General features: G+C 47.6%; 3 protein-coding genes and 1 long non-coding RNA gene across 4 annotated transcripts; 3 read left to right on the top strand and 1 right to left on the bottom strand.

Annotated features, from left to right (window-relative positions):
- Window positions 1-331: 331 nt before the first annotated feature.
- On the top strand, window positions 332-6293 carry LOC110573744. Its single transcript, XR_002479924.1, has 3 exons — window positions 332-459; window positions 4296-4334; window positions 6241-6293. It is a non-coding gene; the product is annotated as an uncharacterized LOC110573744 (long non-coding RNA).
- A 728-nt stretch (window positions 6294-7021) lies between these two features.
- On the top strand, window positions 7022-8563 carry LOC110573656 (zinc finger protein OZF-like). Its single transcript, XM_021682275.2, has 2 exons — window positions 7022-7082; window positions 7215-8563. The coding sequence occupies exons 1-2, from the start codon at window positions 7022-7024 to the stop codon at window positions 8549-8551; spliced, it is 1398 nt and encodes a 465-aa protein (XP_021537950.1). The 3' UTR covers window positions 8552-8563.
- Window positions 8564-40427: 31864 nt separating this feature from the next.
- On the bottom strand, window positions 40428-45224 carry ZNF772 (zinc finger protein 772). Its single transcript, XM_044911297.1, has 4 exons — window positions 45018-45224; window positions 44375-44413; window positions 42860-42986; window positions 40428-41792 (listed from the first exon to the last, which is right to left on the bottom strand). The coding sequence occupies exons 1-4, from the start codon at window positions 45093-45095 to the stop codon at window positions 40648-40650; spliced, it is 1389 nt and encodes a 462-aa protein (XP_044767232.1). The 5' UTR covers window positions 45096-45224; the 3' UTR covers window positions 40428-40647.
- Window positions 45225-48554: 3330 nt separating this feature from the next.
- LOC110573736 (zinc finger protein 773-like) lies at window positions 48555-59615 on the top strand. Its single transcript, XM_021682345.1, has 5 exons — window positions 48555-48720; window positions 53059-53185; window positions 53698-53796; window positions 58632-58645; window positions 59577-59615. Exons 1-5 carry the CDS (start codon window positions 48688-48690, stop codon window positions 59613-59615), a joined length of 312 nt encoding a protein of 103 aa, XP_021538020.1. The 5' UTR covers window positions 48555-48687.
- Window positions 59616-70542: the final 10927 nt, after the last annotated feature.

The following is a 70542-nucleotide window of genomic DNA, read 5'->3' as shown; positions in this document are numbered from 1 at the left end:
CTACATTCCATGGTAATCTGGGTGTGACCCAAGAAGCTGGAGCCCCGCCCCTTCCTCAAAGCCTGCAGCCATCCCTACCCAGCGCCTTTCTTGGTGTGGCTGGGCAGTTCCTGAGGTCAGGAATGGAGACCGTCGTGGATCCCCTGGCTCCCTCAGAACTACATTACCCGGAAGGCAGTGCGCCGCGCGTCCCCTTTACTGGGTGAATGAGGGCTCAGGAGAGGCACTTCCGGCCTAAGGACGGCATCTGGGCGGGCCTTCCGGCGTTGGCCTCCAGCGACATCTTGGAAAGTTGGTTCCCTCCCGCGGTCGGAAGCTCTGGATTGCTGGGCCTGCCTGAGGTAACGGGAGGAGAGAGACGCTGCGCCGGCTGCTCCGAGATCCGACATAGCTGTCGCCGGGGCTGAAGACTGCGGTGCCACGCTCGTCCCCGCAGCTGCCGTGGTGATACCAATTCAGGTAAGTGCTGCGTTTCTCTGCATCTGGGCCCTCACCCAATTCTGCTTTAAAATTTCGTATTTTTGTTCTTGGGACGGTGTTCCAAATTTTGAAATAAGACATGCCCGAAGAGACTTGCACAGAACGTACATGTGCAGTTAAGTAACCAGTACTTGTAATTGTTACTGTTAACCTTAAAAAGTAAAACGGCTAGTTATTTTGCCACCACAAATGGGTTTGTTTCGATTTTTTTTTTTTTAAGATTTTATTTATTTATTTGAGAGAGAATGAGAGGGAGAACATGAGAGGGGGGAGGGTCAGAGGGAGAAGCAGACTCCCCGCTGAGCAGGGAGCCCGATGCGGGACTCGATCCCGGGCCTTCAGGATCATGACCCGAGCCGAAGGCAGTCGCTTAACCAACTGACCCCCCCAGGCGCCCGGTTTGTTTGGATTTAATTCGGGAATAGCAGGAGTATTGCCCGTTGGGGCAAAGTGGGCGTTGTAAGTATGGTGGCTTCTCATTGGCTGGGCTGTTGTAGGCTAGTGAAGTAGTCGCTCTTAGTAGATTCCACCTGTGTTCTGTTGAGTTTGCAAAGGAAAGCGCGTGGTCGGGTTGAGAGCTCCCCCTGCCGGCCTGATCGCTGCATTCTAATTAATGTTCGCTCTGGCCAAGTGAAGAAATGGGGTATAAATTGGACCCCAGAAGCCAGCTGTGCAAGTCTTTCCACAACAGTTATCCCAATCTCCAGAGTTAAGCTGTTGTCTGATGTTTCAAGTAAGCATCTTTTGTTGTCTTGATGTTTATTGGTTTCCATGTGTTTTGAAACACTTTTCATTTGAAAGAACTGGCATCACAATAGTATGTTGTGACTTTAACTTTTTACATCTGTCCGTTTTCTGTGCAGTATTCTATAGTATGAATATATGAATAAAATGTCTTTTTAGGTGTTGCCCATGGTTTTCTGCATTTATACATTGCTACTATAGCCACATGTTCTGGGATAAAGCACACAGTTGTCTAGCATATATGTATTAAGGATAGATTTCTACAAGTAGTGAAAAGTTTAAATTTACTTTATAATGCCAGACTGGTTTTCAGAATGTTACCAAATCTATATACCCATAGCAGCTTACAGTATTTACTAATTTCTATAGTGTTACTAGCACTGGGCCAGTGTCAGGCTTGCGAGGTCAGCCTTACTGAGTTTTGCTTTAATGATTACCATTACATTTGTAAAAAGTGCTTGCTGGAATTCTTGTTTACATACCCAAGATTTCAATTTATTAGATATTCAAATCTTAGATTTTTTTTTTTAACAATAATGGGGGGTTCAAGAATTTGTGTAATTTTTGCTCACCTGTGTGGCTTGTCATTTCAGTTTTTATGACAACAGGAGCCCTTTTTTTTTTTTAAGATTTTATTTATTTATTTGACAGAGACACAGCCAGAGAGGGAACACAAGCAGGGGGAGTGGGAGTGGGAGAGGGAGAAGCAGGCTTCCCGCCAAGCAGGGAGCCCGATGTGGGACTCGATCCCAGGACCCTGGGATCATGACCTGAGCTGAAGGCAGACGCTTAACCAACTGAGCCACCCAGGCGCCCCCAAATGCCACTTGGTTTTATTTTTTTTTTTTAAAGATTTTATTTATTTGACAGAGAGAGACAGCGAGAGCAGGAACACAAGCAGGGGGAGTGGGAGAGGGAGAAGCAGGCTTCCCGCAGAGCAGGGAGCCTGATGCGGGGCTCGATCCCAGGATCCTGGGATCATGACCTGAGCCGAAGGCAGACAGATGCTTAACGACTGAGCCACCCAGGTGCCCATCAGGAGCCCTTTTATTATAATGTAGTGGGGTTCTTTACTACGATGCTTTGGTTTGAGAAATCTGTTCATTTATTAACTCCTAAGAGATGTAATTTTTGTCTTCCCATCTAAGCCTCTCCAGCTGGAATTACTTTTTTGTGTGTGCATCATTTAAAGTGGAGGTCTAAATTTGTCTTGCCACACAGAGTAATTTATAAGCTCTTTTAATGCTCCATACCACCACTGAAGCATCAAGACCCATGGGTGCCCCACTTTATGAGATCTAGTTTTTTCAACCTAATTTCTGTGCCAATACTTTTCTTACCGGAACAGCTTTATAATGTTATATCACCTCTTTTGCAGTCACACCAAGCATGCATTTATTTTTATGGTGAAACACACATTGTTTCTGCTTTCTTCCCTCTTACTTTCCAGGACCTTAATGGCTTTTCCTATTTGAATATTTCCTCCAACCCTGGCATCCTTTTTTTTAAAAGATGATTTATTTTAGTAAGAGAGCATGAAGCAGGGGAAGGGGAGGAAGGAGAGGAAGAATCCCAAGCAGCCTCACGTGGGGCTTGATCTCACAACCCTGAGATCATGACCTGAGCCACCCAGGTGCCCCTTGGCATCCTTTAATAACACATATAACGTAAAAGTTTTGGCTTTGGTTGCTTTGAATCTTTTGGTAGTGTTGGGTTCGGGTTTTGTGGCTCCAGTTTGTTATGAAATCTAGGTGTGAGGTGTGTGTACTTTCCTCCACATTGTTTTGGGTACTCTTATGAATATTGTCAAGATTTGTTCTTCCTTTCTCATTGATCTTACCCTTTATGGATATATTCTTTTTTTTTTTTTTTGAAAGAATTTATTTATTCATTTGAGACACAGAGATACAGAGAGAGAGCGAGCATGAGCAGCGGGGGAGGCAGAGGGAGAGGGAGAAGCAGGCTCCCCGCTAAGCCAGGAGCCCGACTTGGGGCTTGATCCCAGGACCCTGGAATCATGACCTGAGCCGAAGGCAGACGCTTAACCATCTGAGCCACCCAGGCGCCCCCTTTATGGATATATTCTTTGGCTGGGTTTTTGTTGTTGTTGTTTGTTGTTTTTGAGATTCTTTTTGTCTAATGATGCAGTTTTCCTAAATTGTGATTTAAATTTATTAAAATTATTGTGCTTAAACTAACATTTTCACTTTCTGATCAATCTTTTATCTTTTTAAACACACACTTAACATTACCATAAACTTTTATACTCACACCCACAAGATTTTTGTTTTTTAAGTGGTTATACTCTTCTATCATCTGCCTTTGGTATTACTCCAAGAGAACATGATGATGGGTTATCTCAGTTAAGGTATTTTGCTAAGATAGGCAGAAATTTAATCATTGTAAGGATAGAAAGTAATGCTTCAAAGGAAAGAATTTTATATAATGAGGATGGAAGAAAGGTTAGGTCCTAGCTTGTTTCCTTTCCTTTCTCTTAAGTTGAAACAGTCAGAAATGCAGTTGCCCTAAGCACCTTTACTGGAGCCCCAGCGACAACCTCTTTAGCAGAGCTTTATTTCGAAGGTGTAATCAAGTGACTAGGGGTTTGGTTTACTTCTCTACCATGGGAGAAAATATATTTGCAATATCTTTCTGAACATTTATTGACAAACTTGAAAAAAAAGTATAAGGAGTCACATACCTAACCAGCTATTAGGGCCAACTACAAGGTATAGGAAGAGAAGAATGTATTTTTGGCACAGGAAGAATCAGAATAAAATAAGGAATAAAATGGAAGGTTCAGAAGCACACCCACACATAAACCTGAACATAATTTATCTCTTATTCTTGTTGTTCATTCACCTAAGGGATATTCCTCAAACACAACACAACCCTGACAGACATTTCTGAGGATGCACACATGCTTTTGGCATAACTCCACACTTTCTACTTTCTTGTATAAATGCTTTCTTTATCCCCTTCAGCTTTCATCTTTATGTGAAATAACATTACGTGTTTCACTTTGTATCCCTCATGGGAATTAAACTAACATGGCCCTGCTCTTCCTGCAGGTTCTGCTTTCAGCAGAAGCACTTATGGACCCTGCACCGGTGAGTGTCAGGTGTCCTGGAACTCTTTTGCTGCCACTCTTCCTGCCCTTGGTGTCTCGACACTCTAGATAAGCCCCTAAGCCCGGGTCAGACGTTATATGGAGAGAGGTGCCCACTTTTGGCAAGCAACGGGGTGAGGTGTGAAAGGTGTCTTAGGTATCAGTATGTACAAAGCCTTGGGCTTGGAGGTGAGACTGAGATGGGAGTGTTCTAGGTCTCATATGTCTGTTGAGAACAGAGGGCCGGGAGCCAAGTCAGGGTTCTGTTCTGAGAGTGATGGTAGCAGTCAAACAGTTCTGGAGAAGAGGAGAAAACTGAATCTGGCTCGGGTCTTGAGAAGCTGCCCTTGGTGATAGAGTACACTACAGACTGGGGAAGAGGGAGACAAGGAGATCATTAAACGAGGCTAGATCAGGATTGGTAGCTGGGCTAAAGTGGTAGATGTGGAGGTAGAAGACTGTTTGGCTTCTGGATTTGTCTTTTGGGTTTTTAAGATTTCTTTATTTGAGAGAGAGTGAGCAAGAGAACACACAAGCAGAAGGAGGGGGAGAAGCAGACTCCCCTGCTGAGCAGGGAGCCCAATGCCAGGACCCTGAGATCATGACCCAAGCTGAAGGCTGATACTTAACCAACTAAGCCACCCAGGTGCCCTGGATTTGTTTAAAGATTTATTTGCAAGAGAGAGCACAAGAGCGGGGAGGGTCAAAGGGAGAAGCAGACTCCCCAGTGAGCAGGGAGCCTGATGCCAGCATTCTTGGATCATGACCTGAGCTCAAGGCAGATGCCTAACCTGCTGAGTTCACCCAGGTGCCCCTGAATTTGTTTTTAAAGTAGGGCTGACCAGGTCACAGATGGCTCCATGGTTTTTGGTGAGAATATCAAGGTATTAGGATTTGGCCATGTTGAGTCTCAAATGTTTCAGAGATTCCCAAGTATAGGTGACAAATGGACAGCTGGTCCTGCATTTCTCAAGATGTCCACACTGTGGCATCTGTTGTGTGTCCCACGATAGAGATCTAGAACTCTGGATCTCATATAGAAGGAGGCATGTTCAGGTTACAGTGGCGTTGCCATTGGGGGACAAGGGAGGAGAGCTGTGGAGGATGGATGGCACGGAGATGGACAAGACAGAATAGCAGTAATCGGAAATGCAGAGGGAGGTATGGGGAGGGGAAAGTCCAACAGGTAGCCAGATTTTCAGAGGAGTGAACCTGAGACCAGAGCAATAATGGTCAGACTGGTACTTAATCACCCTTCTAGGCCCTCACCCAACCAGGCTTTTGTGGTGGTTCTGTCAGGAAGTCGTAAGATAGCTTGCATAAAAAGTGTGTTACTGGGACCTGGATTATACCTGGTAAAGTGGCAAGACACACAAAATGTGCAGTGTAGAGGCAGAATGTGACCAAGGGTATTTAGATCTGCATGTGGTCTAAGCCAGGAACAAGGTCAGGTGGAGAAGCCCCTTCTTTGCAGGGCTGGAGGCCATTGGAGGTTGGGATTTATTACTGCACTTGGCATGCACTTCCTAGATGCCACACACAGACAGAAGTCAGTTTTATGGGCTAACTGGTGGTGGGGATCAGATGTATGATGGAGGTATGGTCCAATGAGTAGGAGTTTGAGAGAATGCTAGGCCCAACATGGTTATGTCTGGGAGGCATGATCCTGGGGGACTCACATATGTCTTGCAGGAAAAGGATGGGGGTCCTGCATCTGAGGCCCAGAGCTCAGAAGGCATCACTCTGACCACCTGCCTCTTTGTTGAAACTGGGTACCACTGCTTAAGCTGGAGAGCTAGGGCAGATAAGGAGCAGGGATGGGAGTGAATGTGGGCTGGGGTTCGGGGTAGTTTTGGGGTCCTGCAGAGAGAGGCTGCTTACGGACATAACTGTCCCCTTCATCCCAGGGCTCTGTGACCTTTGAGGAAGTGGCTGTGTACTTTTCCCAGGAGGAATGGAGGCTTCTTAATGAGGCTCAGAGACAACTGTACCGTGATGTGATGCTGGAGGTCTTTGCACTTGTTGCGTCACTGGGTAAGGCCCCTCACACCAACCCCAGTGTCCTGGGCTAATCTGTCTTTCCTCTTCTTTCTGGCTGCTGACGCTGGGGCATATATACGACACCTGCTTTCACAAAGAGCTCACCAACCAACCCCCAGTTCTGAAGCTCTTTCAGTAACAATTTCCAGGATATTTTTGTTTCCTGAGGTGGTTTTGGGATTGGCTGCCCTGGACCAGTGCTGCCCACTTACCTGTCCTGTCTTTCCCTTAAAGGCTTGCATCTTCTAGATCCCATGTTGTCCAACTGGAACTGGGAGAACACCACATAACATGACAAAGTGGGCATGACTCCAACTGGGGGAGGATGTGATACAGAGCTGGGAATCCTATCAGGAACATGTCGTGTCCTGGGCTCAAACACTGTTTGGTGCCAAGGTCAGAGGCTTCTCCCCTTTTTTGACATTTTGCCCACTTGTCATTTTTCCTCTCAAAAGAGACCTAGGAGTATATCCCTCCCCTGTCTTCTACCCTTCATTGGGGTCGCCACTGATCATTGCTCCTTCTGCTGTGCTCTCCAACACTGGCGTACACTTACTGTGTTGTACAGTCTGTATGTACCCATACCCTTAAAATAATACTTGAACACTGGTATAACCAAGGCACTGGCAAGAACACATTTCCGAAGATATGAGTTGCAGACCCAGCCCCTCCTCCCTGTGGTACACCCCATCCATGTTTCTTCTGCATGGTGAGTCCTGTGATGCAGCCCTTGCCTTCAAACTACCCCACCCCAGCTCCTTTTGTCTTGATCCCCTGGTGTCAAGGCAGGGGGAGGGTAGGCGGCCTCCTACCCAAGCTCGTCACTGTTCTCTGCTTTCAGGTTGTGGGCGTGGAACAGAGGATGAGGCAGCACCTTCTGAGCAGAACGTTTCTGTAGGACGGTCACAGATAAATTCTACCAAGAAGGCTGACACCCAGGAACGTGGCCTGGACTCAGAAGGTGATTTGCATTCACCTTCTGAGTGCCTGGGAACAAACCCTGGCCAGAAACTGTGTGGGACACAGGGGAACGTTCACCAGCATCAGAAGGAGCACAGTGGAGACAAACCCCTCAGAAGGAACGCAAAGAGCTGTGTAACACACACATCAAGGAAGCCCTTCCCTGAGAGCTCAGGTCTTCTCCAGCACCAGCTCATTCACAGCCAGGGGCCACCACCTAAGGACACCAGCTGTGCAGAGCCTTTTCGCAATGGACAAAAGCACTATAAGTGCAGTGAATGCGGGAAAGCCTTCTGTCGCAAATACAGACTTGCTCAGCATCAGAGAGTCCACACTGGAGAAAGGCCTTATGAGTGCAATGAGTGTGGGAAAACCTTCAGCTACAAACACATACTTGTTCAGCACCGGAGAGTCCATACCGGAGAGAGGCCTTATGAATGCAGCGAATGCAGAAAAGCCTTCAGTAACAAACCCACGCTTGTTCGGCACCAGCGAATTCACACTGGAGAAAGGCCTTATGAGTGCAGCCACTGTGGGAAATTCTTTAGCCAAAGCTCCAGCCTTAGTGAACATCAGAGAATTCACACTGGGGCACGGCCTTATAAATGTAGTGAGTGTGGAAAATTCTTCACCTCCAACTCCAACCTAATTAAACACCGGAGAGTGCACACAGGAACAAGGCCTTATGAATGCAGTGAATGTGGGAAATTCTTTAACCAAAGTCCCAGCCTCATTAAACACCAGAGAATTCACACTGGTGAAAAGCCTTATGAATGCAGTGAATGTGGGAAACTCTTTAGCCAAAGCTCCACCCTCATCAAGCACCAGAGAGTTCACACTGGAGTAAGGCCTTACAAGTGCAATGAATGTGGGAAACTTTTTAGCCAAAGCTTTGGCCTCACTCAACACCAGAGAGTTCATACTGGAGAAAAACCCTATGAGTGCAGTGAATGTGGAGAATTCTTCAGCCAGAGCACACAACTTACTCAGCACCGAAAAGTTCACACCACAGAAAGCCCTCATGAGTGCAGCAACTGCGGCAAAGTCTTCAGCCAAAGGTCTGCTCTGATTGACCACCAGAAACTTCACAGCCCAGCTAGACCTTACAAGTGCACTGAATGTGGGAAAGCCTTCAGCCGCAGGTCTAACCTCATTCGACACCAGAAAGTGCACACCGGAGAAAGGCCTTACAGTGGAGGTGGAGATAGCAGGGAATGAGCCAGGTGTTGAACACAGGAACATACCACAGAAGCCTAACACCCCCACATGTCTGAACACGCAGGTCGTAGGGAGCGATGTTCTTTCTAACCTGTCCAGGGCCCTTGCCACATTTGTCACTGCAAGTTTCTTGGTGGGTGTCCCAACTTTGTATGCGTCAGTGGGGATAGATCGTATCATGGCACAGGCTAGCGGTCACTCTGGTTTGGGCCTAATTTACATTGCAGCCCCAAAGCCTCCTAGGATAGACTACAGGGCAGTGCTTTTTGTGTGACTAATCTTATAATCCAGATGTTGGGGTTTTCTGTGGGTCTAGAGGTCTCCCTGAGAGGACAGCTGTAAGAATCCTGTGTTTTTTGATTCAGCTTCTCTTTTTCACCTTGGAGGTTCACATAAGGTCCCCAGGTCCCAAGAGAGAGGTTTGGAAGGCTGGTCTCCCTGACTCCAGGCGTCAGGTAGGAACCACATTCAGTACAAAAACACTGGGGGCAGTAGGCAGTGACGAAAAAAAACGGCAAACTGGAGGGACTGTGGCTTACAGTAAAGGTTCTTGCAGAAATTCTGAGGCCCTTTAGAGCTAACTGCTCCTCTTGCTCTCCAGTTAAAGAAAGGTGGGCGAAGGGAGAGTTGAAAACAGAACTAAGAAGTCCAGACCTCCGAAGGCAGTAGGTATGTGATTTTTATGACCAACGGAGACTTGGCTTCCCCATTTCCTTGAACCTATGCAGGTGAGCTCCAGTGGAATTGTTTGCCAGCTAGTACACACAGCAGAGCTCCCACTATGAAACCTAGGGTCGCCAAATTCCTACTTTTTCCAAAGAGAGATTCAGATTTTTATGTGAAACCATTTCTGCTTGGCATGCAATATACTTAAAATGTACTTTGTAAGGTCACACTTCAGAATGGGCGTGCACAAAACAAAAATGCAACAGCTGGTACACACTAATAAATTTTAACCATAAGTATTTTCATCTTTTAACTCTGGCCGCCCAGGCAAATACTATTTTGTGTTCTCTAAAATTTTACATCATTGGAATCTTAAAGTGGGTACTACTCTTAAAAAGTTGGCTTAAGGGTACATAAGTGCATAATTAATACTCTGACAGCATTGAATAGTGTGATTTTTTTTAATTGCCAAGATGATACACTTATTTGTTCATCCATTCACCTAACAAATGGGTTTTCTGCAGCTTACTGTGAACATACAAATCCTCTCAAAATGGGTTTTGATACAGCTAGCCGTGCAATGCCTGAGTCTCTAAAGGGCTGGTGGTTACTCTGGTTCTTCTGTCATCCTCGCCACTTGAAACATGGTCACCTTTGTTCCAGTCTTTGTCATTAGTGGCTTTAAAAGGTGTGTAGTGGTATGTCACCGTGGTTGAATTAACACATTTCCCCTAACAAATTCAGTTTGCCACCTGTGCCCTTGCATAAATATTTGCTAATTCCAGTTGCTCTGAGTGCTGATGGAGACAAAAAGTGTTGGAAAAGTTTGCTAGTGCAATAAAAATTAAAAAGGAAACCAATAACTTTCACAGTTGTTTGTGCTGTTCACAGTCTGATGGCCACATACACTTTAAGGTTAGTTCTGCATGTAATAGTTCTGCATGTAAAAGTGTAAAAATGTTTTAAAATCTTTCCCAGTTCCAGCTGTGAGCATGAAAGTTGCCCACCAAAATGTGCCTTTAGAAGAAACGGTCAGTAAATGGTCTGTTTTCAGCAACTACTGCTACACAAACATAGCAAATAGTAAAATGCACTGAGATATATGAAAGGGACAAAAGTTTTAAGAATATTACTATGCAAATAAAGGATTAAATCAATTTAAATGTAACAAATCAGTTAAAAGTTCTCTTGATCTCTCTCCACATTCCAAAGAAAGGTTTAAACATTTACCACTTGCCCTTAAATCCTGGGACCTAACCTCTGAGCCCTTGGGAACTTCTGCCATGATAAACAAATGCCCTTTGTTTAACACTACGTGCGGCCTTGGGTCATCCATATCCAATAGTGTGTGCTCATCCTGTGATTTATGGGTGGTGTAGAGCTTAGGCCTGTCAACTTGACCTCTGGAGCTCTGGGAGAGACTAGGGAGAGACTAAGGCCAGGCCCAAAGGGCTCCCCTTGTCCACAAGACAGAGCTCACACAAAAAGGCCCCAGAGTTACATGCAAGCCAAACTTGACAGGTATTCTAGACACAGTTCCCTAATGACCGGCCTCTGCACCCTTCTTTCCCTGTGCTAAATTGTCCTTATTCAAATAATATAACTGATATGGCTCAAGATCACTTTCCCCTCATGTTCATCAAAGTTGAGCACCTTAAAGTTTCCAGTCACCAATTTAAACTTCTTTGTAGAGTAGCAGTCTCTCTCTTCCTGTGACTACATCACCTGGGGCCAACAGCTGAAAATCAAGGTTAGTCTCCTCAAACTCAACATTTGCTGAGCCTTTGTCTTTTTTCCTTCACCAAAGGACAGGAGAGGATTTTATTATTGTACATGTATCACCAATTCAGCCACAAGTGAAAACATAATTAGTCCCAAAAGTCTGAGAGGTCCAGGGCAACGGACCAAAAGGTCTTGGCATCCAGAGCAAGAAGACAGAGGTCTCTCATTGCAACCCAATGCCCATGGAATGTTGTAGATTCCATTGAATCCACGCTCTAAAAAGTAGGCCTGCAGTCCAGCACACTTGGTATCAGCATCCCTGCCTTCTGGCTTTCCTTGTATCATGGTCCTCTGGCTCCATGGGCGGCACCAGCCAGCAGTTTACACCTTGGCTCTGCCTCCTCTTTCTCTTATGGCTAAAAAATCCTGCAACATTTCTTCCTCTGCTTGGCTCTCAAATAGCACAGAGGTGGTTTCCAAGAAGATGGCACGCTAAAGGCCAAGAGCCACCTTTGCAAAGGCTTGCTCCTTAATAAGGTTAAACCAATACATAAGGTGGTCAGGGAACACAAAAGCTTTTAAAAACTTACTCATGCCAAAAAAATCAGGATGCAGAAAAGAAGTTCCACATCACCTATCACAAAGGGCTCTGCTAGTCTTCTACTTTGAAGTTAACTAGGGTCATCGAACCTCTTAAGAATTTCCACATTCTAAATTTTGCTTCTTGCAGTAACTCCGTTGGATAAGTGGTGTAGAGTGCTAGGATCATTGTGGGGGGCAGTGTCCTGCACACCATCAGAAACTCAAAACAGAAAACCACTTTATTACAAATACAGCACTACAGCACAATATACACTAGAGATCATCATGGCAGAAAAGCAAGCTCATTTAAGAACACAGCCTAGGGCGCCTGGGTGGCTCAGTTGGTTAAGCGACTGCCTTCGGCTCAGGTCATGATCCTGGAGTCCCTGGATCGAGTCCCACGTCGGGCTCCCTGCTCGGCAGGGAGTCTGCTTCTCCCTCTGACCCTCCCCCCTCTCATGCTCTCTATCTCATTCTCTCTCTCAAAATCTTAAAAAAAAAAAAAAAAAACACAGCCTAAGCACCTACAAACAAGCCTATTAACATACAAAAGCGTGTTCTCAAGATGAGTCACCTTTATCCAAAGGAATACAGTTTTTCCTAGGTCTGAAACAGACACGTTACAAACTTGGAGCCAAGATGCCTAAAATTAAACCCCGCCGCGGCGGGGGGAGGAGCTGAGTGAAGATCCGGACTTGGGGCTCGACCTCACGACACCGAGATCATGACCCGAGGCAAAACCAAAAGTGGGATAAAGCCAACCGAGCCACCCAGGCGCCCCGCCCCCTAAGCAACTTTCTAGGTTATGGTTTTCAGCTTCCGTATTTGCCTAGGCTGTTCGGTTGGTTTTTTCCCCAGCGCCTTCCCGTCTCTAGAACTCCTACGGCCAAGCACAGACGGAAATCGTTTCCTTTCCAAAAGCAAGTGAGCTTGTGCAGTGGGCGGGGGCACCAGTGTCTGCAACTTAACGGAGACCGAACATCTGCAGCTGAGAGGGTGGAGGTCCGCACGGAGAGCCTGGGACTAGGGTGGGAAGGGGGACGCAAGCAGGCAGGCTCAGGGTTGGGAAGAGCCGGCCAGGGCCCCAAGGCGTGGAGAACGGAGAGAGCCTCTGGGGGCGGGATCCGGGCAGGTGGCCGAAGACTGACGGCCACGGCGGCGAAGGGAGCCCCCACCAGCCGAGGCGCCACGACGCGCCTGGGGTGGGGACAACCTGATTGCAGGAGCACGGAAGACGAGCGTGGGACCCTCGACACGCCTTGTGGGAGATGGCTGCAGGAGGCGCGGAGCGCGATGACGCACCCTCCGGCGAGCCTTCTCGGACCCGCGTCCCCGCACCGCTCGGGGGGAGACCCTGGGGCGCCACCCAGCGCTGGCTCGCAGCTGCCGCCGCCGCCCCCACTAGTGACCCCGAGGTTCACAGCTCCACTCCCGAGGCGGATCCGGCCTCGATTCCAGCTTCACAGCCATGCACGCCCCAAACGCAGACTTCCTTTTCCCAGCGGCTGCCTCAGTGGCTCATGGGAGGCCCCCATCGCCTCGTCCCAGGGCATCGTCTAGGACACAGCTCTGACGGGACTTCCTCTTCCACAACCGCCAACTTCCGTTCTCCGGAAACCTTCTAGGCAAACCCTGGCTCCAGCCCGTCGTGGAGCACGCCCAACAATCCCACGCCTCTGGCGGCGGGAGACGAAAGCCCCCAACCATCCCAAGCCCCCACCACCCCTCCTCAACCAGCGCCTCAGGTCCAGAAAACCACCCACAAAAACCACGGTCCCACAGTCCACGGGTACCCGGCTGCAGGATCCAGGGCCAGCCTGGAACAAGATTCTAAGAAACTGCCCCTCAGGGGCCAACAAGGACACTGAGCTCGTGGACACCCAGAGGCAAGGGGTGGGGACAATAGCTGCTGCCTCCAGCCAGCTGACCCCGCGGCTCCAACCAACTACGAGCTGGTCCTCCTCCACAGCGCCTGCCACCGGAGCTACCATCCCCAGGGGCTGCTGGCCCCAGAGTCACCCACCAGGGGGCCTCAGCTGGAGGATCTCAAGTGCACGCCTTCCGAGGACAGGGACCTCAGGTCTCACCCTGGTCTGCGGCCGAGAGTGAGGTATTGGAGCCCCTGCTGCATCGCTTGGATGTGGTGCTCGTTTCTCAGGCTCCCTATTCCGTCACTGTGACCATCTCCAGGAGTCACAATAACCGCCACACCAGAACACACAATAGGGGCAGGCATCGGGGGCGTGTGGCCACCTTGAGGTCCCATCACCAAAGCCAGAGGCGCACACCCAAGGGGCCTCGGGGGCTGACCGCGCTGGTGCTGGCCTGTGTGCGCTCCCTTGACGGAGTCTCCATACCCGGGCATATTTAGCGTTGAAAACCGCTCCTCACAGGAGAGAAGCAAGCGACTAAAGGAACGATTGCGGCTTTTCGCCCTTCTACCGAACCAGCGTGGAGAAGCGAGGACGCTCCTCCCCCAGAGCTGCCCCGATGGCGCCTCAGAAACCAGGCACAGAGTGCAGGGCAATCCTGTCGAGGCCGGCGTCTCGCAAGGACGAAGGTCGGGGCAAGGTCCTCTCCCTGGGAAGCGGCGTGCCCACGGGCCAGGACGGGCAGACGGGACCCCACCCGCCTTCCGAGATCAGAAGGTGGGGCGGGGACCGGTCCTCGCCGGCACACATGGCCGCCGTCCAGAACGGACGCAGAGGAACCCCCAGGGGGCCTTGTAGCGCGGCAAGCAAGGCAGGGAGGGCGCGAGACCGAAGGGGTCGAGAGGCCTCGGGCCACAGCAACGGACTGGGGACATCTCGGCTACAGGCCGGTTACACCAGGACACTTCACGGCCTAAAGACCCCCAGCACAAAGAGTGGTGCCCAGGTACCCAGAACACCCACTGGCCCTCACGGACCCCTGCACGTCTCGAGGCTCCCCTCCCCCGTTGCCCCGCGGAGTCACAATCAGCTCCCGCGGGCGGAGAAGCACCAAGCGGGTGCTGGTCGAGCCCCCCGGGCGGCCCCACGAATTCTCCCTTCACCGCGGCTACGACCCCCACCCTAGAGAGCTGCGTATCCAATCTCCAGCGAATGGATGGGCGGCGATGCGCCGCGAGAGCGGGACGATCGCGCCAGCACCGCCGGCCTCTTGGAACTCGGCCCCGCGTACCGAGACCAACTCCCAGCCCGGGCGGAGCTCCGGAGGGAAAAAGTACGAGCCCACCAGATGGCGCCCGACAACCGGCATGAATGTCCGGGGGAGGGATTCTGCAAACCCCGAAGGGCCCCACCCTGGGGGCTCAGAAGCCAGGCACCCAGCGGGGGGCAGCAATCCCGTCGAGGCCGGCGTCCCTCGTCAGGCCAAGGCCTTCTCCCTGGAAGCGGCGTGCCCACGGTTCAGGACGGGAAGACGGGACCCGACCCGCAGTGTGCGGACGCGACCCTGCCCGCCCCACCGCCGAGGGAGCCTCAGCGGGCCTGGGAAACGAGGCCCTGGAGGGCGCGTTCCCAGGTCGGCAGCAAGGCCGGAAGGCACGAGACTGTGGGTAGAACAAGGGCCTCGGGCCGGCAGCGGCGGACTGAGAGCACTCACTTCGTAAAGTCAGCCAACCGGGAACCCCTCGAGTTTCTCGCCCTAGAGGCCCCCCAAATACGAAGCGGTGGGTGCGCCCCTGGCACACAGAGCCACTGCTGTCCCTGAGGGACACCCCTGCGCGTCTCGAGGCTCAGCCCCCGCCCACAGCAGCCGCTGCGGAGCCCTGGAGCGCTGTCACGTCTCGAGGCGCACACCCCGCCCGCAGCGCGGCGCCCGACCGCGCCGACCGCACCCAAGACTCCCGCCACCACCAGCTGGTGGGGAGAGGCCAGGGTCACACCCGGGCGGCAGCCTGGCTTCGGCACTAGGCCGGGCTGCACGGCGGGTCGTCTGTTCAGACGCGGGAGAGTCAGCGTTGACAAGGAGGAAACGCACACGGGGATCCAGACGGTATAGAGACCAGGGCGCACGCACCGAGGCGGCGGAGGAAACACCTAAACGCGGTGTCGCTGTCAGGACCACGAGCAGTCTTCTCAACAGGGTACACGGGAGCGGTCCTGTGATGCCTGGGACGCGCACCAGCCTTGGTATCCATGAATTCCGCGCGCCGTGGCCCCTGCGGTGGGACCGGCCCGTTACTGCGCTCGGCTCTGGGGCCACGTCCGGGAAGCAGCCCCAACGAGGTAGCCCCACCGGTGCTCGCTAGCCGCCCACCAGGTTGGAGGCCCGGAACGGCCAAGAGCCCCCTACAGCGGTGCAGGGGGTGCTGGAGACGGATCCCATGGCCCCGGAAAGGAGACCCGCACGCTCACCGCAGGCCCCTCGCTAGTGCGCGCCGGGGACCCTGCCCTGCCTCGGGCGCAGCAACACGGTTCACAACGGGAAAACAGTGCTCAGCCCCACCGGGGAACCAGTGGGCTTCACGCCAAAAAGCAGCCTTCGCCCACACGCAACGACGTGCCCGGTAGCTACTCAGCGCGCGAGGGGAGCAGCGGCAAGGGCGTCAGGGGCCCCGATGCTCTCACGTCAAGGGGGCGAATGCTCTCTGATCGAGGGCACGTCATCCCCCAAATCAGGGCTCGGCGGGCTCGCAGAGACGTCCAAACAGCCGAGCTGGGGACTCCATGATGCAGGTAAGCACATGGGGCCCCCCTTCAGGGATCAGTGGCTCGACTGGGAAGCTGCGCTGCTTCGGAAATTCATCCGTTTGCCGTGCAGGGCAAGAGACAGATATTCATGTTCACGTAACCGGTAAAACGGCGAAACAAGCCGATGGAACCGCCGCCATCGTTGTCTGGCGCGCAGCTTCGTCCTCCGGCACGCGGCCGGGCGAGGGGCCCACCCCAACCCTGGAACAGCGCATCGCCTCTCGCCCACTCGACTCCCGCTCCTCAGCCGCACCCGCAGAAGGGGGAGACTCAGGGGCCGCTGCGAACAGGCACCTGGTGGTGGACCTCGAGTGCTCCGGGGGCCCCACAGCGGACCCGGGGAGCGCACAGGGCGGCAGGATGGCTTCTCCACCGCAGAGTTGCTTGCAAGACAACCAAGAAACGAAGGAAAGCCTCTGCTAAGGCCAAAAGCCCCGGCCCGGAGGCGGCCAGGCTCCGCATCCCTGCCCGCGGAGCACGCACCCACCCGGCAGGGAAAAGGCGCGGGCCCGCTGCGCGCGGGAGAAGTGGTGCCCCCCGCACGCGAGTATTCTCCCATTAGCCTCGAGCTGGGTCCTGTACAGAAGACCGCGCTAACCCACAGCGACCGACTCAAGAACCCCTAAAGGGAACCCACAGGAGGGGTAACAACAATCCTGGGCCTGCTTCGACCCCCAGCTCTCTGTTGTTCGAAAACGACCCGTAGGGTAGTCTAGACACTTCCGTCTTCCACAGCACTGAACCAGGGTGGGGGTGGCGGAGCATATTTGCGACTGCAACCAGGTATCCACGGCAAAATGACATCAGGCCCCAAAAACTTCCTCCACCACGTTCGGGGTGTCCAAGCGCACTGAAAACCCAGGCGAGCAGGTCAAACAGGACAAAATCGGGCCTCAAGCTCAGAGCTCCCACGCGTTCTGAGACGTAGCTGTTTTTTCGATGTGTGGAGGTTCGTCTCCCCGACTCCACGGCGGCAAAAAGTGTCAATTCCACGTGAAAAAATTACTGTGCTCGGAGACGGAGCTGACTCACAGATTTATGCGCGTCTCTTGGGGGTGTAGCTCGGCTGTTCGTCCCCAGAGTGACCCCCATCTCAGGCCTGGAGCTTTCTGCCGCCATCTGGTTGACCCAGGACCGTAAGGACACAACACTCCGCAGATTACAATACGCTTGTGGAAGCTGGCTACCCTTGCCCCACTTGCCCATGCAGGTAAGAGCCCACCCACTCGTGTCTCCCGACTGGAGCTTAAATGCCACGGAGATCCTCCGGCCAGGAAAGGCCCAGGTGCCCACACCCCCTTCCCTCGCAGGTCTTCTGTCGGCCCTCAACTCCAGATTGGGGCTCGGAAAAAACCGTGGAGGCACCACCGCATCCCACGCGGAACAGTGGGCAGGCTCTGGGCACTTCATCTCGGCCACCGCACACGCTCCGTGCCGGTGTTCACTTCTGAAGCAAAGCCTCGAAGAGCCGAGCGTAACACATAGGACCCCGAGCTGGAACGTGCACCGCCGAGGTCCGCCCTCCCCGGCCACGCGGGCTAGGGTCGGCCCATCCACGTCTGCGCGTTGGGACGTGGAAAAACTTGCGCGGAGGCGCCTCCAACCACCGGACCCCTCGAGGAGCCGCGGCCAGATCTCTGGCACCTTACCCCGATCTCCCCGCACATTTCGGGCCGGTCTACACCTCCGGAGCGGCCGGCACCTCGGCGCGGGGTACCCTCTCCCGTTGCCCCGCTGCGCCTCGGTCAGCTCCCGCGGGCGGAGAAGCACCAAGCGGGTGCTGGTCGAGCCCCCCCGGGCGGCCCCACGAATTCTCCCTTCACTGCGGCTACGACCCCCACCCTCGAGAGCTGCGTATCCAATCTCCAGCGAATGGATGCGCGGCGACGCGCCGGCGAGAGCGGGACGATCCCGCCAGCACCGCCGGCCTCCTGGAACTCTGCCTCGGGTGTCGCGGCCAAGTCCCATCCCTTGTCGATTTCGCCGGAGCTCCGGAGGGAAGAAAGTATAAGAGCGGCCACCCGATGGCGCCCGACAACCGGCGCGAACGTCAGCGGGACGGATCTGCATCGCCGGCCGGCGAGGGCGCACTGCCTGCGGCCCGGGCGTCCGAGTTTCTCCCGCCCCAACGCGGACCGCGTCTCTCGGCCGTGAGAAAGCCCTATTACAAACCTCCCAGCCACAAACTAGAGAGTGTGTTTTGTTTCCTGCCAAATACGGGACACTAGCACCTACTTTTTCTCGCCACTGTAGTCTTACATAGTCCCCATTCCTCTTCCTGCTTCGGGACCCCTGCATGTGACAGGCTTCATGTGGCCCTACGTGGCATGTTGTGCCCCTCATTTCCAGGGGAACTGAGTATTAAGAAGTCTTTTAAAGGCATTATTAGCCTTTCCTGTTGTTACTCAGTTACTTCCACAAATTAAAATACCACGGGCACATTTTTACACACTTCTAAAACTGGCAAAAGGCTTATCTAGCTTTTCGAAAGATTTAACATTAGAAGTTTGCCAAGGGAAATGCTCTAAAGAGAGATTGGAGGAAAAGTCTCCTTTTTTGTACCAAAGAGAATTCTCTTCTTATTCTTAATTTGCTTTTACACCTACGCACCTTCCTCCATATTTCTTCAGATTGGTGAGATGGGTGATTCAGGTCTACTCCAGGTGGACAGTTGTGCGTTGGTGATGCTCCTGGAGATACACAGAATGTGACAAGTGGGAGATTATGACACACCTCAGAAGAACCTGTGAGCCCCTACACATACATCCTGGGGACACTGTATGACAACTGAGGCATGCCGACACCCCTCAACAAGACTACGCATACACATGCATTATACCATGTCCATTGCCAGAAAAGATGCACAATAGACGTGAGACACACAACCGGCAAATACAGCTTTCACCAGGGGCTTGTGAGGACAGAGGGAGGTGCTGACCCGCCCTAGCAGGTATGAGGACACAAGGGCACAAATACTGCAGGGAGACTTGTGAGACAGGCATGGCGTAGGAACACCCAAATGCCTGGTGTGTGGATACACACACACACACACACAATCTCCATGGACTGAGCATGACAAAATGATTTCAACCTGGCTTGGAGAGAACAACCATCCCTGGCCCCCATCCTAGCCCCTTCCCTGCGGGTTTGATGATGCAATGATGGTGGTCAGAACTGGGAGCTGGGTCCACACCTTGGGTCAAGGAGCAAATCAGCCCTAGCTGCAGTGGCAGAAAACTTTGCTTGGAAATGCCTGCTAAAGAGCCACAGTGGGAGGGGCGCCTGGGTGGCTCAGTCGTTAAGCGTCTGCCTTCGGCTCAGGTCATGATCCCGGGGTCCTGGGATCGAGCCCCGCATCAGGCTCCCTGCTCAGCGGGAAGCCTGCTTCTCCCTCTTCCACTCCGCCTGCTTGTATTCCCTCTCTCGCTGTGTCTCTCTCTGTCAAATAAATAAATAAAATCTTTAAAAAAAAAAAAAAAAGAGCCACAGTGGGAAGAGGGCAGGGGGCAGGGGGCAGGGGTGGAGTAGGGGGAGGTTATGGGCTCTCCTGGAGGGTTCAGCATGCACTGAGTCAGCTTCAGGGATAGTGGGCCAAGGGTGGATTATTAGCCGTTGTTCAGGTGATTTGCATTTTCCGCGGAGGGGTGGGGCTAACCACGTAGTGCGACGCCCAGCCGGGCAAGTCCTGATTCTCTCCTCTTCTGGTGTTTCTTAGGTTCTTTACTCCTGAGTAGTCAGGTGTTTCTAGGTCTACCTCAGCAGTTTTCTAGGTGTCAGATTACAGCTGCCACAAACACAATAAAACACATAGCTGAGTAAAGTTCCCAATCAACTCAGGAAAACACACACGGAAAAGAAATCTCATTGCTTAATTTTATGAAAGTTTTTGTGGAGTGTTCTAAAGTGCCTGGAACTTTCACAGGCAAACCACTCTGCATGCATATAGCTAGTTATGTGTGGGTTTCACAGTTACCACCATACACTTATTCTCAAGATGCTCTTAGCAGTCAGATGCTTTGAAATTCCTCCTTTGGATCGCCTTTGGGGCTAATTTCAAAGCTGCATGGAATCATCAGTGTGACTTTTAGTTTAAAAAAATATATTGTCTAGAAAGATACTAAAATCACGTCTTCATTTTGAGCCCTCCTGGGAGCCTTTTATATGCTCACATACATACTTCGTGTTGCGAAGGTTGGCAAGAACCTTTTTTGTGTCTTTTATCCAATACCATTATTGCATACGTATCTCTCAGTGGAAAAGTTTCAGAATTTTCTCCAAATTTATGTTTTTGGGATAGCTTGTGTAGTTCTTATATTCTTTAGGAAAGCGAGTTGCTTTCTGAGGACTATAACCTCTTTTACTTCCTCTCAGGAGGAGTGTCTGGGCGGTCGCCGTGGCTGTGCGTGTAGCTGAGCCTGGGGTCCATGAGAGGCAGATAATCCACTCTTGGTTCAAAGCACAGGGTTATTCTTTCTGAGGCAGGCAGAATAGGGAAACGCTGGGTAACTGCAGGAGAAACAAAACACGGGTACCTGAGTCTGACCCCTGACAGTGTTCGTGACTACTGAGTAAACGCTGTGATAGCTCTGGTTTCTCACGGCCCCGAAGCGTCCTGCGGCTGCAAAGCCTACAGCACACATGCGCACAAAGAGCCCGTTCGCTTGCAAGTGACCGAGAATGACCCCTCCACTGGGGGGCGCTAGAGGACTTCTGGTAGATCTTGACTTAATACGGAGTAGCCCCGAGAGAAAAGTCAGACTGCGCCTGCGCATAGGCTGGCCTACAGGAAGTGTGATGATCTACAGTTCTCGGAAGTCCCCGCCTATTCCCAGAATTTTCCTACATGAATTTTCCACCCCGTTATTATAACTTCCCCTAAAGACCAGAGCCCCACATGTACCTGGCAACTCAGACCCTGTGTCTGACTGTGCTCGCACTCCCCCACTTCTGCTTTGCAATAAAGCTGCCTCTGCTATGCTTTACTGTGACTCATCCTTGAATTCGCTCTTTCAGGGAAGTCAAGAACTGGGCACTGACTGGTGGCTGAGGTTTCAGGGCCCGAGAACGCCCCGTCTCCAGCAGCATTTCCAATACCATAGACACCTGGGCCCTAGACGAGCCGAAGCAGGAATTGGGTGCATCCCAGCAGGGGAAGGACACATTAAGGGTTATTCCCTCATCATCCCGTTCTCCCGGTCAAGTCTTCACATATGGGGCCACTCAAAGGGGCCAGCTGTGGCCATGCTGCTATGAGTAAGAGTGTCCTAAGATCCCTGTCCTTTCTCCGCACACCAAGCACTGTGTTCTGGAGCGTGGGATGACATGGATGACAGAGATATGGGACATACCCTTGCACAGGGAAGGAGCTCATCATGAAGTGTGTTAAATATACCTGAGAACACGTGGGTGCAATGAAATAGTTCTGCTGCTCTGAACATATCCAGAGTTCATGAGAGAGAGAAGGGTCAAATCTTGGGGTCCTGGCACAGGTGAGCAAAGGTAGTGTTCCCTAGTGTCTGAGACCTTTGATTCTGGGGAGAGGAATTCGGACCCTTCTGAACTCTGCTGATAATGTGGGGGTTGGGGGATGCCATGAACTGGTAGTTGGCCTTCAAATGGAAATGTCACTTGGCCATGTCACTTCTTCCTAAGCCTCAGGACTCTTCAGAGTAAAAGTGGGAAGATGGGCATTTAGGTGTAAGGCACAGAGAAGAGAGCAGACAGTAAATAAAAGGTGATACTGTGTTGGAAAACCTAGGGCTGGTGTGTTAAGAATATGGAGAGGGGCGCCTGGGTGGCTCAGTCATTGGGCGTCTGCCTTAGGCTCAGGGCATGATCCCAGCGTCCTGGGATCGAGCCCCGCATCGGTCTCCCTGCTCTGCAGGCAGCCTGCTTCTCCCTCTCCCACTCCCACTCCCTCTGCTTGTGTTCCCTCTCCCGCTGTCTGTCTCTCTGTCAAATAAATAAATAAAATCTTAAAAAATAAGGAGTCCGACTCTTGGTTTCAGCCAGGTCATGATCTCAGGGTCCTGAGATTGAGCCCCATGTAGGGCTCCAAGCTCAGCCCTCAGCATAGAGTTGGCTTGGGATTCTTTCTCTCCCTCTTCCTCTGCTCCTCCCCATGCTCGCATATGCTCCATCACTCCTTTTCTCTCAAATAAATAAGTAAATCTTTAAAAAAAACCCACTTTACAAAACACAGTGGTAATTTCTATAAAACTAAACAAGCACGCATCATGTGACACAGCCATCTCACTCGTAGGTATGTCCCTAGTGTGCACCCACAGAAATACTTGTACTTGAATGTTCACAACAACAGTGTTATTGATAAAAGTCAATGGCTAAGAACAAAATAACAAGAAAAAAATTCTTCAGGGACACCGGGGTGGCTCAGTTGGTTAAGTGTCTGTCTACCTTTGGCTCAGGTCATGATCCCATGGTCCTAGGATCGAGTCCCATATCAGGCTCCTTGCTTAGCGGGGAGCCTGCTTCTCCCTCTGCCTCTGCCCCTCCCTCTGCTTGTGCTCTCTCTCTCACACAAAAAAATAAAATCTTTTTAAAAAAATCTGCAAATACCCATCCATAGGTAAATGAGTAATGATATTCGTTTGCTATGGCTGTCATGACAAAATACCACAGACTGGGGCGCCTGGGTGGCTCAGTTGGTTAAGCGACTGCCTTCAGCTCAGGTCATGATCCCAGAGTCCTGGGATCGAGTCCCACATCGGGCTCCCGGCTCAGCGGGGAGCCTGCTTCTCCCTCTGACCCTCTCCCCTCTCATGCTGTTTCTCTCTCTCTCAAATAAATAAAATCTTTAAAAAAAAAATTTTTTTTTTTAAAAATACCACAGACTGGGTAGCCTAAAGCACAAATTTATTTTCTCATAGTTCTGGAGTCTGGAAGTCCAATAGCAAGATGCTGGACAGGTTGGTTTCCCCTGAGGCCTCTGTCCTTGAATTGCAGTCGGCCACCCTCTTGCTGACTCTTCACATGGTCATCCCTCTGTGCAGATGCACCCAGGTATCTGTGTGTGTCCTAATCACTTGTAAGACTCCAGTAGGATTGGATGTGTGTCCATCCTGATGGCCTCACTTTAACTTAATTACCTCTTTAAAGGCCCTATCTCCCAATACACTTACATTCTGAGATACTGGGGTGGGCTTCAGCCTATGAATTTGGGGAAGCACAACTCAGCCCTGTAATGAGAAAACAGCTGTTGTGAATTGCTGCCCAGGCATTTTACAGCATGACAACCCTGCTCACAACCAGTCTAGACACGTAGCTAAGGACCTGAGCTTAGGACTCCTGTCACAAGTTCCTGCTGTGCTTTTCCTGGGGCATCTTTAAAAAATAACCACTCAGAGTTGAGTCTCAAAAGCTAGTGATTGCTGCCCCGGCCACCTTATAAGTACTAAGTGCTTGCTACTCTGATTTCTATCTCCTGCTCATTGTGATCTGGGAGGGAGGACTGCCCTTCCCCCGATTCACTGTGTCCCCACTGTGGGATTTGTAATAAACCTTGTGACTTTACTTCCTTTGTGTGAATGTACTGAAATTACACCTTCAATCAAAAGGACCCTGGGTTTCCACTTCCCTAACATGGGGGCCCTGATGCTGAGGGAGCTGCCTGCCAAACCCGTGTGGATGGTTTGAGCCACCTCATTTGTCAGGTCATAATCTCCATATTCTTTTTTTTTTTTTTTAAGATTTTATTTATTTATTTGACAGAGAGAGACACAGTGAGAGAGGGAACACAAGCAGGGGGAGTGGGAGAGGGAAAAGCAGGCTTCCCACTGAGCAGGGAGCCTGATGCGGGGCTCGATCCCAGGACCCTGGGATCATGACCTGAGCCGAAGGCAGACGCTTAACGACTGAGCCACCCGGGCACCCCTTTAAAGTGGGCTTTAATGTTTTACATTCTCACTAGCAACGTATGGGAATTCTATGTCACAACTTCACTGACTTGGTCTTGTCAGTTTTTGAGATTTAACCATTTAAATGATTGTGTACTTGTGTCTCACTGTGGTTCTTTGTTGTCATTATTTTGTGGATTTTTTGTTGTTTCATGTTTTTATTTAAATTCTAGTTAACTCACTATGGTTTTAATTTGTATTCCCCTAACGGTTAATGATGTTGAACGTGTTCTCACATGCCTCCTTATCATTTAGATATCTTCTTTGGTGAAATATGATTTAAAATTTGTCCTTTTTTTGTCACCTTGGGTTATTTTTCTTATTACTGTTGTAAAGGTTATTTTAAAATTCTGGTTACCACTTATTTATCAGTTATACTTTGCTAACATTTTTCACCAGGCTGAAGTTTGCATTTTTAACTTTATTAAATGTGTCTTTTTAATAGCAAAGTTTTTAAATTTTGATAAATTCTCAACTTATTATTTTATCTTCTTTAGGTCTTGATTTTTATGTCCATTGTGAAAAAGGTTTTGTGTAACCCACAGTCAGGGAGTGCTCCTCATATATTATTTCATAGGACATGTATACTTTTTATCTCAGGCATTCAGGTTTATAATCCATTTCAAGTTAATTAGTAAATGACTTGAGATGTTTGGAGTTTTTACTTTATTTTTCATATGGATGTTATAGTTTTATTTTTTTTTAAAGATTTTATTTATTTGAGAGAGAGAGAGCACATGAGGGAGCGAGGGTCAGAGGGAGAAGCAGACTCCCCGCCGAGCAGGGAGCCCGATGCGGGACTCGATCCCGGGACTCCAGGATCATGACCTGAGCCGAAGGCAGTCGCTTAACCAACTGAGCCACCCAGGCGCCCCTGGATGTTATAGTTTTAGAGCAGTTTGTTGAAAACATCATCATTTCAGCCTTGAAATACTTTGGCAATTTTATGGAGAATAAATTGACAACACATGTATGGGTCTATTTCTAGGCCATCCTTTCATCAGTATTATACATTTGATTACTATATCTCTATAGTAATCTTAAAGTCAGGTAAAACCTTTTAAATTTGTTGTTCTTTCCAATTTTTTTTTGAATATTTTAGGTCCTTTGAATTTTCATATGAATTTTAGAACCAGTTTGTCAATTTTCACCAAGAAACAAACACTGGACATTTGGTAGTTCTGTGAACATATAAAATTAGGAGAGAAAAAATTAAAACATTAAGTCTTTAGATTCAGAAATGTGACATGCCCTGGTAGTGTCTTGTAAGTTTGCTTAATAGTTCTGGAATGTATTTTGTTAAATGTATTTCTTCCTAAATGTTTCATATTCTGATGGTATTGTAAGGGGTATAATTTTTCAATTTCCGAACATTCATTGTATATTGACATTTTATCCTGGGACTTCGGTTAATCTAACTTATTAAATCTATTAGCTTTTTAAGTAGATATCTAAGGATTTTCTAAATAGATAAGCATGCCATCTGTGAATAATGACTGTTTTGCTTCTTCCTTTACAATTTGTGAACCATTTATTTTCTTTAATTTTCTTATGTCATGGGCACAGATCTTCAGGGCAATATTATAAAGAAGTTGTGAAAGTGGACATCTCTGCTTATTCCTAGTATTAGGGGGAAAGCATTCAGACTTCCACCATTAAGTGTAATGTTAGCTTTGGGGTTTTTTTTAAGATTTTATTTCTTTATTTTATAGGACGCCTGGGTGGCTCAGTTGGTTAAGTGTCTGCCTTCAGCTCAGGTCATGATCTTAGGGTCCTGGGATTGAGTCCTGCATCAGGCTCCTTGCTCACTGAGGAGCTCACTTCTCCCTCTCCCTCTGCCATTCTCTCCACTTGTGCTCTCTGGCTCTCTGTCAAATAAATAAAATCTAAAAAAAAAGATTTTATTTCTTTATTTTAGAGAGAGAGCATGAGCGGGGTGGGGGGCAAAGGGAGAGAGAGAATCTCAAGTAGACTCCACACTTGCATGGAGCCTGACTCAGGGTTTGAACTCACGACCCTGAAATCATGACCTGAACCAAAATCAAGAGTCACACGCTTAACTGACTGAGCCACCCAAGTGCCCCTGGCTTTGTTGTTGTTTTTTTTAATTCAGCACTTTTTCTTTTTAAAAAAAATTAATTAATTTGAAAAAGAGACAGAAATAGTGAGAGAGAGCATGAGTGGGGAGGAGAGGGAGAATGGGTTACCCACCAAGTGGGGAGCCCAACACAGGCTCGATCCCAGGACCCTGGAACATGACCTGAGCTGAAGGCAGATGCTTAACCAACTGAGCCACCCAGGCGCCCCTAGCTTTGGCTTTTTAATAGATGCCTTAAACCAGTTAAGGAAATTGATTCTGACATCAATTCTCTGACACCAACTACCCAGGGTTAGCATCAGTCTCCACATCTTTAAGGGTTCAGTCCTCCACAAGAAAGCCCCCACTTTAGATGTCAGCGGCAAGTCTCAGGGGCCACCTGTACATCTGACCTATTGGCTATAATTTCAAGGGTTCCTATGATCCCCGCAGATTCAATAACTTGCTAGAATGACTCATAGAACTCACTAAAAGTGGTATACCTATGCCCCCAGTTTTGTTGTAAAAAACAGAACTCTAGAACAGCCAAATGGAAAGGATGCATAGGGCAAGGTCTGAGTGGGTCCTGGATGTGGAGCTGCTATGACCTTTCCCCTGGGGAGTCAAGCACAGCTCTCTGCTGCACATCAATGTGTTCACCAAACAGGAAGCTCCACCAGGCCTCGGTGTCCAGAGTTCTGACTCGGGTCCAGTTATATAGGCATAATTGATTAGATCACAGCCACATGACTGGACTCACTCTCTAGCTCCTTTCTCCTCCCCACAGGTCTGTCGTACTCAAAGTTTCAACTTCTAATCATATAGTTGGTCTTTCTGGGAAAGAGTTTCCATCCTGAAGCTTTCTAAGAGCCTACCACTAGTCACCTTGTTGGCATAAAAAGACTCCGATCACTCCAGGAATTACAAGATTTTTAAAACACTGTGCCAGGAACCTGGGATAAAAAGCAGTTATGTTCTTTATTATACTTCACTTTCTAGCTAATATATGGTCATTTAATACATTTTTAATTGTTAAAACAACTTTACATTACTGGTAAATCTCACTAGATTATGACATTTTCAGGAATCCAATTTCCTAAAATTTCGTTAAAGATTTTTTAGTGTGTGCAACTATGCTCATATATTGGTCTGTAATTTTCTTTTCCTATCATTACCTGGTTTTGTTTTCGGGACAATATTGGCTTTATAGAATTAGTTGGGAAGTGTTCCACGTTATTACTTTTTTTTTTTTGGAAGAAAATTTGATAGAATTTGATTGAATTTAGTTATTTCTTCATTAAATATTTGGTATAATTCATTGGCAAAACCATCTTGGCCTGAAGTTTTTAGTGAGAAGGTTTCTTACGTTTATACACAGATTAGCACTATTAGAAACCTGGATACTAATTAAATATTTTTATTTTTATTTTTAAAATATTTTATTTATTTATTGTCAGAGAGAGAGAGAGAGAGCACAAGCAGGCTCCCTGCTGAGATGAGCCGAGGGCAGACGTTTAACTGACTGAGCCACCCAGGCGTCCCTAATTAAATATTTTTAATGGACAAAGTATTTTTCAGATTATCTATTTCTTCTTGAGTGGGCCCAGTAAGTTGGTATCTTTCAAAGAACTTCTGTCCTCCAAATTTCTATTTATCAAGAAAGAATTGTTTAAAATAATCACACAGTATCCATTATATGTTTCAAAGGTATCTAGGGTTATACCTCCTTTCCTTGCTCATATTTGTTTTTTATTTAAAGATTTTTATTTATTTATTTGAGAGAAAGCATGGGAGGTGGGAGGGTCAGAGGGAGCAGCAGACTCCCCGCTGAGCAGGGAGCCCGATGCAGGGCTTGATCCCAGGACCCTGGTACCATGAACCTCAGCCAAAGGCAGACACTTAACCGACTGAGCCACCCACGCACCCCTCCTTGCTCATATTTGTAATATGTGGTTTCTCTTTTTTCCTGTTGTGTCTGGAGGTGTTTCAATTTTACTTATTTATTCAAGCTATCTGCTTTGGAGAGGTTCAAAAGTTTTCTTGAAAATCTTTTTAAAATTTAACAAAGTATATGAAACTGATTCCCATTAGACAGGACATTAGGCAAACAACTTAATGCAAGATGGTGAGTTCAGGCAGACCCCAAAAGTCACCCTGAGTTAAGGACAGAGTTTGGAGTCTGGGTCTGCCAAGGTGTCTGGAATCCACAGAGCACAGTGCAGGAGAGAGAAAACTTCAGAGACATATACAGGGTCATCCTCAAGTATTTGGCTGAGTACTAATCTGTATATGTGTGTAGGAAACCACCAGAGGCGGGGGGGGGGGGGAACACTCAAAAGGTTAAGAGGAAACAATTCAAAGACTAATATAGAGAATGGAATAGTGGCTGTTCCAACCAGTTCAAGCGGGGAAGCTCATGAAGCATCATGTAAGGAATATAGAATGATTATGTCTCAGTGGTAGGAGAGAAATTAGCCTTAAAATGAATGCTGCAATAATTCTATCTAAAAATGTTTAGAATCAAGACCCAGAAAGATCATACCATTTCCAAAGACATTAACCATGCAACAGAAAAAACAATCAAGACTATCTATAGAAATATATTTTCAGTACCCCCAAAAGGCAAAAGCGAGTGCTCACCCAAAATTATGCCATATTAACAATATCAAAGTAGATTTTAGAGCAAAGAATATGACTATAGAAAAAGAGGGTCTGCTTATGAACTGTACATAACAGTAAGAAATTGTTATTCACCTAATAAAAAGACATCAAGGTGGCGCCTGGGTGGCTCAGTCGTTAAACGTCTGCCTTTGGCTCTCAGGTCATGATCCCAGCGTTCTGGGATCGAGCCCCACATCGGGCTCCCTGCTCAGCGGGAAGCCTCCTTCTCCGTCTCCCACTCCCCCGCTTGTGTTGCCTCTCTTGCTGTGTCTCTGTCAAATAAATAAACAAAATCTTTAAAAAATAAAAAAAATAAAAAGACTTCAAAATACACAAATCAAAAACTAATATAACTACACAGAGACATAGGCAAATCCACTTTTATTTTTTTACTTTCTTAAAGATTTATTTATTTGGGGGGGCAGAGGGAGAGAATTTCAAGCACACTCTGCACCCAGCAGGAAGCGCAATGTGGGGCTCCATCCCACAACTCCAAGATCATGACTAGAGCCGAAATAAAGAGTCAGATGCTCAACTGACTGAGCCACCCAGGCACCCAACAAATCCACTTTTATATTCAGGGATGTCAATAATCTTCAAATAAAGCTTGATAGAACCCCCTCCCACCAAAAATCAGTAAGGATACAGAAAACTTGACATTATCAACCATATTAATCTAGTTGACATTTGTGAAGCCCTCCATCAAACAGTACAATATACATTCATTTCAAGTTAACATGAAACCAAAGATAGCCCATATTCTGAGCCATAAAGCAAGTCTCAATAAACGTAAATAATTCTTCTTTTTAAAGATTTTATTTATTTGTCAGAGAGAGAGCATAAGCAGGGGGAGCAACAGGCAGAGGGAGAAGCAGGCTCCCCGCTGAGCAAGGAACCTGGTGTGGGACTCGATCCCAGGACCCCAGGATCAAGACCCGAGCCGAAGGCAGACAGTTAACCGACTGAGCCACGCAGGTGTCCCAAACGTAAATAATTCAAGTCATAAAGTATGTACTCTGAGTGCAATGGAATTAAATTAGAAATAAATTACAAGAGGGGCGCCTGGGTGGCTGAGTCAGTTAAGCACCTGCCTTTAGCTCAGGCCATGATCTCTGGGTCCTAGGATCAAGCCCCATATCAGGCTTCCCGCTCAGTAGGGAGTCTGCTTCTTTCTCTTTCTCCCTCTGCCCCTCCCCACTGCTCGTTCTCTCTCTCAAATAAATAAATAAAATCTTTAAAAATATTTTATTTTAAAAAAGTAAATTACAAGAAAGATAAGGAAAATTTCAAATATTTGATATAACACAGTTCTAAAATGAGCCAAGTGTGAAAGAAGGAATTTGAAAGGAAAGTGAGATTTTAAATTAAAATGAAAACATAACATACTACGTTCTATGGGAGACAATTAAAGCACTTCTTACAAGACCACTTTTGGTATTAAGCATCTATATTAGGAAAAAAGGGTTTCCAATAAGGATCTCAGCTTCCATGTTAAAAAGTAGCGAAGGAAATGAAATCCAGTAAAAGCAAAAGGCAGGGTGCTTGGATGGCTCAGTCAGAAGAGCATGAGACTCTTGATCTCCAGCTCATGAGTTCCAGCCCCATGTTGGGTGTAGAGATTACAAAAAAAAAAACAAAAGCAAAAGGCAATGGTAAAAAAAAAAAAAAAAAAAAAAAAGCAAATGAGAAAAAAATGAAACAGAAAAATCAGTGTAACCACGTGCTTTAGGAAGATAATAAAAGTGATAAGCTTTTGATCAAGAAAAAGAGAGGTATAGACATTACCAGTATAAGGTGTGAAAATTCACAGAAAGGAAACCTCATTTAGGATGGAGTCGGGAGGACAGCAGGGGGAGCTCTTACCCTTGGCAACCAGTTGTCCGTTGCAGACCCAACAGGAACAGAGGGACCTCGCAAGCCAATACTACTTTACTATCTTCCTCTCCTGGCAACAGCCCAGCCAATGACAATGACAGCTCAGCTAATGAGAAGCCACTGTACTTATAACTCTCAGTTTACTCCAATGGACGTTTGGTTTATAACAGCCTTCCCAACTTCCCTTTTCCTCTATAAAAGAGCATTCCTCACCTTTGTTCTCTGGACTTGCCTATGGTTTTGCTGAAGCTTGCTTGTCCTGGATTGCAATTCTCAACTATTCCCAAATAACCACCCCCTTTTTTTGCTGGTATAATAAGTGGCAATTTTATTTTTTAAGTTAAAGTTAGTCGTTGGACCAAATAGGGATCCAGAGAAGATCCCCAACAACTCTGAGGCTTGTAAACAAACAGGTGCTGGTATCCACAAAGCTGACTGTTCTCATTGCTTTCTCACCAAACCTGGGGTTTGACAGTAAATTTTCTTCTGGATTTCAAGCTCCATGCTTTGTGTTTGAGCCCTCCAGCCCTTATTCAGATCTGTTTTAAGGCCTTGTCTTTAAAAAAAAAAAAAATCTCTGGGGTGCTTGGGTGGCTCAGTAGGTTAAGCGTCTGCCTTCAGCTCAGGTCATGATCTCGGTCCTGGGATCAAGCCCCACATCAGGCTCCCTGCTGCTTGGGAGCCTGCTTCTCCCTCTGCTTCTCTCTCTGTGTGTCTCTCATGAATAAATAAAATAAAATCTTTAAAAAAAAAGATAAAATTATAAATTAACTGAAGCAAACAATTAAAATAAGTCAAAATGGCCTGAGGCCTCTTTTTCACTTCTGTCTCATCTTTTTTTTTTTTTTTTAAGATCTTATTTATTTGAGAGAGAATGAGAGAGAGAGAGAGAGCACTAGAGGGGGGAGGGTCAGAGGGAGAAACAGACTCCCTGCTGGGCAGGGAGCCCTGACGTGGGACTCAATCCCGGGACTCCAGGATCATGACCCGAGCTGAAGGCAGTTGTTTAACCAACTGAGCCATCCAGGAGCCCCGTGTCTCATCTTCTTTATCTGTAGACATGTGGCAACAAAATTCAGGCTTGCACACAGAAACCTGATGAACCTGCTCATGACTATTATAATCAACACAAAATTGTCTTTTAAGAATATTCTGGTCTACCTTTAGATGTTGAATCCACCTGGGTAGCATTTGACTCTATGTTTATTAATGGACTGAACCAGGATCTTTCTCTTTTAGTTAAAAGTACTGGGATGGAATGGGAAACCGCCCACTCAATTTAGTTAATATGGCAAACCAGCTCACTCACATCCCAGAAGAGTCACCTAAAAGAAAGACCACTAAAATTCTCCATTTTTTTTTTAAGATTTTACTAATTCATTTGAGAGAGAGAATGAGAGAGATCACAGAGGGAGAGGGAGAAGCAGACTCGCTGCTGAGCAGAGAGCCCAACGCGGGACTCGATCCCAGGACCCCGGGATCATGACCTGAGCCAAAGGCAGACGTTTAACCGACTGAGCCACCCAGGCGTCCCCAAATTCTCAATTTTTGACCCTGGCAAATGAAAGTCCCTGAACAAAACAAAAGCCCTCTAGTTGCTATTTTTGCAAAAAGCCAGGGTATTGGGGAAAAAAGGATGGTTACAAATCTGAGTGCTCCAGGCGCCTTCCGCCCTTAGTCAGCCTTGCTAATGTCTTCCTAATTCCCAGTGATGGGGATCTGAGAAACTACCGGAGCTCTCCCCAACCCCCGCTCTTACCCAGCTTGGAGAGACTCTTTTCCGGTTTGGGAGTGAACCTCTGTCACTGACACCAGAGCTACACTCTCCGTGTTGAACCCACTGCTACAAAGAGCAGTTCAGATAGCGGGTCTCTAACAAACTTCAGCAGGTGCCTGTGCCCTTCTGTCTAGGCCCTGTGAGAGCTACTCACCCATCTTCTCCGTACTCTGCCCCTACTCATTTATTGGGCCAAGATTTCTTAGAAAAGTATCATGCCAGACTTTCTTCCCCAAAGGGGGAATAACTCTAGAATTTTACAGTGGTAATCAAAACAGCCAGTCAGGAGAATTAAACGACCATTTGACACCTTTTAGTCTTTTATTCTGTCTCTGACAGCACGATAGCCGACTCTGGAGATACTGACCATTTGTTCCTATTGTGTCAGCTACCATCCTCTCTCAACAGACATTGGCAAAATCCACAGTGTACCTCCCATCAAGATTCAAAACCTCTTCCCATAATCAATGCCCTATAAAGAAAGAAGCCCTTCAGGGTATCAAGCCCATAATAGATTACAAGGTCTCATTATCCCCTGCCTTATTTTCCATAACACTCCTGTTTTAACAGTGAGAAAACCCAAAGGCCAAGGATGGGGGTTTGTCCAGGACCTCTGAACAATAAATGCCAAATAACCGCTGTTAGTCCTCAGCACCCTGTTGTTCCTAACCCCCATCTGCTACTAACATCTACTCCCGAAGTAAGCACATTTTTCCCTGTGACTGATTATGCAGCACATTTTTAGCATTCCAGTTGATAAGGATAGCCAATATCGTTGTTTTCACTTGGAAAAAACAGAAATACACCTGAACAGTCACGCCCCAAGTATCACAAAGTCCTTCTTACTTTTCACCAATCTTACAACTTGGTTTGGATGATAGGAAGTTCTCTGCAGGCTCTACTTTGTTGCAGTATGTAGATGATTTGCAGTATGTAGAAGGTTCCCCTTCTCACGCCTCTTCACAGGAAGACCACATCCACCTGTTCAAACTTTTGGCCTTAAAGGGACATAAAGTCTCCAAAGAAAAACTGCAATTTACCCAAGTCTCAAGTTAGATACTTCGGGAGCCTGATGTTGAAACAAGGACTATATGTGGATCCAGATGAAACTCCTCACAAGTGCTTAATGTTGACAGGTTACCTTTTGAATCCTCACGAGACCTTAAGGAAACTCCTCTAACCAATGCAGATTTTTCATGGTTTACTGATGGTTCTTAAAGAATGAAAATGGTAAATATCATGCTGGGTATGCTACTGCAACTCCTTTGGATTCACTGAGGCAGAACCTTTACCTTTGACTACTTCACCCCAAAAGCCGAGTCCTGTGCCTTTACTCGAGCTTGCGCCTTAGCCAAGGGTAGAACTGCAAACATTTATACCAATAGCCACTATGCCTTTGGGGTCGCTCACAACTTTGGAATATTATGGAAACAACAATGTGTCCTTACCTCCAATGGGAATAATGTTAAAAATGGCTCCTATGTCCAAAATTTATTAGATGCCACACTTCTGCTAGCTGCTGTGGGTATTATCAAAGTTCCTGGACATTCCAGACTCAACTCCATGGGGGCCACAGTAACCTAACTCACTGGTATCTGTGCCACAGATGCTGCTCTCAAGGAAACCAGTAACCAAACCTTTGTCGTGGTCCAAAGGGATGTTCTCCAAAATGATAAATTTTGGAAAAATCAACAGGAGATACCCAGCAATTGGCAACAAAGAGGGAAAAACAATACTGGAAATATAATTGTTGCCTTTTTTTTTTTTCCTGAGATTTTATTTATTTATTTATTTGAGAGAGAGAGAGAGAGCACAAGAGGGGGGAGCGGGAGAGGGAGAAGCAGACTCCCCACCGAGCAGGGAGCCCGATGCGGGACTCGATCCCGGGACTCCAGGATCATGACCTGAGCCGAAGGCAGTTGCTTAACCAACTGAGCCACCCAGGCGCCCTAATTGTTGCCTTAATAAAAAGAGATTAACTCTGGTTTGGGCCAAATAACAATTCAGCCATATCAGAAGTTCTGAAATTTCCACTACTTACAAATGCATACACATTACAGGCACCTGGGTGGCTCGGTAGGTTAATTGGCCAACTCTTGATGTTGGCTCAGGTCATGATCTTGGGGTCCTGGGACTGAGTCCTGTGTCTGGCTCCACATTCAGCAGGGAGTCTGCCTGAGGATTCTCTCTCCCTCTCCTTTACTCCTTCCCCCACTCGCAGGCTCTCTAAATAAATATTTTTTAAAAAGTGAATACTCATTGGGATGCCTGGGTGGCTCAGTCAGTTAAGCGTCTGCCTTCGGCTCAGGTCATGATCCCAGGGTCCTGGGATCGAGTCCCGCATCGGGGTCCCTGCTCCGTGGGGAGCCTGCTTGTCCCTCTGCCTCTGCCTCTCTCTCTCTCTCATGAGTAAATAAATAAAATCTTTAAAAAAAAAAAAAAGTGAATACTCATTAAACCACTGGTCTACTGACAAAACGATAGCATCCATAAACCAATGTTGCTGAGAAAAGTTTAGTAAGTCCACAAAAGTATCAACCTCATTTGTCCCACCTGTCCAAAATACAATCTCAGGTACCTGTCCATATTGACCCTGGGCATTTCAAATTACACAATGGACAATTTCAAGTTTGGCAAATGGATTTCATACAACTCACCCCATCTCATGGATATGTTTTAGTTGTGGTTTGTAGGTTTTCTCATGGATCAAACTTTCCCTTGAAAACAGGCCAGTGCCTCTTCTGTGGCTCTTGGAAAAGATTATCCATAGGGGTGCCTGGGTGGCTCAGTCGGTCGAGTGTTCAACTCTTGGTCTCGATTCAGGTCATGATCTCATGCGTTGTGGGGCTGAGCCCCATGTCAGGCTCCACACCCAGTGGGGAGTCTGCTTGAAGATGCTCTCCCTCTGTCCCTCCCCCAACTCTCTCTCTAAAATAAATCTTTTTTTTTTTTAAGATTTTATTTATTTATTTGAGAGAGAGAGAATGAGAGACAAAGAGCAGGAGAGGGGGAGGGTCAGAGGGAGAAGCAGACTCTCCGCTGAGCAGGAAGCCCGATGTGGGACTCGATCCTGGGACTCCAGGATCATGACCTGAGCCGAAGGCAGTTGCTTAACCAACTGAGCCACCCAGGCGCCCCTAAAATAAATCTTTCTTAAAAAGAGAAAAGATTATCCCTATATGGGAAACCTCTCAAACTTCATAGTAATCAGGGAACCCATTTTACTGGTCAGGCATTTTGACACTTCTGTGCTGTCTGGCCAGTTTTACAACACTTTCATTGTGCACATCATCCACAAACTTCAGTTAGCAAAAATGCACTAACGGCACTATTAAGACTCAATTGGCAAAACTTCTAGAGACTCTCCAATACCTTGGCCATGGCTGTTAATTCTTCTAACTCTCAGATCCACCCCTTGGGAACTTATTCACCCTTTGAGGTAGTCACAGGACGTCCAAAGCACTTGGCCCCTGCCTTTGTTGACCCACTTGATAAAGTTGTGTAAAGGCCCAATTACTTCTGTTAAAGACAACCGTGGTTTGGTAGAGCCATCTTCTCACAGAGCACTCCCCAGTGACCTTAAGCATCACACTTTGCAACCTGCAGATTCGGGCTGTTGGAAAAGACACCTCCAGACTCTTCAGCCCCACTGCAAAGGCCCTTGTCAGGAACTACTAACCAACCCTGTGCCACCGAACTCCAGGGAATAGACTCTTGGGTTTCCGTAACACCTCTAAAGAAAGCACCAAACCTTGATTGGATCTGCACATCATCTGGTGACTTGAAAGTAAGGATTTCTTGGAACTGAAGAAGACATCTGACAACAGCTTTCCCAAGATGTGCAAAATAAGCCTGTATTATCTTTTTCACTGTAGCTTCTTTCGTGGGAAGACAGTGCCCATCTGCATTTTCCAAGCCGTGGCAAAAAGGGGACATCTTTTGATTGTGGCCTTTCAGAAACAGCCTCATGATCCTGAGACAAATTAATTTTCATTTGATCTTTCTTATGGGTTAGAAGGTTTCAGAATTCAGAAGTCTCTTTCATCTGAACTATTAACTAACTCTGGATTCATCTCCAAATTCATGGTCTCTGAATTTGCAACCTTACAGGTTGTACTAGCAATAACATATTTGCTTCATTTTTTGAGTACTGTTTTAAAACATCTTTGAAGTTCTGTTGTTTTGCAAAAAGTTCATCAGCTGTTGCATCATGTTCATACCTGCACTCTATCTTCCCAAATGCACTTGGTTCACTCTTTCAGTGTACTCTTGCAGTATTCGCTAGTCTTTTTCAGGGTCACTTTAAATAAACATTTCCAAGAAGAATACATCACTCTGGGTTTGCCTTCATAGGGAGTACCTTTCTCCCCTAAGTTGGAATAAGTACCAATAAATGTTCTGTTTGACTTTCAGACCTAAGGTCCTTGTTTAGAACCATCATACAATTTGGAATTATGTTACTTCTGACTCGTATATAATTGTTTTGTATTTTGTTGACTGTTAAGCTTTTTAATTTTTTTAAAATGATCACCCAAGTAGGTGATGCTGGCTTGATGCTTCAAGAATCTGAGTTTCTGGGGCACCTGGGTGGCTCAGTCGTTAGGCGTCTGCCTTCGGCTCGGGTCATGATCCCAGGGTCCTGGGATCAAGCCCCACATCGGGCTCCCTGCTCAGCGGGAAGCCTGCTTCTCCCTCTCCCACTCCCCCTGCTTGTGTTCTCTCTCTCGCTGTGTCTCTGTCAAATAAATAAATAAAATCTTTAAAAAAAAAAAAAAGAATCTGAGTTTCTTCCTCGTAACCTTCCTTATTCCTCAAATGTGACCTTAAGTGGTTTCCACTTGCAACGCACTTTCCTTCCAACATAGGACATGACAACCTTCCTAGTACTGAGGAACAAAACCAGTAAATATAAAGAACCTGACTATTGATTGGCAATGCCTTCAAAGAAAGATCTTAATCAAAAGAGGGGAATGTGGAAATTAATAAAAGGAAACCTCATTTAGAATGGAGTCAGGAGGCCAGCAGGGGGTGCTCTAGTTTGGCACTAGTTGTCAATTGCAGACCCAACAGGAAGAGATGGACCTTGCAAGCCAATACTACTTTATTATCCTCACAGGAGGAAGGAAGATTTCTTCCTGCCCTGTCAATAACCCGGCCAATCAGAGACACTGACAGCTCAGCCAATCAGAAACCTATGTAGTTACAACCCCCAGTTTACTCCAGGGGAATTTTTAGTTTATAACAGCCCTTCCCAACTTCCCCTTTCCTCTATAAAAAAGCATTCTTCACCTTTGTTCTCTGGACCCGCTTATGGTTTTGCTAAAACTCACCTGTCCTGGATTGTAATCTCAGCTATTCCTGAATAAACCTTTTTTTTTTTTTTTTTGGTTGGTAAAATAACTGTTTTTTAGTTAGGAATAAGAGAAGTGGCATCAATAAAGACTCTGCAGGTACTAAAATAATAAGAGAATAGTTTGAAAAGTTTGACTACTTAAATAAAATGAACTCCTTGAATGACACAAGCCACCAATGCTCACTCTAGGGGAAGAAAGATAACCTCTATAGGTCTATATCCACTCTGAAAATTAAATTTGCAATTACAAATCTTCCCATAAACTCCAGGCCCAATTACTTCTTCACTGGTGAATTCTACAAAACAAGGAAGATATATCAATTCTTCACAAACTGTTCAACAAAATTAAAAATCAGGGAATACTTAACATAATGTGTAAAGCCAGCATTATGGTGATACCAACTAAACCCAGGCATTAAAGAAAATTAGAGACTAACATCCCTCACGAGCACAGATGCAAAAATCTTAAAAAAAAAAAAGGGGGGGGGAATAAATACGACAATACATAAAAAGAATACATCATGACCAAATGGGGCTCACCTTAGAAATGTAAGGTTGGTTTAAGTTTTTAAAATTAGTCAATGTAATTCATCATTAAAAAGCTAAAAATGTAAAGGAAAAAAAAAAAAACCCCTATGATTATGGTAACCACTATCCAAGAGATTCTCTTGGCAATCTCTACCTTCTTGTATTGTCCCTGTTGTGAAGCCCCCTTCCACTTTATACCAGGATTAGTCTGTGTTACCCACAGAAAAAGTCAGGAATGTTAACACATCATTTCCGGGAAAAGGTTTTTTTTTTTTTTTTTTTTAAGATTTTATTTATTTATTTGACAGAGAGAGACACAGTGAGAGAGGGAATACAAGCAGGGGGAATGGGAGAGGGAGAAGCAGGCTTCTCGCGGAGCAGGGAGCCCGATGCGGGGCTCGATTCCAGGACCCTGGGATCATGACCTGAGCTGAAGACAGACGCTTAACGACTGAGCCACCCAGGTGCCCCCCGGGAAAAGGTTTTAACAGATACTGTGGCTTCATTTTTGTGTGAGCTCTCTACTGGATCACTTGATTTGGAATTCTTTCTCTAAAATGGAATACTTTCAGCAAAAGTATGAATGCAAAGGAATGAGCTACTGATGCACATAACACTGACAAATCACAAGGTAGTTATGCAGAGTTAAAGCCAGATACATAAGAGTACATATTAAAGTGTTACCTGTGTACGTAAGTTTTTCCATAGATATAAAATTTTGGGAAATGCAAAGAAATTTATAAAGACAGAAAGCAAGATGAATGGTTGCCTGGGAATGGGTAAGGGGCAGAGGGATTGTAGGGCAAATCAGGAAACTTGGCTTCACAGGTGCAAACATGTACCAAAACTTATCACACTGTATACTATAAATGTGTTTATTGCAGAAAAGGCTTTGATTGATTGCTCTGACAGTGACCGTAGCCATAAGAAAGACATAAATATGGGAATCCTGAGAATTTCTATAAACCCTATATCAAAGCCACAGTGATGGACATGTGGATATACCTTTATAAGAGTCACATTCCCTATAGTTTGCTCCCAACTCCCAATTAATCAGTATCTCTGTGCCAATTACGATTCCTACCCAGTCTTTTTAGGGGACAGTGACATCCGCCTACTAAATAATAGATTTCAGGGGCATTGGCAGGTCCCAGGCGTCAAGTTCTCATCAAGAGACTATGGGACGCGGGCTCCCTGCTTCACGGGAAGCCTGCTTCTCTCTCCCACTCCCCCTGCTTGTGTTCCCTCTCTTGCTGTATCTCTGTCAAATAAATAAATCTTAAAAAAAAAAAAAGAGAGAGAGAGACTACGGGACTATGAAACATCCTTCTGGAACAAGGGAACCAATTCATACTGCTCCTAGATACACTAGAGGCTGTCACAACTGCCCACTGCTCAGGGTGACCTTGATCACACAAATAATCTTGGCATACAGGCCAAAAGATTAGGCCCACCAAGATCAGTATTCTTTCATAGGAGGTCTTGAGCAGTAATGCAAGTTAGGCTAAAATGAGAGCTGTTCTTTGCTTGCCATTCTGCTAACACCACTGGGACATAACATTTGGAGCTCTCACAAAAGCTGTTCCTCCCCTCACGCTGGCAGAACCCAATTCTGTTCTCAATACAACCCACAGAGTGAACAGGATCCCCAAAATTATAGTTTATAAAAACTCAGGCATTTGTTGCCAAAACAAACACCATGAGATGGGCAATTCCTAAGGTAGGTGACTTGGAGGCTGGACAAATCCATCATGAGTGCAAAACGAGACCAACAAAGTTCATGAAAAATGGAAACCTCTGCAAGCAGCCAGCAGAACAAAGCTTCCAACCTTCTGACCAAAACTAGGTCATGTCCATGCTTATACCAGCTGGTGGAGGAGAAAGCATGAAGGAGTGAGGATTTTTAATGGGCTCCAGGTACTGATGATCCCTCTAGGGAAGGGAGGAGCAGAGGTCTGCCTATTAGAACATGTTGGGATGACTTATGCACAAGGTGCCATTCCATACATGGCTGGTTTTTGTTCGTTTTTTTAGAGATATGGGCAGTGACAGAATTCTGGCAAGGCTCCAGGACAGGTTACAAAGTGCAACACAGCACCAGAAAGCTTCCCACATAGGTGACACTCAGAATAATCTCCCGGGGGTGGATGCTGAAACGTATGAGGTTCAACTTCCAGCTGATGGCTACTCACGAAGGCTAATCTCAGAGCTTCCCTCTGCTGTCAGTCACTATGTTGAACAAGGAAATGGTGTATTCCCTGCCATCCTAAGGCCTTTCTCCAGTGTGAACTTTCCAATGTCGTATGAGGGAAGCTCTTTGCCTGAAGGCTTTCCCACACTCACTGCACTTATATGGCCTTTCTCCAGTGTGAATTCTATGGTGCTGAACAAGTACATGTTTGTGGCTAAAGGCTTTTCCACAGTCACTGCACACATAGGGCTTTTCACCATTGTGAACTCTCTGGTGTGCAATAAGGTCAGAGCTCTGGCTAAAGAACTTCCCACATGCAATGCACTCGTAGGGCCTTGCTCCGGTATGAACACTCCAGTGTTTAATGAGTCTGTATTTGTGACCAAAGTATTTCCCACACTCACTGCACTCATAAGGCCTTTCTCCAGTGTGGATACTCTCATGCTGAACAAGTGTGGATTTGTGGCTGTAGGCTTTCCCACATTCACTGCACTTGTAAGGCCTTGCTCCCGTGTGGACTCTCTGGTGTACGATAAGGTTGGAGCTATGATTGAAAACTTTCCCACATATGCCACACTCATATGGCATTTCTCCAGTGTGGATTCTCTGGTGCTGAGCAAGTATGGGTTTGCGGCTGAAGGTTTTCCCACACTCGCTGCACTCATAAGGCCTTTCTCCAGTGTGGACTCTCTGGTGCTGGACAAGTGAGTCTTTCCGGCTGAAGGCTTTCCCACATTCACTGCACTCGTAATGCCTTTGTCCGCTGTGAAAAGCATCCACACATTTGGTGTTACTGTTAGGCTTCCACTTACTCTGAGGGGCATGGTGCTGGAAAATGCTTGAGCTAGCTGGGAAGTCCTTATAACCCTTCCCTGTCGTAAAAGGCATCTCCAGTGGTTCCACAGGGCAGCTGTTCACAAGCAAGGTGCTGCTCTTGTCCCCTCTGAAGGGTTCCTCTCCACTGTGCTGCTTCTGGTAGTAAAGGTTTGCTCTGAAGCGGAATTGTTTCCCACATGCCCCACACATGTATGATTTCTGCCCAGGGTGTGTTCCCTGGTGCTCAGCCATGTGCAAAATGTCTTTCAAGACCAGGCCACAAGTCTCACAGGGGTGGGCCTTCTGGGTAGAAGGACCTGCCTTGGGAGTCCTGACCTGTGACACTCCCACAGAAATGTTCTGCTCAAAAGCTATCTCCTCATCCTCCATTCCATGCCAACGACCTGAAAGCAGACAAATGCAGAGGACAAGTGCAAATTCACACTGATGGAAGGGGTAGCCTCATTATAAATGTGTCTAACAGAAGTAAGATCAAGGTCACAGGACTGCTGTCAGAACAAGAGGTCCAAGCTCAAGTGAGTAAAGGGCTGCTATGCAGTAGTTGGCATCTAAAGATCACAGAATGGAAAAGTCAAAAAAAAAAAAAAAAAAAAAAGGAATGGAAGAGGATTTGATTAGGAAAGGACACAAATGTGGGGTACAGCCCAGGAAGAGCATTTCACCTGGGTACAGGTGAGAGCTGTGCAGCTGTGTCTACTGAATAGCTACCACTGAACTGCTTGTATTTAAGGACTTCTTGGGGTATGTGCACATCTCATAACACACTAAGTATAGGCCAATGTTGGGGAGCACTGCAGAGGGAGCAGTGGAGAGGAACAGGTGAGACATGGAAGCAGAGGCGGGGAACAGCCAGAGGCCAAAGGTCAGAGCATAAGACAAGTGTGTACATGGGGAAGTAAAGTGTGGGGAGAGAGGTTAGGGAATGACCGGAACCCAGCCCCGACATCACATCCTTCCCCACTCCCATTCCCCAGGGCCACACCCACCCTGAGCCTCTCTGGTCCCGCCTGGAGTAACATCTGCCCAGTCAGATCCCCAGGGCTTGCTGCCCAGCTCCAGTGAGGCAACCCCATGGGACATGGAAGATTCATATCCTAAGAAGAAGACAAGACAGGTAAATGGCCAGCACTGGTCTGGGTAACCCACCACTCAGAGAAGAAAACTAAGTATTATAAAAATAACCTCAAAGTAGAGTCTTGCATGAATAGCTCAGCGATCTCAGCAAGTGGTGACCACTCTGGTCCCTGCAATTCCTGACCCAGGCAGGCCACTGGAAACATCAGCTAGAGGAAGGGGTCAGAAACTGGGGCACAGGGGTGCACGGATCTGGACAGAGGCACCCAGTCAGGGAGAAGACAAGCTCTGATATAGGAAGGACTGGACTGCCCTTGGGAAGTAGGGGAGAAACAGAGACCAGCACAGGGCACTGGGGTGCGTATGATGATCTTACCCAGCGAGGCCATAAGTGCCAAGTTCTCCAGCATCACATCGCGGTACAGGAGCCTCTGAGCCTCATCAAGGAGCCCCCACTCCTCCTGGGAGAAGTACACGGCCACATCCTCAAAGTTCACTTGTCCCTGCCACAATGGGGAGAGCCGAGTCCGTGAGCAGCCTCTCTCCCAAGGACACCCATCCAGGCCCCCCAGTCTCCCTCCTGCATTTCTTCCTACCTAATTCCTCAACTCAGAGGAAATACAGGGACTGGGTACCAATGGTGTCTGCACTCTCCTAATCTCCCTTTGATTACTGTGTCCACCCACAGCAACAAAGGGCAGGTGATCAGAGGCGCACCATCTAACCTCTGGGCCTGGCCTGCAGGGATGCACTGCCCCCCACCACCTCCTGACAGCCAGTTCTCCTGGGGTTGCTAAGATCATGCTACCAGACAACCAAAGTTGGGCTCACCTTTCTTCTTTAAGCCCCCAATACCAGGACCCATGAGCCATCAGTTCACACTACTTTGCGTGTGCACATTATTCTTTTGGATCATACTCCGTCTCACAACTCTGGCCCCTCACCCAGTCACTAGCCTCCACCATCACCTCCCTGCCTCACTAACTGCACTGCACTGTACATTCTCCCTCCTAAACCTGCCTACACGCCATCTTCTACTTTTTGGATGTCTCCATCATGAACCCTTCCACAGAAGTCCAGTCCTGTGTCCATCAGCTCACTTGACACCTCCACTCAGTGTTCTCTGGAACATCTTAAACTCTTCACATGGGCAACAAATTTAAAACCCTAATACCCACTCTGAGTTATGTCTACCACTGACTCGCCCATCTCAGCTGATGGAGCTTCTACCCTTTCGGCTGATAAGGGCTAAAACCTTGGGGTTCTCTCTTTCTCACATCAAAAAGAAAATCTGGTCCAACACTTCCCCCACTGACAAGCTCCCCTCTGGCCCATCCCTTACCACTCACCTGGAATGTTGAAGTGGCCTCCTCCCTCGTCTCCTTATGTATACCATAGCTCCCTTTACCCTCACCACACACAGTCTGTTCCCCACTTGGCATCCAGAGGGGGCTGTTAAAACCTGGATTAGATCACCTCCTCCCTCCTCGGCTCCATACGCCCATGGCTACACAACCCTCAAAACAGAGGCCTAGCTTGTCAGCTGGCCATTCCAGACCTGACTCCTGCCACCTGCCCCTGATTCCTACCACACATGAGGAAGGCCTGTTGTTTCTTGAAAACTTCCATCTCAGTCTCTCCTCCAAGTATATGCAGGTGTTAGTTCCTGTACCTGGAACCGCTACCCACATCTTATTCCAACAGTTACCCCCAAATGGGAACCCTTCTATATAACCCCTGGCCTGGACTCAGAATCCTGGGCTGAGGATTTCTCCAGGGTCCTCAAACTCAAGAGCTGGGCGAGTGTAAGAAGAGTGTTGTACGATACCACAATCCTGGAGACCGTGTGGGGGGGGGGGGATGGATGCGAGCACAGACCCCCTTCCCTCACCTGTATAGGGTCCATAGTTACTTCTGAGTTCATCGGAACCTGTGGGGAGAGGGAGACTGTGAGAGACAAGCGACCACGAAGGAGCTCAGGCCTATCCCCTAGGTCTACCCTGCCACGAAGACCCAGGGCTGATTAACCCCTAGCCCTACCCTCCGTGCCTAGGTCTCTAAGCCACCTGACAGCTGTGTTACCTCGGACTAGGCCTCAGCATCTCCTAACCTCCTAACCTCGTTTGTTCGTCCCACAAGCAGTCTATGAAATGCCTCCAAGCCTTCGGATCGCGTCCTTCCCCTGTTCAGAACCTTCCACAGCTCCCCGCACGCTCACAGTGACGGAAGAACTGCTCAGGCGGACACTGCACGTGTAACTCCCCCTCACACTCCCATCCTGTCACGCGCCAACGGCCCCAGGTGTCCCGAATACTCCGTCTGTGTCGCCTCCCAGGCCTCTGCCCACGCTGGCCCCTCTGTCCGCGACGTCCTTCCACACCCCACCGCACCGGCGATCAGAAATGCGGCACAACCGGGGCGCCCCTGCTGTCTGGACACAGGGGCCTGAGCTGCAGGGACCCGAGGCTGTTCTCCTTCGAGGCTCTGGGTTCAGAAACGGAGATCGCGGGTGGACCCGAGGGCGCAGCACCCACCTGCGCCGGGTCCGTCGGTGCGGCCGCCGCCACCGGAACCTGTGGACCGGGGAAGGCGCGCGGAGGCGAGGGGGTCATTAATAGTCGACAGGCGCGAGGACCCGATCCTCAGGCCCGCCTCTGCTCAGAGGAGACAACGCCTCCTCTCGCGTTCGCTCTCTCGAGTCACGCACGCCTGACCCTGCGATCTGGAAACAGACCTGGTGGGTTAATCCAAAAACAAACAAAATGTCCGCTCAAGCAGGGAACGGAAGTCCCACCCTGAGGTCTCCGGCACCAACGAAAACGCCTCTCTCTCGGGCCTGCATTGGCCCAGTACCGCGGAGAATCCTGGGTAGTGTAGTTTCCTAAGCAACCACGCTGGAGAGGGGCGTCTGCGCCGCCTCCGGAACTGAGGCCAACCACGTAGCTGGCGGCGCCTAGAAATTGCGTGTCCTTGAGTACTAGGCGGAGCTTCGCTTTCCCTTAAAGGAGCCGGTCCCATATTTCCGGTGACTATAATGTGTAACACGTGCGACGCCCGGGTGGCTCAGTCGGTTAAGCGCCTGCTTTCCGCTGGGGGGGGGGGTCATGATCCCAGAGTCCTGGGATCGAGTCCCGCATCGGGCTCTTTGCTCAATGGGGATCCTGCTTCTTCCTTGCTTGTGCTCATGCTCTCTCTCTTTCTGACAAATAAATAAATAAAATCCCTAAAAAAAAAAAAGAAAAAGTGTTTCCCCAAAAACCCAAATTAAAAAAAAAAATGATGTGTAACACATTACAGAAATGTTTAGAGATATTATTTCAGGACTCTTTAGGCAGAGAATGCTCACCAAAAAATTCAATGAACACACCATATGCTAATTTCACTCAGATTTTTATAGCTGGAAGCTAATAAATATTGTTATCAAATAAACTCTTTCTTTAAAAAATTTATTTATTTGTCAGAGAGAGAGAGAAAGCACAGCAGGGGAAGCAGCAGGCAGAGGGAGAAGCAGGCTCCCCACCGAGCAAGGAGCCCGATGTGGGACTCTTCGATCCCAGAACTCTGGGATCATGACCTGAGCTGAAGGCAGACGCTTAACCGACTGAGCCACCCAGGCGTCTCTCAAATAAACTCTTGTAGCCTGCAGCTCTAGAGTTAGTTTTGTGAGCCTCAGCATTGAGGATCAGGAACAAGAGAGAAAACACTCCAGACACCCGATGATGTGGAACATGGAAAGGGATGTTAAGCACCGCTAAAGCAGGTGGAGGATGTTTGTGTCTCTGGTTACCTCAGAAATCATTCCTTCTGCCTTTATAATCAGTGATTGTGTAGAACACGTGTAACACTTTTTTACAATATAATATTTCTTACTCTGTATACAGAGATGTAGTCAATTCCTTATAGGTATGTTACAAATGTCTGAGAGAAAGGGGATTTACCAAATGTCATTTGGGAGTCAGAAGGGCAATAAGAACAGTCTCTATGCAGAAGAAATAGCCACGAATTAAATTTCTATACACAGTAAAAATGCAGAAGAAATAGCCACGAATTAAATTTCTATACACAGTAAAAATTTTTTTTAAAAAAGATGTTATTTATTTATTTGACAGAGAGAGACACAGCAAGAGAGGGAACACAAGCAGGGGGAGTGGGAGAGGGAGAAGCAGGCTTCCCGCTGAGCAGGGAGCCTGATGTGGGGCTCGATCCCAGGACCCTGAGATCATGACCTGAGCCGAAGGCAGACGCTTCACTGATCAAGTTATTTCAAATTCCACACCCTTGTGAGGCTGTTTCAGCCTGTTAAGATCATCCATTTGTTTATTCTTGTGACAAAATTAAACTATCTGCATAGCTTTTTCTCTTTCTTTATTTTAAAAACTGTCATACATTCAGTTGAGTGTTAATAAGAGATGTACAAATCATGTTTTTTTCTTTTATAAAGACTCAGGAGGGAGCAGAAGGCAAGCTGAGGGCAAAGCACAAGCTGATACCCCTCAATTCTCCCCCTCCCAGGTGGAATATGTGTGACATTCCTCAGGCACTCCTGGCTGCCCTAAAGCTAAGGGAAGGAAAAACAAATGGTTAAGTAATAGGGATCACAGTCCAGCAAGACATGAGTCTTCCTCAATTTATGTCAATGCAGTGCAGCAGCTCTTTCTGCTCATGGGTCCTGTCCCCATGCTCTAATAAAACCACCTTTTTGCACCAAAGACATCTCAAGAATTCTTTTTTGGCCATCGACTTCAAGCCCTAATGTCTTTCCCACATCAAAGACCACACCTATAAAACTATCACCTGGTGTAAAACAGAATATATAATATTTCTTAGGCATTCCTTGTCACTTGCTCCCCTTATATGACCCTCTGGCCCCCTAGAGTTCACCCGACATTTCCATAATCATGCTCTTGATGTCCTTATAGTTTTACTACCTATGTTTATTTCCCTAAATGATAGTCTATAGTCACATGCCACATTTAGGCCTGAACTAAATAACTAATGCCACTTGGGTCTCTATCATTTCATGTTCTCAACTCCGATATTGACTCCTCACTTCCTTCCCAGAGTATTTTTCGCTAGTACTTAACACCTACTTCCAGAAAATCCTGGGAAGGTGTGAATGCTTCATCATCTTTTGTTCTCATGAGTCATTCCAAGGCGGTGACGGATTTAGTCACTGCTCAGCCCACAGATAAAAGGGACAGAAGAATTGGGGAAATGAAGACTGATAGGAAAGAAATGGAGCCAGTGGTAAGGGAGGTGCTGGGAGAACACATACTAAAGTGTTGGCATTTCTTTTACCAGTGCTTCCTGATGTCAACAATAGTCCAGCATCCTTCCCACCTGCAGGGAGTTTGCTTTGTATCTGGAGATGAAAGGGCAGCGGGAACACGGAGTAGAACGGGATGAAGGGGAGAAATCTGGGAGTGAGAATGTGTTGGCCTATGGTTTTGAGGCCCATTGTCCTACTTGAACACCAACGTTGAGCCCTTAAAAAGGGAAAGGGCACAGATGTGTGGGGTGAGGGAGGAAGGTAAGCACTTGGGATGCCCGACTATCTCCCCACCTACGTTCAGAACTGTGTCATTTTTTCCTCACTCATCAGGCATTGCTGCACCACCGATGTCTTTGATATTGGGCATCGCCTCAGCAAGGGTAATTTGGTAACGTACAACTGGTTCAGTACAAGGAAACCACTTTATTGTGGCTCTCAAGACTCTCTCGAAGTCATTCAAGAGAAGCAAAGACTGTAGTAGCACTAGCTGCTTAGGGAAACTGAAATACGGGGACGTCTACATTTAGGATAGTCTCTGGAGGAGAGTCTGGGGCAGTTTTTGTCCGGATTTCTCCAGCCCGCCCTCTCAGCGAGTCAGCCCACTTCTTCCACGTCGGGCTCGGTGGGAACTACATTACCCGGAAGGCGCTGCGCCCCGCGCCGCCCGCGCTCGGCCAATGAAAGTGGACTTTCCTTCGCGTGCGGAACGCGCTGGGCGGGACTTCTGGCGCGGCCCCAGGGGCGGGCGTTTTGGGGGCTGTGGGGCCGCTCTGTCTGATCGGAGGTTTGGGAAGGCTCCTGTGGGGCCGGGGTGACGAGAGCAGGAAGCCGGGAGAGGAAGGGGGTCTGAGGTTCGGCAGCGGCGAGGGATCGGGGTCGGGGGTGCGCGGGCTGGTTCCCCTCCCCGGGCGCCGCTCCGCCCCCAGAGTCCGATGGCGGCGGCCGCGCGGAGGGACCTGGCTCAGGTAGGCGCTGATACCCGGGCTCTCCCCGCTCAAGCTGAGCCCCGAAGGAGCGGTCCCCCTGGGTCCGGGACAGTGAGGCGCTCGTGTCCGCATCCCCGCTCCTGTCAGCCAGTGTGATGGGGCGTGGGAGGGTTATAGGGACAGGGCCTGAGCTGGAGTCCTAAACCTGGGGCTGTCTCGTGTCCACAGGGAACAGCTTGAGAGGGGACAGGTCACAGCGGAAAGGCCGCGGGAGCGGCTGGGCCTTCGTTCTGAGGGCGCTGATGGCCACGGAGGGTTGTGAACAGAGGAGGGACTCGCATCTGTTGCTCAAAGTTTTCAAAGGCTTTTTAGGGAACACAAAGGGATCGGGTAAGGAGGGTGGAGGAAGTCCATACAATAGACTACTGGAGAGTTGTGACCGGGCCGGGACCATACTGATGGGTAGAGGGGGCGGACTGATAGATCTCGGAGGGATTTTAAAAACGACAGGATTACCTGATGCATCAGAAGTGGCTGTGAGAGAAAGAAGGGAATGAAGGGCCGTCTGTGTTTCTGTTTGCCTTTTTTTTTTAAGTGTTTTCTGAAAATATCCGGAAGGATGGAGATGGAGAGGTCGGTGCAGGGAACAGGTTTCAGGGAAAAGAGTAGGAGTTGGATTTGGGACAGGGTCATGTCGAGTGCAGGTGTCATATGGGTAGCTTACTCACTCACATCTGAAGTCCTGGGTAGGGATCTGGGCTGAAGACAGCCAAGAGGTGGTGGATATTGTCCTGGACCAGGGCAAGGCCTGGGACTCCTACTTGGGAGGGAGAATCTTAAAGTTCTTATTTCAGATGGGCCTGGAGGGTGGGGCTGCTTTCAGAAGGGTGATCCCTGTAATCCCAAGTGGTTCTGGTTGGTGTTTGCAAGAGTGGCAGGTTATAAGGTCTAAGGACTGGGACCGGAATGGGGACTGAGATGTTCAGTGGTGTAGGCTTGCCATTCTGGGCTCAGCAAGCCCTCAAGTCCAGTTTTTGTGGAGAAAAGGAAAGGTCAGTCAGGTGAGTGGAGCAGACCCTTTTGGTGCTTAAGTTCCCCCAGCCTTCAGGGCAGGAAGGATGAGTAGCTGGAAAGGCTCCCAGCAGGACTGCCTATAGGAGAGTGTGTAGCAAGCAGCCAGGTTGCCACCAGGACTAGTCTCTAATGTTTCCTCAGGCCCAATCCCCAGCTTATTAATGTGTGAGTTTATATGAAGTGTTTATTTAAACATTAACTGGTAAAAATAAGTATGTTTGTATACATACATTTGCACGTGTGTATATATACACGTGTGTATATACATACGTAGGCATTAAAATAACATGGGTTTAACAAGTTAAATTGATATAAGTGCTTAATAATTGAGGTTTTAATATACTTTTAAGCATCTGATTAAAATTAAATGTCTTTTTTTAAAGATTTATTTATTTATTTATTTTAAAGATTTTATTTATTTGACAGAGAGAGACACAGCGAGAGAGGGAACACAAGCAGGGGGAGTGGGAGAGGGAGAAGCAGGCTTCCCGCCGAGCAGGGAGCCTGATGCAGGACTCGATCCCAGGACCCTGGGATCCTGACCTGAGCCGAAGGCAGACGCCTAACCGACTGAGCCACCCAGGCGCCCCTTAAGATTTATTTATTTGTCAGAGAGAATGAGCACAAGCAGGGGGAGCGGCAGGAAGAGGCAGAAGCAGTCTCCCCTCCAAACAAGGAGCCCAATGCAGGACTCGATCCCAGGACCCTGGGATCATGACCTGAGCTGAAAGCAGACGCTTAACTGACTGAGCCATGGAGGCGTCCCTAAAATTAAATATCTTAAATATCACATGCTTTTAGTTAAAAGGCACATACAAAACACATTTTCAATACCTATCAGTTTATTTGCACTGAAAATGTTGACAAAGGTGTTAATTATGAGGACAATAAGAGTCACTACTTAGTACTTGACACATAGGAAGGAATTCAGTACAGATAATAGCCCCACGGGGTGGGCACCACTATTATCCCCATTTTACAGATGACAACACTGAGGCACATGGGGGTTGTGTATTTATCCGAAGTCACACAGCTGGTAAGAGGCATCCCTGAGGACTGAGGCCCAGATGATATGAGGGACTTGGGTGGGCCTTTGTGGCCCAACACTGTTGCCTGCTTCTCATGGCTTTGCTTTTCTGTAGGTTCCTATTGCTGCAGATTTGCTTCCAAACCATGCAGAGGTAAGTGGGGGGTATCCCAAATCCTCATCCTATTCAGTTCCCACCTGCGTGGGCTGCAGGATTCTATGACTGCCTGCTATTCTCCCTACTCTTCCATCCTAGATCCCTGGAAGATGATCTACCTAAGGTCAGGGGCCTGAGTCCAGACCAGGAATTACATGGATTGGTTCCCATTCCTGGCAACCAGTGGCATGACATTTATAAGGCATTATATTCATGGTGATAAACATTAGAAAATGCTAGAGGTGAGGCTGGGCCGGGAATGCTCATGCAACCTTAGGTCTCTATTATGTCTGGTGGAAACAGTAGGAAACAAATTAGACCTGATGGAAGCCAGCAGCTGGGCCTCTATTCTGGAGTGGCAGGAGCCAGGGAAGGTTTGGAGCAGAAGAGGGAAGTGATAGGACCAGACTTAATGAGCTGCTTCTGCTGCAGAGCAGAGAGCAAACTATGGGGAAGAGGCGGCTGCAGTAAGTAGTCCAAGTGAGTGTTAGTGGTGGCTGTGGAGGTGGGACATGGGTTGGAATCTGCATCTGTTTTTCCAGTAGGTCCAAGCAGACTTTCTGACGTGGAGGGTGGGAGAAAGACATGGAAGGGTCGGCAGTGACTCAGATGTTTGGCTGTAGTAGCTAGAAGCTGGCAAGTACTACCATGTCAGAGTTGGTGGTAAGAGTCATTTTCATGCGGAATCTTAGGAGTCAGGTTTGGGCTGTGTTTGAACTGTGATGCTTCAGAGAACCCCAGGTGGGTGTGTTGAGTGGGCACCTGGACACACAAGTGTGGAGTTGAGGCAAAGTGGTCAGATTGGAGACACCCACAGTACGGATGGTGTGTGGACCGGGACAGATCTGTGGATCAGATTTGGCAGGAGCATCTTCAGGTAACGAGGAGAGTGTGGGGCCAAGGACCGAGTCTCTTGCTGGACACCTGGATGGGGTAGTGGGCTTCACAAAGACACATGAGGGAGAATGGTGTCCTTGCGGTCAGGGTGTAGGCATGAAGAGGGTCTGGCCGGTGGCCAGTGAACATGAGATAGATGTGGAGACAAGGCGGGCACCTGGGTGGCTCAGTTGGTTAAGCGACTGCCTTCAGCTCAGGTCATGATCCTGGAGTCCCGGGATCGAGTCCCGCATCGGGCTCCCTGCTCGGCAGGGAGTCTGCTTCTCCCTCTGACCCTCCTCCCTCTCATGCTCTCTGTCTCTCATTCTCTCTCTCTCAAATAAATAAATAAAATCTTAAAAAAAAAAAAAAAAGATGTGGAGACAAGGCAGTGAGGTGACAGTGAAGCTCGTGCCATTGCTAATTCATTTAGCTCTGGGATCCCCAGGCTCTTGTTCTGACCCTTGCTGGCACCAGGGGATTAGCTCAAGATAAAGTGGGATCCTCTGGGACAATTGCAGACCTAGTGTGAGAGACAAGTGGACTTGGGCTTGGGCTTCAAATAAGCATCAGAGGAAACTGAGACAGGTGAGGGGACACCTTTGCAACACAGAGGTGGAAGAGAGCCGAGGGTGTCTGAAATCTATGTGTGGTTCCTGGTGGCTGAGGATGAAGCAAGGATATGGGCCAGGCAGGAAGGCCCTGAAAGTAGGCTTGGGGTTGCCTCTGGCAGTCAGGGTCATTGGAATTCTAGGACAGAATGGAATTCTGATTACATCTGCCAAGCACCCTCTGGATGGCATGTACCACACCAGCATGTGGTGAGGCCAGGGAGATGCATGATGTGGCGTAGGCGGTGCTGGTGGCAGTGAAGGGAGGTATGGTACAACGATGTGCATGTTGGATGGGAGTGTAAACTGATGGCTCCAGGCTCTTGTACTGGGGGCTGAAGGGAGAACAATGGCCCAAAGTTAGTTGTGTTTGGGAAGCACAATCTGGGAGACCCCAGGTCAATTGTCTGGCAGGCCCAGAGCTCAGATGGCATTTACCTGCCCACCTCTTGTTGCTGAGGACTGAACACAGTGCCTATTGGGACAGTGAGGAGCAAGCAGGCATCAGTGGCATCAGGGCTTGGTATCTCCTCTGAGGTGGGGGACCCCTGGAGGAGGGTGGACATTTGTGAGGATGCCTAGAGTCCTGGGAAAGGAAGCTACACATCAACTCAGCTGTCCCATCTTGGCAGGGCCATGTGACCTTTGAGGACGTGGCTGTCTACTTCTCTTGGGAGGAGTGGGGGCTCCTTGATGAAGCCCAGAGACTCCTGTACCGTGATGTGATGCTGGAGAACTTTTCACTGATGGCCTCTCTGGGTAAGGTCCTCACAACCCATTCCAGTGTCCTGGGCTGGGCTCTGCTCTTCCCCTTTACCTCAGGGACAGGTCTCGCCTTCCCAGAGCTGGACCATGGGCATTTCTTCCTTCCCTGTGCGCGTAAGTAGGTGTTGTAATAGCCTGGGCTGTGTGTACCACCCCTTCCCTTCTTGAGCTGCCTCAATACTTGCTGCCCCAAAGCCGTGCAGGAGAAGCTGTGGGATTAGGAGTCTTGCTGTCAGCCTAATGGATCACACCCTGTTGGCCTCTCTGTGGCTTGGGGATGCCATAAAGATCCCTGGCAGCTTTGTGCCCCAGGTTCTGCTCTCTTCCTCTGGCTGACATATGGGATGTGCCCGTCCTAGCAATTGAGGCACCGACATGGCCAACGGCTTCACTGGGTTGTTCTCACAAGAGTCTCCTCCAAGATTCTTCTGTAATACTTAGTTTTCTTTCCTATGGTCTGTCATGGGGTGGGTCACTTTGACCCACCTGTGTCATCTCTCCCTTAGGACTTGCATCTTCCATGACTCACGAAATCACCCAGCTGGAGTGGTGGAGAGAACCCTTTTTGCCTCCCTGTGGAGTCATGACTGCAGCCATGCCAAGAGGTACTTGGAGGGCGGAGCTGGGCAGGTGTGAACTCAGGGATGGGCTCAGGTCATACCAGGAATCCTTCTGCTGAGCCCTGATGATTTGGTGCCAAGGCACGGTTCAAGGCTGATGTCCATCTTTTCTCAGTTGTGCACTTACTATGTCTACTCTGATTTCTGACCCAGGGCTCTCCCCCACCTCTCTCTCCTTCCTACTGCTCCCTCTGCAATGCTCCCCAACAGTGGCCTTCCTTTCTATTCTTCGTGAGATGGTCAGTCAGGCACGACCACAAGAGGAGACACAGGAGCAGCTCAGGAAAAAACAAAGTTTATTATGCTCAGTAGGTCTAGAGAGACAGTCATGACACACTGGGGATGTGTGTGGGAGGTGGTTCACAGGGGAGGGAGCACCCAGGGAGAGGGCTCAACCAAGCAGGGGGAAGCAGAGAGTGAGTGAGGACCCATGAGCAAATGCCCTTCCTGGGGGTCAGGGGGGTGTGCATAAGAATAGGTGTGAGTGGATTCCACTTGGAACATCTGAATGTCACTAGGTCACAGGAGAGGGCAAGAAGGGGGACTTGTGACAGGAACCAGCCTTATCACTTGGTTAAGCTGGTCACCTGGATGGGTTCTCACAGCCTGTTTGTGGGGATGTTGAGGCAACAGGAAAATATGAAATTTAAAAGGTTACAATACAATGAGCCCTGTGATGTCTCAACATCAACAGGACCAACTGTGATAGGTACCGCTTGCCACCTGGGTTGTGGAGACGTTAAAGGTGACTGGAATAGCTTGGTCTACCCATAAAAGGCAAACTTTGCCATAGGTGACAACTGGGAGGAGTCCTACTAGGCCTATGATGAGGGTTTGAAACCCAGGCCATAGGCAGGCCTGCATTTAGTGGGGGGAAAGCCAAGAGAACAGGTCATATACCCCTTGGCTTGAGGGAATCTACTGGAAGGTTTCGGTTATGTTATGAAAGATTTTTACCTCTTGGCCTAATCTTCATGGCTTTGCTTGTAGCTATCTAGAATTACTGAGTTACATACAGCAGGAGGTGCCCTGAATGGCACCCACACCTCCTTTCCTGGCTAGTAAACAGTTAAGCCAGTCTGTCATCCACGACCATTCGGGCTTAGAGACTTGTGTGCCCGTTGCATAAAGGGACAGTGTGTAGTGCAGCCTTTGTGTGTGACCTTGAGAGGGCCGCCAGGAGGTGCTGGTTGGCAGTCATGGTGCAGTCTCGTTTGACACAAAGCCTGCTCTACTGGGGCCAGCTCTGGTGTCGCCTGTGGCTCTGGTGGGTCCTGTGAAGATGGGAACAAATCTTGCCTGTTTTGCCTGGGTTTGAGAGCAAAGGGGAGGTACCTGGTGGGTAAAGAACTGTGGGGCTCCTCGGTGTAACCGCTGCACACTGGGGTACAGACTCATTGGGCATCAGTAGGGGAAAGTGTATAAAGTGCTGTGCCCATGGGTTCAGGCCACAGTAGAATCCAGAGGTACTGTTAGTTACTGATTGATTGATTTATGGGAAAGAGAGAGTGTGCGAGTGGGGGAAGGACAGAGGGGAAGGGAGAGAACCTCAAGCAGACTTTGTCCTGAGCGTGGAGCCGACACAGGGCTCGATTCCATGACTCTGAGATCATGACCTGAGCCGAAACCAGTAGTTGGATGCTTAACGGACTGAGCCGCCCAGGCGCTCCTGAGGTGCTGTTATTTAAAGCATAATGTGCCCGTGAGGTAGTTAGCATGAGGGCAAAAGACTAACATGGGGAACTGGTCAAGTGCAGTTGGCTCCTGGGTACAAGCAGTAAGCCTGTGGGGGTGACTTGATTATAAGGTGCAGCCATCCTGGGTGAGTGCAGTTGGGAACAAAGGCAGGGGGTGTAAGCAGACAAGGTGCTTTGAGGGGACCCTGTCTGGGTCCTGACAGTACGGATTATGGGCAGTCACTGGGCTGTTTAAATTACTCATGGACAACTCAATAAATGTATGCTGGGTTCCTTGAAAGGTAAAGGCGAACAGGGGCTGTGACTGGTGATAGGCACTGAATAAGATATACTGCCCTGATCTGCCACAGCAAAGTAGTCACTGGGCACCCTTTGGATATCTTCAGTTAATTCAATTATGTTAGGTATTAGAGCCTTGATGGGGAGAACTTAAGCTTTGGGGTTTTGATAAGCAGTAGTTGAGTGGCATTGTTGGTAGAAGCCTTGAAGACTGGCCAAATAGAAGGATTACTGAAAGGAGAAATTATGAGAATAATTGCCCCTTCATTTAGTAGATTGTGAACAGCACTCTGAAGGCCAGCAGTTACCTTGTTTCAAGTGATACTGTGGTGTGTTTACTACCTTCACCAGCAGGGGCAGCCCCACAGGTTCTCATTTGGTGTCTTACTGGCAGGACCAGGCAGCGTGGCTTATTCCAGCTTTGTACGTGGCATACAATGGCATCTCTGTCTATAATAGGAAAACTCAAAGCGGTAGGGGTCACTGTGACAGGCAGCCATTTAATAAAAACCGTTGCAATAAGAATACTGACATTGAGTGCAGTTTCTTTGCCATGAATAGTTTTATTGCCATTACCCTGTAGTTTAAAAGGGGCACCCCCTTTAAATCTGAATGGGTTGCTTGGAATGATGGTGACTTGGGCTCCTGTAGTCCATAAAGTTAGGAAATGTTTAAGAGTTCCTGTGAATTACCAGAGTTGTGTGTGGGTGATTGCCCTTGGGTGGTATGACAGTGCCTGAGGACTAGCTGAATCCTCACTGGCTTGGCCTTGGCGGTTGACTTTTTGGAACTGGAAGCATCCTCGGGTGGTTCCAGAGGAGTAGTTCCCTGAGCCACCAGACCTATGGGTAATAATGGGTGAGGCTCTTCTAGTATTTCTTTTAGTTGTTGTAATTTGGGGATGGCTTGCCTAGTAGTTAGTTTGGGGGGTCTCTCAGTTGTAAGTCACCTGGAGGCAGCAGGGGTGTCAGCAAGTTGGGAAAAAAGGAACAGACTGAATGGTACAGGTGGGGGTACCTGCATACTAGGAGGCAGAGGGTGGAAAGTCAGACTTTGTCAGTCAGGGTGGGCGGAGCCCTTATGGCATGTCAGGAAATCAGTGCCATCCTGTTTGGTGTGGGACATGTCAGTAAAATTAAGCAATGCCACCCTATATTGGGAAGGGCACCTGCAAGAACAACTCCTAGACTCTGACAAAGGGGACCTCCTCTGGATTAAAAACACACTCAGGATTTTTCTTGTCTGAATGTTCAAAGTACTGAAAGATCCGCTGAACCATTCCACTTTGTGCAGAGGAGCATCAGGGCTTCCTGATGCTTCTGTTGTCCATCTCCAGGCCATGAAAATCCAAGTCAGTAAAGGCAGGGCTTCTGAATCCTGAGGGGTGGTAGAAGTTTCAGATTCCTCATCTGAGGTTTTTATAATCTCATCAAAAGTTTTGGCATCTGTCATCCCTGCCCTGGCATTTGGGATGCCCTGCATCCTCCTGGGTGCCTTTAGCCCAAAATATGTGAGAATTGAACTTGGCGGGCCAGAGGATCTTTAAATTACGTATCTTAGGGGCACCTGGGTGGCTCAGTCGTTAAGCATCTGCCTTCGGCTCAGGTCATGATCCCAGGGTCCTGGGATCGAGCCCCGCATCGGGCTCCCTGCTCAGCGGGAAGCCTGCTTCTCCCTCTACCTGCCGCTCCCCCTGCTCGTGTTCTCTCTCTCTCTCTGTCAAATAAATAAATAAAATCTTTTAACTAACTAACTAGCTAACGTATCTTAGGCTCTTTAGTAATGCCAGCAGCTGCCTCATCTTTGGGGCTCCGTGAGCAGGAGCTACAAGCCAGTATTAAATGCTCTTGGTAACCAATGAGCTCCTTTCCCCCATCTCTTTGCATGAAATCTTTCAGAATAGTTTGGATTTCCAGTCTTGTGACTTTGTGAGTTTTAGTTTCTAATTCCTTGTGATCTGTGTTCTTGACCTGCTGGGTCTGGAAAGACATGAGATGCTTCCTTCCTGTGGCCCCATCTCTTAGGGTGACCTCAGCTGGATTGGAATCCGCTGAGTAGAGCTGTGGTGGCTGGATGTCCTTTTGGGATTGGTCCCAGACCTTGGGAGCAGAGTTGGCAAGTTGACAGGCAGTGGCACGAAGCAGAACCCAGAAGGGTTTCAAAGGTGTTTACCTTTCTTGAATTATTGATTCACTTCCTCTGGTCATTGTGAGGTGCTAGAATGAAGTGTTCCTGCCAAGATCCTGGGCCATAAGAACTTGAGCCATTTATCTCCAGGGATGGGACCCATTGATGCCCTCGGGCTTGGGAGGCAAAGAGCCACAGCAGCGACACAGGCAGTGAAGGAGTTGCCAGCAGTACTGACCCTCACAGGCTGCTATGGTAGACTTCCTGTGAAGGAGATGCAGCATCCCTGCCTAGGATGGAGGAGCAACATGGCCTTGAATGGGAACACGAGAAACCTCCCAGTCCTGGTGCCATGAGTCCACAGGAGTTATCTCCTGAGGGTTCCCTGGCCCTCCTCTGTTGACAAATCAGCTAATAGCCAACAACTGATACGCAGTGCTTCTTTGGCGGCTGCAAGGACGTTACCCTTCCACTCTCACCCTCGATCCCAGTGGAGACTTCATAATGTTTTTCGCCAATTCTACCAGCCTGTCGCTTATTCAGGGAGCACTAGGAGAACACTCGCCCTCTCACCAGCACCCTGTTGAGTCAGGCTGGCCAGAAGTGAAGTCTCAGGGTATTTGAGGAGAATGAGCTCCACAATTTAGGGTGGAAAGCCTTGGCAGTGCCTAAGAGAGGCAGCACGCAGAATGCCAGTAGGACACCCAGCCTTCCCAGATGGCCGACAGCCGGTCAGTAAGCCAAGCAGTTAGGAGGCATTGCCTAAATCTTCCCCCACCTGTGAACAATTGGCATCACAGACCATCCTGTTTGCGATGTCAGTCATTTTGTTTTCTCTTAGGAGAATAGGTGCAGCCACGACAGGAGAGGCACAGGAATAGCAAAATTTATTATACTGACAGGTCCTAGACAGATAGTCACTGCATGATGAGCGGGGCAGAGGGTCACCTGGGAGGGAGTCGCAAGGGAGTGGGCTCAACCAGACTGGGGAGAAGTAGAGAGGACCTGTGGTTGAGTAGCCTCATTGGGAGTCAGGGTGGGATGCATAAGAAAAGGAGTGAGGGGATTTCACTGGTGCATTTGAATGGTGCTAGGTCCCAGTCAAGGGGGAGGGTAGGAAGGAGGACTTGTGGCAGGGGCCCGCATCACACTAGCGTATGTGGTCACAGAATCCATGGCCTGTGGGGAGGCTGAGGCAGCAGAATATGAAGTTTTCAAGGTTATGATACATACAGGCTTTCACAGAATGTGTCATGAGGTGTGCATGTATCCTCAACCCTGAACACCAGCTATTCGGCTGCATCTGATTTGTTTTCTGGGCCTGACCACACCCTTCTGCACTGTGTTCCTGGGTTATCAGCAGCCTTGCTGAAGGCCATTTGCAGAGTGTGTTGGAGACCCAGCCTCTCCTCCCTGAGCTGCACTCCATCCTTGTGTCCTTGCTGCTCATGAGGCCTCACACCAATCTGCAAGCTTGCCAGGTCCAGCGCAGGCACGGCAGGCCCTTCCTCACTCTGAACCTCAGGCCTGATTCTGCCAGCAATACGATGGACTATTTACTGGGTGTGTGAGACACATTTGTAAGCATGCTACGTCCTCCCACTGAAGTCCACATACACTTCATCAGCATTTCTTTGCTTTCAGGTTGGCGGCGTAGAGCAGAGGTTGAGGAGGCACCTCATGAGCAGAGTGTTTATATAGAAGGAGTGCTCAAAGCAAAAGTTCAACACCAGAAGCTGCACTGTGGAGAGAAACCTTTAAGAGAAGAGGGTGGGGAGGGTGGAAAGGACTTCCCAATTAGTTCTGGTTTTCTCAACCATCAGGTGACCTGTGGTGGAGGGGAGTCACAAAGGAACACCAAGAGTGGGGAGGCGTTTCACCCTGGAAAAAGGCATTACAAATGCAGTGAATGTGGGAAAGCCTTTGGTCAGAAATACTTACTTGTACAGCACCAGAGACTACATACTGGAGAAAAGCCTTATGAATGCAGCGAATGTGGGAAATTATTTAGCCATAAATCAAACCTTTTTATACATCAAATAGTTCACACTGGAGAAAGGCCTTATGGGTGTAGTGAATGTGGAAAATCCTTTAGTCGCAATGCTGACCTCATTCAACACCAGAGAGTTCACACTGGAGAAAAGCCTTTTACATGCAGTGAATGTGGAAAAGCCTTCAGGCATAATTCCACACTTGTTCAGCATCATAGGATCCACACTGGAGTGAGGCCCTATGAGTGCAGTGAATGTGGGAAATTTTTTAGCTTTAACTCAAGCCTCATGAAACATCAGAGAGTTCACACTGGAGAAAGACCTTATAAGTGCAGTGAATGTGGGAAATTCTATAGCCACAAGTCAAGCCTTATTAATCATTGGAGGGTTCACACTGGAGAAAGGCCTTATGAGTGCAGGGAATGTGGGAAGTTTTTTAGCCAAAGCTCTAGCCTCATGCAACATCGGAAAGTTCACACTGGAGAAAAGCCTTTTAAGTGCAATGATTGTGGAAGATTCTTTAGCGAGAATTCCAGCCTCGTTAAACATCAGAGGGTTCATACTGGAGCAAGACCTTATGAGTGCAGGGAATGTGGGAAATTTTTTCGCCATAGCTCCAGCCTTGTTAAACATCGGAGGATTCACACTGGAGAAATGCCTTATGAGTGCAGCAATTGTGGGAAATCATTTAGCCAGCGTTTCAACCTCATTCAACACCAGAAAGTTCACAGTGGAGAAAAGTCTTGAATGCAGCTGATGTGGACAAGCCTTTAACCAGAGATCTGCTCTGATTCAGCAACAGAAACTTCACAATCCTGATAGGCCTAATGAATACAGTAAATGTGAAGAAAGGCTTCAGCCAAAGGCTTAAACTTGTTGAACACCAGAATGTTCAGACTGGAGAGAGGCCTTACGAGTGCAGTACACATGCAGTTTCCTGGTCAACCTAACTTAAAACAGAGAGGAGCTCTGAAAGTAGCATTTATGAGGAAGCCAGCAACTGAACATCATTCATCCAAATGTCCTGACATACTGCCTCCTGAGAAAATAAGCTTCTGCCTGGGAGCTCCAGGGAGAGGGAGTCCTGTGTTCTTGGATGTATTAGTCTGTAGTGGAGATTCCACCTCTATCATTGGAGTGGGGAGAGAGGGAATGGTCTTAGTTCAGATGTGACTGGCTCTTGCTGTTCTTACTGAGTATCAGATGTTCTTGAGTGTTTCCTCATTTGCTGTATACCGTAGGACCATTTCCAGAGACTTTAACTTGTGTTTTTATAATTTTCCCCAGTTTTAATGGGAAGCAGGCCTGCAAAAGCTCACACTGTCATGCAGGAAGTTGATCTAAATATTTAACTTCACAAGAACTTGCCAACTTGTGTTCTAGATGGTTATGCCATTTCATATATCCTCCTATATTAGATTTCCAGTTTCTTCACATCATTGCTGATCCTTCTATGTAAGACATGAGCCATTCATTTCAGCCATTCTAGTAGGTGTGCGGTTTTAAGCTGTCTCTCTAATGACTCAGTGTTGAGCATTAGTCTTTGTGTTTATCTGCCACCCATACATGTTCTTTAGTGAATTATCTTTTCATATTTTTTGCCTACTTTTAGAAAAATTGGTTGGTTTCTTACTGTTTTGTGATTTCATATATTCTACATAGAAGTTCCTTATTTGATATATGCTTTACCAATGTTTTCTCACAGTCTATGCTTTTGATTTCTGTTTCTTTCTTTTTTAAATTTTCATTTCTTAAGTCTCTCTTCTAGGGCAGAACTTATTAATTTTCATGAAGTTCAATTTATTTATTTTTAGAGACTGCATGTTTGGTATTATATTCTTTTTCTCTTATGGTACTATATATTTGCTTGTAAATAAAAGCCTTATCTGAGTATGGTGGAGTCTTACGATCTTATGAGCCCTTACCCAATCTTCTGAAATCTTTGTGGATTTAAATGTACATAAAAATTTTCAATGTATGTAGAAATATTTACCTATGTACATATTCCCTAACTCTTCTGAGAGAGCCTAGACAGCAGTGGCATTCCAATAGGCATGAGCATATTTAATGCCCAGTTATTGGTACAGTTTTTCAGTAAAAAGAACCAGAACTCCTTAGAGGCTATTTCCAGGTTGGTGCAGGAAGGTACATGAGCCTAGAAAATATTCTTGGATCAGTTAAGAAATGCTCACAGAATGATGTTGATGTATTAGCTTTCTAGTGCTGTCCTAACAAATTACCACAAACCTATGGCTTAAACAACACATTATATTATAGTTCTGTAAATCAGAAGTCCTACAGAGGACAGGTCTCAATGAGTTAAAATCAAGGTGTTCGCAGGGATGTGTTCTTTTCTGGAGTCTCTAAAACAAATTCTGTTTTCTACTCATTTGAGTTGTTGGACAATTTCAGTTCCTTGTGGTTGGAGGACTTATGTTTATGTTTTCTCTGTGGCTGTCAGCTTAGGGTCGACCCCGAACATATAGGAACTTTTACAGCATATTTAAAGCTAAAAGAGTACCAACTGTATACAAAGTCTTACAAAACAAAGTTCAGGGGCACCTGGGTGGCTCAGTCGGTTAAGTGTCTGCCTTCAGCTCAGATCATGATCTCAGGGTCCTGGATCAAGCCCTGCATCAGGCTTCTTGCTCAGTGGGGAGACTGCTTCTTCCTCTCCCTCTGCCCCTCCCCACTGCTCATGCTTGTTCTCTCACTCTCTCTCAAATAAATAAAATCTTAAAAAAAAAAAATACAGGGGCACCTGGGTGGCTCAGTCTTTAAGCGTCTGCCTTCGGCTCAGGTCATGATCCCAGGGTCCTGGGATCGAGCCCCACATCAGGCTCCCTGCTCAGCGGGAAGCCTGCTTCTCCCTCTCCCACTCCCCCTGCCTGTATTCCCTCTCACTGTCTGTCAAATAAATAAAATAAAAATCTTAAAAAAAAAAAATACAAAACCAAAGTTCAAACACTTCCCAACTAATTAAGTGAACCCAATACTAACATGATACTAAATGTGGGTGATATTAAAACAAATTACAGAGCAGTATCCACATGAACATAGATACAGCAAAACCTTAGTAAAAAAGTTTTTGGAGGGGGGGAATGATGGTGGCAGAGTAAGAGGACTGTAGGGTCGCCTCATCTCACAAATACAACTAAATATCAAATCATCCTACATACCACAGAAATCAACCTGAAGACTGGCAGAACAAACTCCACAACTAAAGATCGAGAAGACGGCCCATCGAAGGTAGGAAGTGTGGAGACATGGTTTGGGAGAGAACTGGATTGTGGCTCGTGGTGGGGAGAGAGCCACGCTGATGGAGAAGAGCAAGAGGCACTCCCACAGAGGGGAATGCACAGGGAAAACAAATACCCATAGCAATAAGCTTGGAAAGCATGAGGGGCCAAAAAGAGTGGAAAATATCAGCGAGACCCTTAACATGGAGATAAAAAAACAATCAGAGATGAAGAGTGCAATAAACGAGATTAGAAAACCTGATGCAATGAACAGTCGGCTGGAAAAAGAATGAATTAATGACCTAGAAGAGTAATGGAAAGTAATCAAGGTGAACAAAAAAGAAAATACGCAAAACAAGAACAGACTTAGGGAACTCAGTAACTCCGTCAAATGTACTAACATTCGCATTATAGGAGAAGGAAGAGGATGAGAAGAGAGAAAACTTACTTGAAGAGATAATAGCTGGAAGTTCCCTAATCTGGGGCACCTGGGTGGCTCAGTCAGTTACATGTCTGCCTTTGGCTCAGGTCATGATCCCAGGGCCCTGGAATGGAGCCCTACGTCGGGCTCCCTGCTCAGTGGGGAGCCTGCTTCTCCCTCAACTCCCCACTTGTCGTTACCTCTCAAATAAAATCTTTTTTAAAAAAGAAAGAAAATTCCCTAATCTGAGGAAACAGATACCTGCATCCAAGAGTCACACAGAACCCCTAACAATATCAACAAAAGCAGATCCATACCAAGGCATATTGCAATTAAAATGGCAAAATATAGTAATTAAAAAAAACTTTAAAAGTGGCAAGACAAAAGAAGACAGTTATATTCAAGAGAAACCCAATAAGGCTATTGGGATTTTTCAGCAGAATATTTCTAAATCAGAAGGGAGTAGCATGATATATTCAAAGTGCTGAATGGGAATAATCTGCAGCCAAGAATATTCTATCCAGCAGGACTATCATTCAGAATAGGAGAGAGAAAGAGTTTCCCTGACAAACAAAACTAAAGGAGTTCATGACCACTAAACCAGTTCTGCAAGAAATATTAAAGGGGACTCTGGAAAGGAAAGACCAAAAGTGACAGTATGAAGGTAGGAAACACAAAACTAGTAAATATGACAACATAGACCTAAAATGTGTGTGTGTTGGGGGAGGGGAGTAAAGAATGGGTTCAAACTTAAATGACCATCAACTTAATATAGACTGCTATATGCAGAAGATGTTCTATACAATCCTAATGGTAACCACAAATCAAAACCCACTAATAATATGGGGCACCTGCGTGGCTCTGTCAGTTGAGCGTCCAATTCTTTTTTTTTTTTTTTAAGATTTTATTTATTTACCTGACAGGGGGAGTGGGAGAGGGAGAAGCAAAGCAGGCTTTCCTCTGAGTAGGGAGCCCCACGTGGGGCTTGATGCCAGGACGCTGGGATCATGACCTAAGCCGAAGGCAGACGCTTAATGAATAAGCCACCCAGGAGCCCTGAGTGTCCAATTCTTTATCTCAGTTCAGGTCTTGATCTCAGGGTTGTGAGTTCAAGCCCCACACTGGGCTCCATGCTGAGCGTGGAGCCTACTTAAAAAAAAAAAAAAAAAAAAGCTAATTTGTTAGCAACACCTGAGTGGCTCAGTCAGTTGGGCAGCCGGCTCTTGATTTCAGCTCCAGGTCATGATCTCAGGGTCCAGGGATAGAGCCCCACGTCAGGCTCCATGCTCCATGGGAAGTCTGCTTGAGGATTCTCTGTCTCCCTCTGTCCCCCAACTCTCATGCGCTTTCTAAAATAAAATCTTTTTTTTTTTTTTTTTTAAGAAAAACCCACTAATACGCGAAGAATAAAGAGAAAGCAACTTTTTTTCTAGATAGGTCCCCTGAGGCAAGGAAAACAAAAAGAAAAATAAACAATTAGGACTACATAAAAATAAAAAGCTTCTGCAGAGCAAAAGAAACAATCAACAAAACTAAAAGGTGATCTACAAAATGGGAGAAAATATTTGCAAATGCCATATCCAATAAAGGGTTAGTATCCAATATATATAAAGAACTTAAAAAATCCAACACCCAGAAAACAATCAAATTAAAAGATGGGCAGAAGACATGAATAGACATTATATCCAGGAGAATCACAGGGTTATAGGGAATGGAGATTCCACTTTTTTTTTTTTGACACAGAGATAGCAAGAGAGAACACAAGCACGGGGAGTGGCAGGCAAAGGCAGAGGGAGAAGCAGGCTCCTCGCTGAGCAAGGAGCCCAATGAAGGACTTGATCCCAGGACCCTGGGATCATGACCTGAGCTGAAGGCAGGTGCTTAACCGACTGAGCCACCCAGGCGCTTGGAGATTCCACTCTTAAAAGGCTGGCATGCAGAATCACTCACCCCAGGATCCAATACAAAAGCAGCAGTTTTGGAAAAGCTCCAAGACTATATGTGAAGATTTGTTAATCTTAAAGCATCTGCTCGATGAGCAGGAACATGCTAGAACTCTCTCCTGGGATGGAGGCACTGGTGGGCACCATTTTTGCATTCTCCCTCTACCTTACTAGTGCCAGCACTGGTGGGCACCAGCTTTATACTCTTCTTCTAACCTGCTAGCACCAGTGTGTGAACCTTGCCCCTGCCCCACTCCTGTGGACCCACCAAAGCACGCTGGCTGGACACCACATGCATGGCCCACAGAGGGGACGCCCCTTTAGTACCTGGCTCTGGTAGCCAGGGAAACACCATTTCTGGGCCTCACAAAGCCTGAAACAATCAGAGAAAGTTCTTGGCAGGCTACCACCCCCAGGGCACTGCACAGACAGGAGACTGGAACACACCCCGTCTTCCTGTGGAGAAGACCTATTTACTAATCTTGGAGGAGCAGGCTTCAGGTTTACCACACATCTGTAGGATACGGAAATGCTCCTCGGGAACACAGGCCAGAGGACACCATCTTTGTGCTCTTCCTTGGTCTTGCTAGAGTGAGCCAATGCCTCCCACAAGGGAGCTCATGCACTTGTCTGGACCCCAACTTTTGCAACTGTCACCAAAGGGACACCTGTAGATCATCTGACCTCAAGGCCAGGAGGGCTTATGATTATGATCCAGTGGGACTGTATGTACTTGCATACCTTAAAAACTGCTGCCTTAGGATCTAGCCTCTAATTAGCCTGAAACTAGATTTGACTATCCTTCCTCTGGAATACTTATGCGTCTTGGCACACCCTCAAAAACGAAGTCTTACCAAGAATAAATCAGGCTACTTAGATAATGACAAAGGTCTGAGAGATAATGAAGAGCTAAAGGAAGGTTTGGGGAGCCTGGGTGGCTCAGTTGGTTAAGCATCTGCCTTCTACTCAGGTCATGATCCCAGGGTCCTAGAATTGAGTCTTGCATTGAGCTCCCTGTTCAGCGGGGTGTCTGCTTCTCCCTCTCCCTCTGCCCCTCCCCGCCCCGCTCATGCTCTCTCACTCTCTCTAGAGTAAATAAAATCTTAAAAAAAAAAATTATCTTCAAAAAAAAAGAGCTAAGAGAAGGTTAAATGATAAAGTTCTCCCTCAAGACTGGGTGAAAGAGCTACTCTGCCTAATACATAGAAACAAACAGAAAGAAAAAAAAAAAGAAACAAATACAGAAAGTCAAGCAAAATGAAAAAACAGGAATATGTTCCAAATGAAGAACAAGACAAAACCCCAGAAAAAAACCTAATGGAACAGAGAAAAGTAATTCATGTGATAAGGAGCGCAAAGTAATGGTAATAAAGATGCTTACTGAACTCAGGAGAAGAATGAATACACTGAGAACTCTAACAAAGAGAGAGAAAATATAAGAAAATACCAAACAGAAGTCACAGAGCTAGGGAATACAATACATATTCCAGGGATGTAAGGATATCAGCAAATCAACCAAAGTGATACACATCGACCAGATGAAGGATAAAAATCCTATGGTCAGGCGCCTGGGTGGCTCAGTCGGTTAAGCGACTGCCTTCGGCTCAGGTCATGATCCCAGGGTCCTGGGATCGAGTCCCGCATTGGGCTCCCCCTGCTCTGCGGGGAGCCTACTTCTCCCTCTGCCTCTGCCTGCCACTCACCCTGCTTGTGCTCTCTCTCTCTGTCAAAGAAATAAAATCTTTAAAAAAAAAAAAAATCCTATGGTCATCTCAATAGACACAAAACATTTGACAAAATTCAACATCTATTTATGATAAAAACTCTCAACAAACTGGGTATAGATGGAATATATCTCAATAAAGGCCATATAGGACAAGCCTACTGCTATCATACTCAACTCTGAAAAGCTAAAAGCTTTTCCTTTTAAAATTTTTTTTAAAAGATTTTATTTATTTATTTGATAAAACACAAGCAGGAGGAGTAACAGGCAGAGGGAGAGGGAGAAGCCGGCTCCCTGCTGAGCAAGGAGCCTGAGTTGTGGCTCGATCCCAGGACACCAGGATCATGACCTGAACTCAAGGCAGATGCTTAACCAACTGAGCCACCCAGGCACCCCACTTTTCCTTTTTTTAAAAGAGATTTATTTTAGGGGCGCCTGGGTGGCTCAGTCGTTAAGCAGCTGCCTTTAGCTCAGGTCATGGTCCCAGGGACCTGGGATCAAGCCCCACATCGGGCTCCCTGCTCAGTGGGAGGCCTGCTTCTCCCTCTCCCACTCCCCCTGCTTGTGTTCCCTCTTTTGCTGTCTCTCTCTGTGTCAAATAAATAAATAAAATCTTTATTAAAAAAAAGATTTATTTTAGAGAGAGCACGTGAGTGGGGTGGGGAGAGGCAGAGGGAGAGGATCTCAAGCGAACTCCATGTTGAGTACACAGCCTTACTCCCGGCTTGATCCCACGACTCTTGAGATCATGACCTGAGCCAAAATCAAGAGTCACATGTTCAACCAACTGAGCCACCCAGGACCGCTAAAGCTTTTCCCATAATATCAGGAAAAAGAATGCCCACTATCACCACTTTTATGTAACATAGCACTGGAAGTCCTAGCCAGAGCAATCAGACAGGAAAAAGAAGTAAAAGGCATCCAAATTGCAAAGGAAGAAATAAAACTGTCACTATTTGCAGACAACATGATTTTATATATATAAAAAAAAATCCTTAAGTTTCTACCAAAAAACTATTAGAATAAACAAGTTCAGTTAAAGTTCTGTAAAGTAAAAAATCAATATACAAAAATGTCATGTTTTTATACCCTAACAAAATAGCAGAAAGAGAAATTAAGAAAGCCTGGGTGGCTCAGTCATTTAAGTCTGCCTTCGGCTCAGGTCATGATTGAGTCCCACATCGGGCTCCCTGGCGGGAAGCCTGCTTCTCCCTCTCCCGCTCCCCCTGCTTGTTTTCCCTCTCTCGCTGTGTGTCTGTCAAATAAATAAATAAATAAATAAATAAATAAAATCTTAAAAAACAAAAAAAAAGGAAAGCAATCCCATTTACAACTGCATCAAAAAGAATAAAATGACGGGCGCCTGGGTGGCTCAGTTGATTAAGCGACTGCCTTCGGCTCAGGTCATGATCCCAGGGTCCCGGGATCGAGCCCCACATCGGGCGCCCTGTCTGCGGGAAGCCTGCTTCTCCCTCTCCCACTCCCCCTGCTTGTGTTCCCTCTCTCGCTGTGTCTCTCTGTCAAATAAATAAATAAAATCTTAAAAAAAAAAAAAAAAAGAATAAAATGCCTAGGAACAAACTTAACCAAGGAGGTGAAAGGCCTGTATACTGAATATTATACAAGACTTTGATGAAAGAAATTGAAAAAGACACAAATAAATGGAAAGATGTTCTATGCTAATAGATTGGAAGAAATAATGCTGTTAAACTGTCCATATTACCCAAAACAATCTACAGAGTCAACACAATCCCTATCAACATTTCAAAGGCATTTTCCGCAGAATTAGAACAACAATTCTAAAATTTGTATGGAGGGCGCCTGGGTGGCTCAGTTGGTTAAGCGACTGCCTTCGGCTCAGGTCATGATCCTGGAGTCCCGGGATCGAGTCCCGCATCGGGCTCCCTGCTCGGCGGGGAGCCTGCTTCTGCCTCTGACCCTCCCCCCTCTCATGTGCTCTCTCTTTCTCATTCTCTCTGTCTCAAATAAATAAATAAAATCTTTAAAAAAAAATAAAATAAAATAAAATAAAATTTGTATGGAACCGTAAAAGACACTGTGTGGACCTGCGTTCGCGAACATTCCCAGTTCAGTACCACATCCAAGCATACTTCATGCTGCTTCTTGTAACGGGAAAACCTTCCCTACTTCATCCTACCGCGTTCCAGAAACAGGAAGTGCTCCGTGCAAGTCCTGGTCTCGATTAAGGGCCTTGGGCCAAGAGCGACTCGCCTCCAGGAGCCCGAACTCAGGGGCGGGCGGGGGGAGCGCGAGCAGCTCTAGGTCACAGGATCCTCTGTATCAGGGCGAGGGTCCCGGCAGCGGGCGTCCGCCGGCCCCGTGAACTGGGTGGGACCCCGGTTGGGCCCTTCGACTTCAGTCCACTCCCATCTTGCCAGGCCCCAGGCGGGACGTGACCACCGCGGACCGCACCCCCAGCCTCAGCGGCTCTCCCCTAAGAGGCACTCGAGGCCGGGGGTGCCGCCTCCGGGCACCCGGAGGACGGAGGACCGTGCGGGGCCAGGTTAGGGTCACTGCTCACACAAAAGCGCAGAGGTGGGTCCCGCTCTCCTTCCTTCCCCCTGTTGAGCCAACAGGCACAGACCCGCCACAGCCTCTGTGACATCATCAGAAGTCCCGCCACCACTCCTGCAGGGGAACACCTCACTCCCGGGTTGTCACTGGACGAGTGACTGCCGCCCACGCACGAAGCGCAGCCTGCCGGGTAATGTAGTTTCTGTCTTGCACGTGAACACGTCAGGGTGGGCCTTTCCCATTCTCCACAGCCTTGGCCCCACAGTCCCGTGAGGCACCTTGGGAAATACTGCTCTAGGGCGCCAAATACAAGGACCGTGCCCACGTTTCTGTGGCCACCTCGGGTGAAGCCCCATCCTGGGAGAGCTGTAATAGGAGACTTCTCCTCAGCGGCCTTAGGCAAGCCTCCTCAACCTCCGAGGGAAAAAATATACTTAAAAACCATAAAATAAAGTAAGTCCTGGGGATGAAATGTGCAGCATGGTAACTATGGTTAACAACACTACATAAAAAAATAATATTTAAAAGGCTTAAAAATAGGTGATATGGAGATAGCTTGCAGCGTATTGTGTACTAACATTTAATAGTGCTCTAATCCAGTGGTTCCCAAACCAGTAGCCCTAGCATCACATGGGAGTATGTTAAAAATGCATCCAGAAGGGCCCCAGTCCATGCCTGAGCCTGCAGCTAAATCCTGGGGAGGTGTGTGCAGACTGAAATCACTGAGGCTGGAGATGATATCCCTGTGGAGGAGCACAAATGAGAAAACATAATGA

This window comes from Neomonachus schauinslandi, chromosome 16 (genome assembly GCF_002201575.2).
Source record: "Neomonachus schauinslandi chromosome 16, ASM220157v2, whole genome shotgun sequence".
Classification (NCBI taxonomy): Eukaryota; Metazoa; Chordata; class Mammalia; order Carnivora; family Phocidae; genus Neomonachus; species Neomonachus schauinslandi.
This window is presented reverse-complemented; position numbering and strand designations above follow the sequence as displayed.

Bases quoted from the DNA above. Each gene is read 5' to 3' on its own strand.
- LOC110573656 (XM_021682275.2), top strand. From the start codon at position 7,022: ATGAGTTGCAGACCCAGCCCCTCCTCCCTGTGGTACACCCCATCCATG. The intron at 7,083-7,214 runs GTGAGTCCTGTG...CTCTGCTTTCAG, and splicing joins ATCCATGTTTCTTCTGCATG to GTTGTGGGCGTGGAACAGAG.
- ZNF772 (XM_044911297.1), bottom strand. From the start codon at position 45,095: ATGACCCCCTCGCCTCCGCGCGCCTTCCCCGGTCCACAGGTTCCGGTG. The intron at 42,987-44,374 runs GTGAGGGAAGGG...CCATTGTGGCAG, and splicing joins TAACTATGGACCCTATACAG to GGACAAGTGAACTTTGAGGA. The intron at 41,793-42,859 runs GTAAGATCATCA...GTCTGCTTTCAG, and splicing joins GGCACTTATGGCCTCGCTGG to GTCGTTGGCATGGAATGGAG.
- LOC110573736 (XM_021682345.1), top strand. From the start codon at position 48,688: ATGGCGGCGGCCGCGCGGAGGGACCTGGCTCAG. The intron at 48,721-53,058 runs GTAGGCGCTGAT...CCATCTTGGCAG, and splicing joins CGCGGAGGGACCTGGCTCAG to GGCCATGTGACCTTTGAGGA. The intron at 53,186-53,697 runs GTAAGGTCCTCA...TCTCTCCCTTAG, and splicing joins TTCACTGATGGCCTCTCTGG to GACTTGCATCTTCCATGACT.